The 72089-nt window shown below is 42.3% G+C and overlaps 1 protein-coding gene across 2 annotated transcripts; it reads right to left on the minus strand.

The window, feature by feature from the left end:
- Positions 1-12614: 12614 nt before the first annotated feature.
- Positions 12615-60240, minus strand: Stmn2 (stathmin 2). 2 transcript variants are annotated; one of them, NM_053440.2, is made up of 5 exons: positions 59889-59933; positions 31516-31611; positions 27574-27746; positions 18437-18628; positions 12615-13956 (listed from the first exon to the last, which is right to left on the minus strand). In NM_053440.2, exons 1-5 carry the CDS (start codon positions 59905-59907, stop codon positions 13897-13899), a joined length of 540 nt encoding a protein of 179 aa, NP_445892.1. In that variant the 5' UTR covers positions 59908-59933; the 3' UTR covers positions 12615-13896. The 2 variants fall into 2 exon arrangements, with proteins under 2 accessions (NP_445892.1, XP_063138715.1); XM_063282645.1 differs by having other exon boundaries at positions 12615-18628; positions 59889-60240.
- Positions 60241-72089: the final 11849 nt, after the last annotated feature.

Below are 72089 nucleotides of genomic sequence, written 5' to 3' on the forward strand. Positions count from 1 at the left end.
CCTCTCTCTCTCTCCCTCTCCTCCCTATTGATCTCCCTCTCTCCACCTCTCTCTCCGCCTCCCTCCTTTCTCTCCCTCTTCCTTTCTCTCCTTCCCTTCCTCCCTCTCTCCTTCCTTCCTTCCCTCCCTGTCTCCCTCCTCCCATACCCTCCCTTCCTTCCTCCCTTCCTCCCTTTCTTCCTTCTTTCTTTTCTACCTTCCTTCCCTTTCTTTTTTTTAGAAAAGATCTTACTTATTTCAGGCTGTCCTCGAACTTGCTATGTAGCTAGTTTAGCCTTCAATTTCTCCTCCTCCTGCCTCCCCCTCTTAAGTACTAGGACCACAGGCATGAGCTGCTAGCCTGACTCATGCAGTTCTGGGAATTAAATCTCAGACTTGGCTTGTGTTAGGTAAGCATGTTGCCGATGAAGTAGCATAGCTAGCCCCTCATTTAATTTTTATTACAACTTAATAAGATAGTATTATTGTGACCCCGCAGTTTATGACTGAGGAGATAGACAAGAGAGGCCGAGTATTCTGTTTATTGCTACATGATTGATAACTGGCACCACAGAGTTTGAACTGAGCACTTTGGCTCAGACACCTTTATGCCTACCCAGTGCACCTGCTTTTGTGGAGGTCAGAAGCTGTTGAATGTGGAAGACTGGGCAAAGGTTACAGAGAACATGGGCAAGTCATTAGACAGGGTCTGAGAATCACCTAGTTGCCTGGTATTTACCTAAAGAGTATAAGACAAAGCCATGATGAAGACAAGACTGGTGTCTGAGCAGTTAAAAGGATGAGAGCATACGAGGATGTGGAGTGAGGCAGGTCTGGGAAGGAGCGCTGTGATTCTTGTGTGTGATGCCTTACTTTGAGATGGCAGTTATCTACACAGGGATGGTGAGCCAACAGTCGGCTCCGGGAGACCACAGCTCAGGTGAGAGATGGAGGGATGGATTTAGAACTGCTAGCACGTGGACGCTGTTGGAAATGTAGGCTTGGTATAGAGCTCCATGAAGTGACGGTAGAGAGGGGAAGAAGAAGCTTCGGGACTGAAGATGTTGGCGTGAAGAAGAGGGTCCAACAAAGGAGATGGTGAAGCTGTGACACCATGAGAGAAGTCCAGGAGAACCTACAGTTCCAACAGGGTTAGAGAGAAGACTGAGAAGACGGAGAGTCATTGGTGGTGTCAACGCACAGGTTAGGTAGAATGAGTGCTGAGACTCTCCACTGGGTGTAGCTCCAGGGGGTCCCTGGTGACTTGACCTGAACAGCACATCTTTAGTAGAACAGGGGTAAAACCGTATTGTGGGGGTATGATGAAAGAAGAAAACGGAAGAAATGTCAGAGTGTGAGTGGACAGGGCTTTAGAAGTATTGCTGCTAAGGGGAGCTTGTGTGGGAAATTAATTCTTTTTAAAGAAGAAAGAATAGCGTGGGGAGTTTCTGGGAAGGAGGGAGTCCCTGGACCAGACCGTCTGAGATGCTGAGGGGAGCTGGCTGCTGGAGAACAGAAGTGAAAGCTCGCTGTGGGTAGCTCGCCTGCTGTGGTAGGTCAAAGGCAGGGCATGTGAGTGGTCCATGGTATCATGGTTTATATGTGGTTTAACGTTTCGAAGATATCCCCTGAAGGTTCAGAATCTGAAACCTCTGGCCCTAGAAAATCGTATTCAAGTGTTGAAAGTGAGTTAGGTAGCAGGCTAATGGAAGACAGTTGGGGTTAATTCCAAGCTCAAGGGAACAGGTTAGGGTTCATGTGACTGGATTAGATCTCCATTGAGTGTGTTATATGTGCTTGACTCTTCTGCAGAAGGACAGTTCCCTTTCTTTGTGCTTCTCTGCCATCCATATTGAAATGTAGGCAGCAGGTCAGCATCAAGGTGCCTAGATCCCCCAGCCCAGGATCCTGGGCCAAGTAAACCTCATTGTAAGTTACCCGGCCATACGTATTTTGTTACAGCAACACAAAATGGAGTAAGGTAGGAGTCTTAGGAAACTGTGGCTTCATTTCTTCAGCGAATCAGAAAGAAGAGACATTGTATACCTATTGTTTTAGTTAGAGTTTTACTGCTGTGAACAGACACGATAACCAAGGCAACTCTTTCAAGGATAACACTTAATTGGGACTGTCTTACAGGTTCAGAAGTTTAGTCTAGTATTATCAAGGCAGGAGCATGGCAGCATCCAGGCAGGCATGGTATAGGAGGAGTTAAGAGTTCTGCATCTTCATCTGAAAGCTGCTAGTGGAAGACTGGCTTCCAGGCAGCTAGGACTAGGGTGTAAAAGCCCATGCCCACAGTGATACACCTACTCCAATAAGGCCACTCCTCCAAATAGTGCCACTCCATGGACCAAGCATACTCAAACCATGACACCTATCCTCCAGTGACAGTGGTAGCAGATGGGAGTGGCTTGGGCGCCCTATCCTCTAGTGTAATTGGATGCAGCCCTCATGGTCTCTCACTGCCTACTGCTGTAAGTATCAGTCATTCTGTTCCTGGTCCTGGCATCTTTTAGTTTTTTAGGTCTCCACTGCATCTTTCAGGGCTTTGTGCATCACTGCCTTAGGGGATGCTCATGGAATCTTACTCTGCTCTACACTCTTTGGCCTCTTAGGCTTTCCTTAAGAAGCTGAGTGGAAGCTTCCATGATCTTGCAGCCCCTGCACTGTGTATGTGCAGTCAAATGCTCTACCACTGAACTATACCCTCAGCACTGTGTATGTGGATGATGTCACAGGGTATACGGGCTCAGCTGGTAACTGCCCCCTCTAAGCCCTCATCCACAGCAGCCACCGAGTGCCTAGGTGGCTGAACCTGGGAAAATCCTTTCCTAGATGACTCCATGTGAGCAGAGCTCCCTCATTCTCTAGGTTCTGGTTCTCAAAGGAAAAAAAAGGACTTTACACTTTTACTGCCTTCAGACCTTCCCCATAAGTGCCATCAGATGGCACCAAGGCTTCAACATAGCCTGTAGGGGACTTTTCACATACACAATAGCAAGGGCTGTACACAGCTCATCTCCCTGAGATGCCTATACACTGTGTTTAGAGGGATCAGAGTCCCCGGGAGAGAAAATGGATTAGATGTTTAAAGGAAGACAGCACACTGAGTTAGCACAAAACACTAGGGATATAGCATGGATGTATGCTCACCCATCTGACGACAGTTTAGTTCAGCTAGATGCCACTTTGTCAGGAGTAATCAGAAACTTGAGGTTTCAAAGAGCTGTCTAGATTCTGCTTTGTGTGATGTGACTTGCAGATGGTCAGCAGTCCAGGAGGTGCACTTAGTGGGGCTGGCATTACCTTGGTGGTGTAACTGGAGGTTCAGGAGGTGTGCTTAGTGGGGTGGCATTATATTGGTGGTGTAGCTAGAGGTTCAGGAGGTGCACTTAGTGGGACTGCTATTATCTTGGTGGTGTAGCTGGAGGGTCAGGAGGTGCACTTAGTGGGGCTGCTATTATCTTGGTGGTGTAGCTGGAGGGTCAGCTTTAACTCTCCAGCTAAGGAGTCATGTACAGCTGGGTGGTGATTTCTACTTTTCACAGAAGCTTATTTTCCGTAATTTAAAGTAGTCCTTTGTGGAATAGAGAGAAGGCTCTGTGGGTAAGAGCACTTGTTCTTGAAGAGGACCCAGGTTCAATTCCCAGCAGCCACATGGTGGCTTACAACTCTCTATATCTCCAGTTCCAGCAAATCCCCAGAAGGTACCAAGCATGGACATGGTACATAGACATATCTACAGACAGAACATTCATATGTGTATGAAACTGAATAAATTAAAAATAGCTTAAGTCAAGGTCAATCTGTAAAATCAAACATACGCTTAGACAGGATTGATGAGAGAAGATGGGAACTCATGAGTAACTATCTGGAGTCAGGCATCACACTGAGTAGTTCTCTCATTTGAATGCATTAATTCATTTTCTCCATTCGTTACTCCATGTGCAATGTCTGTATGTACTGACCATGTTAAATGGTAGGAAGTGAGCAAAAGCTAGAGACTGTGTCTCACAGGAGATTACAGCTCAATGAATAAAAGCAGTTCAGCAAACAGAAATTATAATAGTGTTAAGCATGTTCCTAAGTAATAGCTTCGAAATGTTTCTTATGCACTGGATGCTTCTGGGTCCTGTTACACCACCCTGTTTAATCTCCGCAGTCCTTATCGACATTGTGTGCCTCAATTAAACAGATATTTACTTTCTGAAATGTTTTCTTTGCAGGCTGTTGGTCAGCCAGGCTTAGCTCCAGGTTTTTGTTGGGTTCAAATCTGCTCCACATGTCTCTAATTTCTCTTTGTTCCAGAAGCTTCCTCAGGATATGTTGTCACAGTAGATCATGGCAGGTAGAGGAGTTGTTGTATTAGCTGTCAAACTTCTGAACCTTTAAAACTGACTCAAATATCAGATCCACTGCTACCCTACGGGTCAGAGTATGTTACCATTAAGACGGAGAAACGCACCCTTCCCGCTACAGTGGGAACCATGGGACAATTCAAAAACTGACTGCAATGACTCAAAGGGACAGAGAAGTTTGCTCTCCTGTTATTATTTATAAGTGGCTGTTTTGCCCAGGATGCTTTGGGGGCAGACAGCAGGCATGAGCTGAGAAGGGCTGAATAGTAAGGTTTGGGGTAAGCCTGATTACCTTGGGTGGGATTCAGAACCTCTGCCATGTTGGAAACAACCGTGGGTCATTACCATGTTTGAGAACAGTCTCATGGGGGAGGTGAGAACAGAGGCAGATGGTGGCAGATTAAGGGGGTGAGTGAGAGGAGGAAGAGAGAGAGCTTCTGAGCCCAGCTAAGATGAGCAGGGACATCCAATCCAGCACTGGGACTGATATAAAACAGAGTGTCGCCTTTTCATTGTTCTTACAGAACATGAGTATATATTTTTCCCATCCACTAGCTTTGGGTTTAACTTGCTGTTTCCTGAGCCTCTGAGGTAGGTCTTGAGGGTCTCCGTTTCACTCTCTTTGTTTTGTGGGTGAACTCTCAGAGTTACGCTTCTCTCCGAGAGTGGCCTCTGCTGTGCCTAACAGCTTGTGTTTTTGTTTAATTTCCTTCCCCTAGTTGTACAGCTTCTCAATCTCCTCCCATTGATTTCTATTTTTCCCATTATTATCTGATAGGGAACAAGAAACATTTTTGGCTTCTTTGTGCTCAAGACTTCCTTTATGGCCTACAGTGGGATCAGTTTTGGGGACAGTTGCATGGGCTGCTAGGAATGCTTGTTCTGTAGCTGTTTGTGCCGTCTACTTTGTGGATGTCCGTTTTTTTGTGGTTGTTTTGAGGTAGGGTCTCCTCCTTCTTCTTGAGCTTCATGTGGTCTGTGGATTGTATCTTGGGTAATCCGAGCTTTTGGGCTAATATCCACTTATCAGTGAGTGCATACCATGTGTGGTTTTTTGTGATTGGATTACCTCACTCAGGATGATATTTTCTAGTTCCATCCATTTGCCTGCGAATTTCATAAAGTCATTGTTTTAAATATCTGAGTAGTACTCCATTGTGTAAATGTACATTTTCTGTATCTTTTCCTCTGTTGAAGAGCATCTGGGTTCTTTCCAGCTTCTGGCTATTATAAATAAGGCTGCAATGAACATAGTGGAGCACGTGTCTTTTTTATATGTTGGAACACCTTTTGAGTATATACCCAGGAGTAGTATAGCTGCATCCTCAGGTAGTACTATGTCCAATTTTCTGAGGAACCTCCAGACTGATTTCCAGAATGGTTGTACCAGTCTGCAATCCCACCAACAATAGAGGAGTGTTCATCTTTCTCCACATCCTCGCCAACATCTGCTGTCACCTGAGTTTTTGATCTTAGCCATTCTCACTGGTGTGAGGTCAAATCTCAGGGTTGTTTTAATTTGCATTTCCCTGATGACTAAGAATGTTGAACATTTCTTTAGGTGTTTCTCAGCCATGTTATATTCCTTAGCTCTGCACCCCATTTTTATATAGGGTTATTTGATTCTCTGGAGTCTAACTTCTTGAGTTCAGGACTGACTTTTCAATGGGAAAGATGAGAACCCATTCTTCCATCCGAGAGCTGAGAATTGGTAGTTATTTATAGCCTGGCGATCTGTATTATCTGTTGGGCCAGGGCATAATAAAGTTTTACAGCCAGGACAGGAGGTGGCTAGGAATCTAAATGACCCTTAGAGCTCCTTCAAGCTTCCGTGACCAGGAGCAGAGGTGGCTAATCACCCAAATGACATCTATTCTATCTGTCTGACTGAGACCAGGCTAGACCCTCAGGCCCTTAAGCTAGCACAGGTAACATATCTCCAGAACCCATCTTCTGGAAGAAATGCCTGGTAAGTTAAGTCTTAATGTAATTACATTTCCTTGTGCAATGGGGATTGTATCAAGACAGGAAACATTTTTCCAAATTATGTGGGGGTTAAAAACACTGGGAATAGAAGGCCTGTCCTTAGACTCCCTGAAGTCTGATCCAAGTTGACAAAGTCAGTCTTCATGGGTTACTGTTCTTATCTCTTCACTGGATTCACTCTCTGGAATGACACCTGCAGGGAGCCCCGTGGGACTTGCCGTGTTAGGAAAATGCACACAGCAGAGGTGGCAGACCCAGTTCTGCATAAGAAGCTTTTGTGTATAAGAGTTCACATGAAGTTTCCCTTTCCCTTTACTTCCCTGTTCCCCTTTTAAGGAAGACTGGTGATTGTAGCCACCATCCAACCAGGCAAGGGAAGAGGGCCAGCTTGCCCTGAGTCTCTGGATTCAATAGTTCACTTGGTTAGCTCAGGTCTCCCCATTTTTATATCATGTCTGACTAGCTTCTTTGACACTTAGGCTTTGAGAAAATGGAAGGTACGTAAACCATTTCAAAGCTGTTGAAAGAGTCAGAGAAACAATTCTTTTTTTTTTTGATTCTTTTTTTCGGAGCTGGGGACTGAACCCAGGGCCTTGTGCTTCCTAGGCAAGCACTCTACCACTGAGCTAAATCCCCAACCCCCAGAGAAACAATTCTTACCCGCTTCCGTGTAAGCTTTTGGATTGGGGACTATGTAGCTGACCAAGAGACCTCTAAGATGGTGAGAAGATGCCATAATATTTCTTAGCCCATACTAAACCACATAACTCATTTCTCAGTCACGCCAATGTCCTGCACTCGGGGCTGTGCTTTGTCGATGCCACCTCTATTCCAAATGGCAGTGCAGAGGGAGAAAGCATGGCACACTGAGCCTTAATTTCCTCTTGAACTCTACCTAAAAGTGCTCAGTGTCTTTTCTGCTCATGTTCTATTGGAGAAATCTAGTCACAGATCACATCTTCCTTCAGGTGCAGGGAGAGCACAGTCTGAAAACAATGCAAACCAGAGACAGTCAGGCCACAGCACTGGTGGCACCAGTGGAAAAGGATCAGTTGTTATTCATGCTGGCCGCTGAGAAAGTCTGTGGTCTGTGCTGTGGACAGCATGCTGTCTCCTGTCTTCTCTGCCCCACTTCATCCCGCACAGCTTCAGAAGCTGAGCTCACCACACACTTCCTTGTTCTCTGTGTTTTGGCTGGGTTTGGCCAACATGATGTCGTGGTTAGACTAAGTAGGGAGGAAGTCTATCTGTTTCTTCTTTGCCCATCCTGCCCATTTGTAAGCCCCTAGGTCTTCAGCTCAGTTGGGGAGGGTTTATTGCTGCTTGTTTTTCCCAGGCCCTTCAACAGCCTGCACTGGTTTTTCTTCGTTTGCTCACCTACCTGTAATAGAACTGTCGTTAACTTTCCTTTACTTAGTCTGTGTAAGGTGCTATCTGCTTTCTGTTCCTGCTGGAGTCTGTGCTAATATGACAATCAGTATAAACATAGTGACCCTTGCATACTTGAGCCTGGTGGGTAGCAAATAGGCAGAAATGGTTATATAGATGCCAAGTAGGCATCATTTCCTGATGCCCACGGAGAGTGGAGGGCCAGGGAGAGTAGTTAAGAGGGTGGAGCAGGGAGCTGGGGAGACAGCTCAATGGATAAGGTGCTTGCTATGCAAGCATGAAGCCTGGAGTTCAGATCCTTAGAATGTACCTACCACCTGTAATCCCAACATCTTGATGGCAACATAAGGGGAGGAGGCAGGGGAATCTCTGTAAGTTCAGGGGTCAGTTAGCCTAGTTAACAAGAGACCCTACTTCCAACAAATGAAAGGAACACAGACTTGTGAGATTTTCCTGTGACCTACATATATACACTATTCATACATGACAATTCAGGTGTCGGTATGCACACATAGGAACATGTACCCACATGTAGATCTCTCTGCCCTGGGAATAAGGTAGGAACAGAATCAAAATTGTTTCCTATTCCAACCCTCCCAAGTCTGGCCAGTGGTGATGGCAGGATCTCTGCAATGATCAGATGCTCTGCGTGTCTTCCCTTTAGAGCGAGCATGGCTGTGGGAGTGTCTGGTTCAGTTTCACCCACTCAGCCATCGAGTCTAATGTGTGGTTAAGAGTCACTTTTCTCATTGGTGTGGCAAAACTAAGCCAAACTAAGCCAAAGAAGGAAGGGTGCAGTCTTCACGGGGAAAGGCCAGGGACAGGGGCTTTTGGTCATCTTGCACCTGCAATCAGGAAGCAGGCAGAACACTCAGTCTCTTTTCTCCTTTCCCCACATTTGTTTTGTCTGGGAGGCCAGGCCCATGTGATGGCATTGCCTATATTTAGACTGGGTCAAGCATCTCTGGAGACAACCTCACAGACACACCCAAAAGTGTGTTTCTTAGGTCATTCCAAATGCAGTCGAACTGAAAATGAAGGCAGGCTGCCACTAGGACTCATGTATCAATAGAGGTAGGAAGGGGTGGGGCTGTGAGGTCTCCACACTGAGTTTGATGCATGACTAAATGGGACTTGGTGGTTATCTAGTTGACATCTGTGTCAATGATGAGCTGAACATTTGGTGACCAGCAGGGTGGTGGTCACTGATGCAGCTCACTGAACATTCTGCGTTTTCTTCCTGAGATTGTGATGGGGTGAGCCTTCTTGGCTACTTGATGTTGAGAGGCTCAGACCACTTGCTTTGGTGTGGTCTGTCCTACTTCAGACTGGAAGCTTTAGAATAGGCAGCGCTGGACAAGTCATGCTTGCAATTTCCCTTCTCTACAGTGACCAGTGAAGTCAGCTCTGTTTGCTTTTGACTCCAGAGTAAGAAATGGCACAGATGTAAGTCAGTCCACAGCAACCCATGCTAGGTATGTCACAGGAGTAGCAAATAAAATATTCTGGTTTTAATTCACTGTGGTAAAAAAAAAACATTGTAAGATCATAGCCTGTCCTAGACTTTCATCATGGCTTGAGTTGTAGTGAACATGTTCTATGCAGACCATGGCATGGGCTTGTGGGCCTGAAAGGCTCCATCCCATGTGTTAAGGGCATAGTAGTGTGCAAGGGGGTGGCGTTCTGAAGGAAAGAGGGGCTCATGGAATACTTCAGTGTCATCCTGTACATGAAGGAAAGGGAGTGAAGATCAGAATTGGTGTGCGGAGGTGGCAGGAAGAGTCTAAGAGGACAGGGGTTGTAGTTACACAAGTAAGAGGAGACAGGAGGAGGGATGATGTGACCGCTAACTGATGTTACTTGCTTGATCACTTGGAAATGTTAATGGGCACAGAAAGGAGTCCAAGGTAGCTCTGAGGTTTGCCCAAGTTTGTTCCGCATCTGTCTTGCATTTTCCAGCAAATGGTCTGGGACGTGCTGGTTATTCAAGCCAAGGACTCCACGTTGTCTTCCTCAGCAGAGCAGCAAGCAGATGGCGCAGTCGTTCCTGTTGGTGCATTTTACACTGTTTTCTCTGCTGAGGTGAAGACTGTTGTGAAGAGCCCATAGGCAGATATTTAAGTTTGAGTCTGTACTGTTCCCAAGGTTCCTTGTGGTAAAAACTTGGTCCTAACACAAATTGGGCCTGGTGAGATCTCCTCTTCCTCTCCCCTCCTTCTCTCTCTCTCCCTCTCTCCCTCCCTCATCCCTCCCTCCCTAGGTGAGCAATCCTGTTCTGCCTTACACCGCTGCTAGTATATGCTATTTTTCCATGGGCCCTAGCATAAAGGAATCGAACAATCATGGGCTGAAATCTTCAAGACCATGAGGTAAAACCTCTTTCTGAACTGTCCTAGGTGTTTGTGCAGTTTTCTGGTAGCTTTTCTGTCACATCAGGCTCTGGAGGGGAGAGCAGTATTTGCTGATGTGTGCTTGTTCTGTACATTTTTGGATGTAGAAGACCAAGGAGAGAGGAGTGACTCATCAGATCAATGGGATTTTGTGACTTTTCACAGAACATTTCCTTTTTTTTTTTTTTTTTTGGTTCTTTTTTTCGGAGCTGGGGACCGAACCCAGGGCCTTGTGCTTCCTAGGCAAGCACTCTACCACTGAGCTAAATCCCCTGCCCCTTCACAGAACATTTCAGCGGCATTTACACAATTTAAACATGACACTCACCAGACCAAGAGCACGTTAGAGAAAATCTATAAGTGGATTCAGACTATGCACAGGGTGCTTCATGAACTGACGTCACTCCCACAAAGATCTCCTAGTTTATTTGTGAGGGGGCTGGGGGGAACTCCAGGGGTTTAAGCCTTTCTGAAACAATGCACAGCATGAGATGCCAAGGCTTTGTCCATGGCGTCCCCTGCCTCTCACCATGCTCTGTCTAGGCAGCCCTTTCCCCTACACTTTCATTGCCCAGCAAGCAGGACTTTGTTTCCTCCTCCTTGGCTTCCTTTCCACCCTACACCCACCATTTGAAGAGGATTCCTTCATCCCCTGATCTTCATGGGACGTACCACAACTGAATCAGATTCCCTCTGTGGAGCAACCGCTGGGACTGTTCCGCACAGCTGGAGCAGCGTGCTCATAGTGAGGCTTGGGGGAGAAGGCAGCGATGAACATCTTGGCTTCAAGCTCAGGGATAAATTCAGGGTCAGCGATCTTGCTTCTGTTTCCCTTTATTTCCCAGGGCCGAAGATCAAACACAGGGCCTAATGTATGCCAGGCAAGTGGGCAATCAGCTGCTAACAAGCCCTCAAGACACTTGGAGAACTGCTGGTCAGGGTAACTTCATAGACATCATCTGTCTTCATCAGAGAGCGGGACTTGGCAGGCGTTAACTGAAGAATAACTAGCACTGAGGTAAGCTGTAGGAGGCAGGCACCGGACTGGGCTGAGTCACTCACCTCTCTAGGCCAGAGTTTTCTCTTTCTTTTTTCTTTTGTTTTTAACATTAGGCAGTGGGACTGGGCTGTAGTTCCTGCTTAGGGAGGGGCACACTATAGTGTGAGGCAGTGTCAGCCATTTTAATACTCAGGAAGCCTCACAGGAATGATGTTTCCTTTTAGCATGCTTAATGAACTAACATCATTTACGGTATTAGGGTCAAATAAGTTTTGGGCTTGTGGTCACTCATGGTCACCTTTTCCTACTGACCTATGTAGACTAGTGTGAGAATAGAGCTCGCCCTATACTGGTTAGGACTGCCAGTGTGGGGTGGGGAGATCCCCACCACTTACTAACACTAGCTGCTCTTCCTGAGCATTGAGTTCATGGTGCACAATCATCTCTTAACTCCCAGGAGATCTGATGCCCTCTGCTGACCTCCTCAGGCACTGCATACATATGGGTAGGCAAAACATCCATATACACAATAGTACTCAACAGACCAAATCTAGATGATGATGATGATGATGATGATGATGATGATGATGATGATGATGATGATGATGATAAGAGAATCTACATTTTTTTTCTTTTTTCTTTTTTCAGAGCTGGGGACTGAACCCAGGACCTTGCGCTTGCTAGGCAAGTGCTCTACCACTGAGCTAAATCCCCAACCCCGAGAATCTAAAATTTTTAAAAAACATTTGTATATATCTTTTTAATTAAAAATGTAAAGACAGGTTCTCACTATGTAGCCTTGTAATCCCAGTATTTGGGAGGCAGAGACAGATAACGAGTTTAAGGCCAACCTGGTCTACACAGAGAGTTCTAGTCTCATCCAAGCTACATAGGAGACACTGTCTCACTGGCTTAAACTTAGCCAGTGACCTCGTGAGTGACAGCCCAATTTACTTATTCATAAATCTGCATTGTTCCAATTATTTCTGACTTTCTGCTCAAAGTGGACGCTGTTTGTCTGGCCGTGTAATACCCATCTGGGTCCCTGGCAGGACCCTGCTGGGTCCATGTGTACAGTGTGCTTGTTGGCAAGACATGGTTTGGCAGCGTGGTAGGGAAGTCACATTTTAACAGAAGGCGCAGGCTGGGGGTGTCCTGTGGGCAGCATGAGAGAACTTGAGGTGGTGCCAGGAATCCCACAATGCCCAGAATGAGGCTTGATTGCTCAGGACTGGTAGCTGGGACCTTCAGTTTCTCCTTCACTGTGCCTGTTGCTAAGGGGAACAGGTGGAAGGCCTTCCCCACTGGGTCAGCCTGTCCAAGGAAGCGGGGGTGGGTTTGGGGAGGTCCTGCTGCTTCACAAGGGAAGTCAACCAGCAGGCCATTGGTTTCCTCCAAACTCATTACTGCCTCTTTGCTCCCACGACTGCCCAATCCAACAGCTCTCCTACTACAATCTCAACACCAGGGTCTGAGCACACAGGGCTGAGAGACCAGACCAAAGCGTTATTAGTTCACAGAACTCCAATTCTTTATTCATCACAGTTTGCTCACAATGACATACAAGAAGATAGCACTGACGAGAAGTAAGTATGCAGGCAGCAACCTTCAGGAGTTGGGAGTTGGGGAAAGACAACTTCAAAACTGCAAAAGGTACGTATGCTGGGTCTCTGCTGATTCTTACAGTGGCACAAATGCCCTGCCTAGCCCCCTTAACTGCGGCAGCGTCACAGATGGAGTGATTTGGTCTTGTTTATAGGCAGGATTGCCCTACACTGGGAATGAAAGACCAGCTTGAGTAAAAGTCCACAGTGTTTGTGATTTCGTTTGTGTGTTTAATGCAACAACCAGCTCACAGTCTCCAAGTGGAAAAATATTTAGTAGCATCATGTGCTTGTACTACAGGCAAAAGCTTAAAACGAACATCGTCACCCATGGCACCCACAGATAAGCCATCGACATGTTGATTAAGTCATTCCATCAAAATAACCGAAACAAGAGAAGAAAGCCCACTTCATGAAGAACAACGTCATGGCCGCTCGAACCCTCTAGCTTTGTGTTTGTGTTCGGCCCATTAGAAGGTTCAGCCTCGCCCTTCTACCCTCATTGAGCACAGCTCTGTCTTCCCATTCATCTCTTTCTAAAACCCAAACACGAGTGAAGCACACACTCCACGAGAAGCAGAGGTCAGTGCTAGGACTGGTGGATTTCCTTAGCCTGGCTTTGTGGTTTCTAGGCAGGAAGCAGATTATGAGCAGAGAAATGTGGAGGTTCACATGGGCACACGGTCCCCACGATCTAGGTGTGGTCTTGGCCAAGCTCGGAGAGTATGGAGTCATCTAGGTCACTAGGCAATGGTGGGTTTCTAGCACCATAGACTGTCTACTGACCTCATTTTTGGGTGGAATGAAAAGGGCAGGGACTGAGTTCAACATGGGGGAGCTTCCAAAAGAATAGAGCTAGCAAATTCATTTGAGTGGGAAGACACAACATCGAATGCCTGTTACAGGACATGTAAGATTATGAAATAACTTGCATAATGCAATACTTGTATTTTTTAACAAAAATGTAAATATTTACAAAATAAGATCCAAGGTACTTTTTTAAACATCAAGCAAAACATTCTGCAAAGAGACCGCATTGATTTATTTTATTTTTGATTCTGTTTTTTTTTCATAATGAGTTCTTTTTAAACCATGTCATACATTTTCCCATACTGATATCGCATGATCCATTATAATATAGGCAGGGGGATTTACTATGGGAGGGGCGTGCCATACCCGCCATTGCTTCAGCCAGACAGTTCAACCTGCAGTTCCTTGTTCCTGCGCACCTCGGCAGCATGCCTCTCCTGGAAACAGCGAGGGCAGAGGGGTTAGTCCACATGGTCCCAAGAGTTCAGAGAGCTACCCTAGCCATTGCTGGACATGTTGGCCCGAAATAACCCAGGGTGGTGTCTACCAAAGGTAAGAGAAGGTGGAGAAAAAGTGGATCTGGTGTTTGTTTATTCTTCTACATTGGATGATCATAGGCACATAGCTTTGCATAAAGGTGCTAAATGGCTGTTGAACTGGATTTTGAAATGCTAATTATTAGTAATATTATTTATTTTCTATTTAGAACATTTTAAAATTGCTTTTCTCCTCAGGTAGTTTTTTTTTTATTCATTCTTAATGATTTTGGCCAGCTATAAAGTAAATCTTATCATTAAGATCTATGAAGGCTAAGGTGCCTGTGCTTCCAAGGGTCTTTATACTATATTACTGAGCATGTATTTGTCACCTAATGTTTAACACACCTATACCCACATAGATTTTTATTAGATGAATTTCTTTCATACTTACAGTATTGTAGTAGAGATTCTGTTATACCCATTTTACAGAGGAAGAAACCAAGGCATAGGAAGGCTGAGGAACTTTTCCAAGTTTATACAGCTAGCAGGTGGTCAGATTCCACATTGGTTACATATGAATGTGAAAAGGCTTCCCGCCTCTCAGGTTTAGGGGGTAGGAGTGGGAAAAATTGTTACATACTCTGTACTTCCTCCAAGCTAAAAAATTTGAGGAAGCAGGAAGTTGACTCTAGGGAAAGATTTTTTTTTTTTTTTTTTTTTTTTTTTGGTTCTCTTTTTCGGAGCTGGGGACAGAACCCAGGGCCTTGCGCTTCCTAGGCAAGGGCTCTACCACTGAGCTAAATCCCCAACCCCTAGGGAAAGATTTTTGAGGTAATGTAATTTAATTGGTTTAAATGAGCCTTCCACACACACTGAAACAGCACGAGGACAAGGAAGCAAGGCGTATGTAGAGAAATCAAGCTGTGTTTGGAAATGTGAGGAAATCAGAACAGATGCTGCTGAGTTTTCTTTTGTTCAGTCATTGCAAGGCAAAGCTGTAGTGGCGTCCCTTTCTGCAGATAGAGAGTCATTAGTGAGAGCTGGACTTGTATGAAAACTGGGAGGATGCCAACACCTTCCCTGCACTGGAAGACAACGGAGCTTCAAGTAGGAACAGCAACTCCGCCAGACTGAGCACGAAAATTGGCACTGTCAGTCTACTTCGGACTTTACTTCTAACTCAAATTGGTAAAGCTACGGTCTTGCAAAAGGCAATCAAAGACTTCATCTGAGATGGAGGTAACTTTAAAAGGAAATTCGGGTAAGCCTTCTGAGTTTCTAAGAAAGCCTTTCCAGGAAATTTGGTTGATCTGCTATTTGGACACTTTACATCCACAGTGTGAAATGTATACTCTTGATGTGTTGATGTGACTTTAAATGAAAGTGTTGGAGAAGCTAGAGTCGGCCTGCACAGTAATGTTACCAGGTTGTGGTCCTGGTCAGAGAATTGCTAAATGACCAGAAAAGTTCAGCTGAGAGCTTCAAAGGTAGTTGCAAGTCTTTGACTATGAAGTCCATTAAGTTCACTATGGAGTTCACTAAGGACATTGTCTATGAAGTTCACTAAGGATGTTGTCTATGGAGTTCATGAAGGACATCATCTGTGAAGTTCACTAAGGACATTGTCTATGGAGTTCACTAAGGATGTTATCTACGGAGTTCACTAAGGACGTTGTCTATGGAGTTCACTAAGAATGATGTCAATGAAATCCACTAGAGACAATATCCATGAAGTGCTCTAGTTACTAAAGTTGCTTCTTTAGTAATGTCTTTTTCATTATAGATCTCACACTTAATTTTTCAGGTATACTTAGAGGCCCTGAATCTGTAGTAGGCCCATGCATATTTAAATTTACACAAGACTCTCTTCAACTTTTTACTGCCATTCTTTCTCAAGGGAAATGTAGTAGCATTCTGACACTGTAAACAGCACTTTTAAAAGAAGATATCTTTGAAAGATGGCTTTAGGAAATCTGGTCCTCTGAAATATGGGACTTAGATATTTCTTATTGGAAGCCAAGAAGTGTGAGGTAATTTCTTTTCCTTCCTTTATCTCTTAATGCATCTTTTAATGGCTGTATATATCAAATATAATAAGGATAGGAATTAAATGACCTGTGGTAATAATTTTATGAAATCACATTTTCTAAGTTAATTAAAATGCAAGGTGACGTCAGCATTGTCAGCTTCTTTTCTTCTTATTAATGGTTATGAGTCAATGGTACAAAAGAAAGGTCAGAAATGAGTTGGGGAGCTCATAAAAGTCCTGCTGCTATACATCAAGATGCTGGTGGTCATGGGATCAAGGGAAGCATGGAGTATTGCTTCTAGTGCTTATGATGCCATATTCAGTGACTGAAAAAGAATATCAAATTCAGCTCAGAACACACTTTGGTCTGGGAAAGACTTGCATCAACATCTACAACCTTCATTCCACTTGCTCTATAATCTTGGCCAAGGCAGTAGGCTTTCTAAGGAACAGGTTCTTTAGATGTGGAATGGAATAACAATATGTTTTTGGTAGCCTCGCTGATTGGATTAAATGTGATAATGCATGCAAAAGTGCCTGGCCTTCGTTGAGTAATCAATAATGGCTGGGTTTAATCCCTTCCCCTTTCATTATTTATTCACCAGACACATTCAGTAGTAACTGGTCACACCAATGGCACTTGTGAATCAGAACAAGAAAATGAATATAAGTCAGAAGAGAAGAATGTAAGGTAACAACACATGTGACTTCATAACGATTAAATCTATGCTTATAGATTATCGAGACTGCCTCATAGGAAAAGAATCTTGTTCTCTTAAGGAAAATATTTTCACTTGAAATTAAATCATATTAAATAATGTAGTATGCCGCTGTTGTCACTAAAGTAATGGCTACGGTGCACCTACTTGATGTCTGTTGGGTTATTAGACACAAAATTGCTCACTATGCAGATGTCAGTTCTCTTCCTTCCTAAGTTCTATACTTCTAGTTGGTGAGGTAAACCCAGTTGTGTGAGCTTTGCTGGACACTCCTTTGATTTTTGTTTTGCTATTATGAGGTGTGCAAATTTTATGAACTAGTTTACAAATAACATCAAGAGGGACAAGCTGCAGGTTTGCCCGTGTACTTCAAAACCCGTGGCTCTCCTGGATGGCCAGTGATGGTGTGGATACTCAAGGTGAGGGTGGCTTAGCTTGGGATCAGCACAGTGCATGCCTGGCAACTGCACTGGATATTTTCAGGGTCTGTGATGCAAGCTGAAGGCTAGGAGCTCCCAGAAAGGACTTGTAAACCAAGGAAGATGAGAGGAGATAATGTCAAAGGGAACTTGGGTGTCCTGGATCTCAGGGAAGCACCTGCTTTTGTGCCACCACATGTGAGCTGTGGAGAAACAGGGTGTTGTTCGGAGGAGCAAGGGCACACCTGCTTATAAAGTTTAAAAAGTTAATCTAAAGCCCAAATCCCTAGGATGTGTTCCCACATCTTTGAGGGCCTCAGTGTTTTACTTTCTGTATTGGAGCCTACAGCATTTTCTGGGTAGAGATCTCAAAAAACTCAGGAAGAACACATTCCGTCTAAAGGACCTCTGGGAAATACTATTTTTAAAAGACTGTAGCTGGGAACTGTGGTTTACGCCTGCGATCTGAGCTCTGAGTCTGAGGCAGGAGGATTATGAGTTTGAGTGTAAACTCTCAGTACTTAGGAGACGATGGCAGTGTCTTTCGAGCCTGCAGTGCCTGAGGTAAAAGAGCCATGAGAGCAGGCAGGGATGGTGAGATGTATATGAGATGTACAGATGCATCTTTTCAGAGTTCCTAGTTTTCAAGCTTAATCCAATTTCTGGAGATGGACAAAGCAAAACTACTCATAGCTGCGATGTGATTTTTTTCAAAGGCAGGCGCGTGCATTCACACACACACACACACACAAACACACACACACACAAACACACACACACAAACACACACACAAACACACACACACAAACACACACACAAACACACACACAAACACACACACACACACACACACACACACACACACACACACACACACGTACAGAGTTAATGAGAAAGACCTGAGGACTTCAGAACATGGCGAAACAATAGTTTCTCAGCTATGCTTCCCATGCTCCAGATTTCCTTGTAGATTTTGTTCCATAGAGAATGGGCTTCTGATAAATATATATTTTAAATTTAGTTTCTGTATTAAATACATACTTCTTTAAAGAAATAATATTTGTTAATTTTATATTAAGTATTGTGTTATAGTATTAATATAATCAGGCAAATATTAAATATGTACGGGTTTCTACTTTTCCAACACAACGATTTGTACAGGTGACATACACATTTGAAACTAGCCTTCCTAAGTCCACCGTGTGGTGGAGTGTTTGACAAGGGTTCCAGCGCTGATAACATCCCCTGCTCTGCCCTCTGCTGCTCTTACCTTTTCCTGCAGACGTTCAATGATAGCAGCTAGATTAGCCTCACGGTTTTCCTTAATTTGTTCCATTTTCAGGATCAGCTTCTCCTCCGCCATCTTGCTGAAGTTGTTATTCTCCTCCAAAGCCTTCTGGAGGACTTCTCGCTCGTGCTCCCTCTTCTCTGCCAACTGCTTCAGCACCTGGGCCTCCTGAGACTGGGGAGGAAACACAACACTTACACTTATCTGGACACCTACTTCGCTGAGTGCTAGACCTGGGGCTGCAACTGTGAGCTGTGCTCTCCGCCTCATGCAGTCCGTAGACCTCAGCACCTCCAACAGAACATGTCGGCGGAGACATGGCTCCCTGAAATTTTGGCTGTGAAGGTTTTGGACAGAGTATCTTAGAAATAATATTAGTTCTCATCTAGGATCCATTTTGTAGACTATCTGGCCAGTCTTTCCTTTCAGTTTTTTTTTTTAAATAAGATCTTGCTAAGAAGTTATGCAACATGCAGTCTTAGAATGATACAGTGGACCACAGCTTTCTGTGGGAGCCTGAAAAAAATGGGGAAGGCCTGAGGCCTGCGTTTTCTTTCCCCTCTGCCCTTTTATCTGCCCCACTGTTTCTAAGTGCAGGGTGGGCCGTATAGGAACCACTCAACTTTGCTCATCAAATTCACTTTTTTTTTTCTAACACACCTGTCCTTCCCCTTTCTCAGGAGCTATAATAAATAAATTCTCTCGAGCTGGAGATATGGCTCTGGTAAAGGCACTTGCTGCTTCTGAAGGAACAAAGGTTTGATACCCAGCACCCACACGGCAGCATACAACTGTGTTCCACTCCAGTTCTAGGAAATCCTTGGATGCCAGGCAGGCACACAGTGCACAGTCGGACATCCAGGCAAAGCACCCCACACATAAAATAAATTCTCTGTAGCGAGTTGAAAACATTTACACAAATGCAATGACCACTTGGACAAAAAGGAAGAAAGCCCTGGTTGTGGCTGTCCTCCTCACTGTGGTTCTTCAGGAGTGAGAACAGAGACATTGTAGTTTCCTGTGCATGCTCTCTCTTAGCCTCAGCAAGATGTATGGTTGTCCTCAACTGTCATCACTAGGGGCTTGATAATGGCAGAAATTCCAGTACCTACCTGCTGAGATCGATTTCCAAAGTTCTTTAGTGAGGCCAAGGAATCTATACTTTTGATTAGCAACCCAGAGATACTATTGCTGGTAGGCCACAGTCTACTCTGTGCAAGACACACTGGCTGTCTTCCTGCCAGGAGCAAAAGAATGAGCCACCATACCTGCAGTATTAAACTCTCTGTCTCTCTCTGTCTGTGTCTGTCTGTCTGTCTCTCTCTCTCTCGTGTGTGTGTGTGTGTGTGTGTGTGTGTGTGTGTGTGTGTGTGTGTGTGTGTGTAAGTGCACTTCCCTTTGCAGGCGTATGTTGAGGTCAGAGGTTGGAGTTAGAATGTAACACAACACTGTTTCCGTTTTATTTACTCATTTATTGTTGAGATGTGGCCTCTTGTTGAACTCAGAGCTTGCCATTTTGTAGACTAGCTGGCCAGTCAGCCCCAGGATCCACCCACCTGTCTCTGACCCCAGAGTGATTGGGAGATCTATAAGTGCCTAAATATTTACATGGATGCTGGTTATTTGAAGTCAAGTAATCAGACTTGCACAATAAGCATCTTACTCACTGGCAATCTTCCCAGCCTTGGGACTCAGTGTTTAGACAAATTCTTCACTAGAACTTAGCTTGGGGCTCTGGAGCTCTCCCTAATTTGGCTAGTTCTGAAAGTCAGCCTTATTGCCTTATTGCATATTGCATATGAACTGTTCAAGGAGAGTGTTTGGCCCCGAGGAGCATGGCGGAGAGTGTGTTTCTGACACAGAAGGTCTCCGAGAATTGAAATGGAGACTCGGGCAAGACAGTGGTCAGTTGATAGGATGCAGAAGTAAGTTAAGGAAGAAAGAGTCACTCGAATGTGGCATCCCGTGGGGAGATGTCACTCTCGCTGACTGTGAGAAATTGAGGCAGATTGCTGGCGGACCGTCCTGTGAACATCCTCATAAAGAACTAAGGATCACTGGAATGACTCTGTGAGGGGCCCACGAGGGCACAGTGACGAGACAGGGAGAAGAGTTATTGTCCATGTAGGAATGCTTGAACATTTTGCAAAGAGGTTAATTAGCATCTCTTATGCCACTGAGTCTAAGAGTTTAATTACTGCACAAATGAATTGGACGATAAATCTGAGTTAACTGGTCTATAAAACTCACTTCCTTTATACACACGTAAGAGATTTAAGACTACACTTTGGAGGCACCGGTTTTCCATGACGTTTGAAGTACACATTCTCTTGCTGCTTTATCTTGTCCCCACTCATCATTTGGGGGGTATATTACTTCATACCCAGAACTATTCATCAACCACCAAATCCCTTAGTTCCAGAATGTCTTTCTACGACTAGGCTGGATGCTGCCTCTGTGAGCATCGGGCTGTTTGTTAATGCTGAAAGCATTGTTGTTCCGGTGAAGGCACAGAATCATGGTGGAACAGGACAGTAAAGTGTAGCTGTGTGAGACAACATGAAGCACTTATTTCATGTCGAAAAGCCAGGAGCACAGAAAGAGACAGGGAAGAAACCCATGGAGTTTTCATAAGGAGCCCTTCTCGCACTAAGTCTCGGATGGGTTTGCTGAGGTCCCCTTGTAAGAGAGTCAGGTGATCTTCCTTGCTTAGAAGACCACCAATAGGGAGATTTTATGACCATGCAGCACGTCGGCTTTCTGAATACTAAACTGTGACTATTTAAAAAGGACCCCCATTCTCCTATATTCCATCTCAAGTGCCATTTCTAAGTTATGATGCCAGCTGCCAATGACAAAAGAATACAAACTTGCCTGACCGTTTGAATAGGCCGATGATTGGAGGAACGTCAGTGTGAAACATTGGAGTATTACAGAGCCTGAACCTGATTACAAGTTGTCTCAGGCTAGTTTGGGCCTTTGAACAGTCATTATCCTTCTCTGTGTGCGACCTGCTGTCCTAGAGAGCATCACTTAACGCTTTGAGGTAGAGCAGTCACCTCACGCAGCAGCGAAGCCTGTAACAGAGGTTTCTCTGCTTTGCTGTGACCTGCCTATTGTATGTTTCCACCAGTGTATTTAAAGAGTGTCTTGGTTTACGATTCCTTTTGTTCTGTCAATATAAATTGTAATAAAACTGTTACTGTATTTTGACCTGGTATCATAGTTGCTCACAGTTGACTCAAGATTAAATGATCATTACTTCTGCTTTGAGGAGAGACTTGTACTTTCGTGTGGCTACAACATGTCACTGGGAGAGAAGGTCAGGTATCCTAGAGCTCTTGTAGGAAGTAGAGGGTCCTCCCCATAAAGACTGAGAGCCAGCACCATGAAAAGGTTGGTGACTGAGTAAGCTGCACCCAGTTCTGACCCCACAGGAGCCATGGCTTGACAAATGCACAACTTCTTCAGGGGAAGGAGGGTGGCCGTGTTAGAGTTTTAGAGGTCAAATGGAGACGTCGAGGCAACCAGTGGCTGGTAAAGAGTCCCTTTCACAGCATTTCATTTAGAGCAAGGAGCTCACTTCTCTTTCAGAGAGGGTCATAGGTCATCAGAACCCACTGTGCAGCGATGTTAATACATCAATTAAGTCCTGGTGGACGGGTTGAGTGGGGAGCCTTTTAATTTAATCAATTGTAGTGTGTAGTTTTATCAAGCTTAAATTTACATCGTTTTTCATAATATTAATGTATTAAATCCAGTTTTAGTTGACCCAACCTACTTGTACATCTATTATTCATCAGTCTGCTTATTCTATGTATTATGATAGACTAATTTACATTTCCAATATGGATGAAATGTACTATGTGGCAGCACTGTTAACAGAACTGCTTTCCTTTGTAAAATCATTTGTTGGACCCCAGTCCTTGCAGGCCAGAGCTGGGTGCATTTTAGGCCAGGGATAGCCAACCTTTTATGCTGCTCTTTATCAGTCTGCAGGGAGTAATGTCCCCTTCTCACAGTGCTTGTGTGACAGAGGATGTGTTTTACAAGTCCTTTCTATAGGTGAGTGTGCTGGTTTGTTTTTTTGTCAGCTTGGGAAGAGGAGATCTCAGTAGAGGAATTGCTCCCATCCGATTGGCAGTGAGCATATTTGTGGGCCTTTTCTGGACTAATGATTGATGTAGAAGGGCCCGCCCACTGTGGGTGGCGCCACCCTGGGGCAGATGGGCCTGGGCTGCGAAGGAAGAAGACTAAACAAGTCTGTAGGTGATAGTCCTTAGTCTGTGCTGCAGGTTCCACCGTGAGTTCCTGACCTGTCTTCTCTCAGAGATGCATTGTTACCTGGAAGTAGAAGTCAAATGGGCTCTTTCCTTCCCAAGTTGCTTTTGGTCATGGCATTTGTCACAGCCATGGGAGATGTGGGGGCCTAGGATAATGGGTACGAGAAGATGGAGTTTCGATGACTTGCCCAAAGGCATTAGTTAGTAAGTGGAGAGATAGGTTCAACTGCAGACACACTAATAATCACGTGTTCTTGGGATGATTTGAAAGATTCCTTTAAACTCGGTAGTCTGCTGCAGATAATGAGACCACAGGTTGTCTGCACTGGACATGAGGGAAAGAGAAACCATTAGTAATGAGGTTGGCGCAGCGGAGCATTGGAGGTACGCACTGGGGATGTGCGCAAGCGCACTGGGGATGTGCGCAAGCCTCCTGCTGTGCGGATGATGAATGAATGGGCACGGTGCCTGGCTGGCCAACGTGTTAATGTCATTTCCCAAATGCGGTCAGTTGCAATATGAAGAGCTTAATTTCAAATAATAGACACTGATGACCAGAGGTACTTTAATTAAGGAGAAAAGGCCAGGAAATGTTACATTCCTTTTAGAATGTGCGTTTTTATCAGCTAAACTATGGGGCGTTAGTTCTGGCTGGAAGGAGCCTGCGGAGTGCCATCCAAGCTCATCACCAGATGGTCAGTGCTATGGCGGTGTGCACAAGTGGCCTGGGGACATTGGGGAACTGCCAGGATATTTAAGACACAGCATATTTGATCCCCTGTGGAAATACTTGTTCAGCAGCCTTCCAGCCCTGACTTCAGAGAGCCTGCACAACATGGACCCCAGGCCCACAGAGAGCTTTTGAATTCCCAGAGACAGGCCTTAAACACCCTAATAAGTGGGTTTGTGTTTACAAAGTCCTAACAAAAATTACGTGTTACACCCCTGCCCAAGTCTACCTCTGTACTTACTTGGAGTTAGGATTGTGGCAATTTAGTGAGAGAATGCTTACTACTTTAAGATAACCAGGGATATTGGTTGGCAGTAACAGCTGACTTTGTTTATAACAATGGCAAAGTATTATTAACACACATGTAAATGTTGTATGGCTTCTGGGCAGAGTCTTTAAAATTTTGTAATGTATGGGAAAGGAAATAGGCCCAAGGCAATGACTGTGACTACGGCTGAATCCTGTTTCTCAGTTTTCAGCAGCTTTTAAGAACCATCATTTATTTATTTTTAAGGTCTAGAAGCATTTATTCTATGCAAAAAAATTTAATATCTTTTTGTGCCTTACATAGTAGAGTCTGGCCTGGCATTCCCTCCCATTGCCTGTCCACTAGTTTGAAACCACAGCCTTCAAAACACACGTTCCGTATGTTTGCTTCTGAGTATCCTTAGTTCTGAAACCATTGATTTTTTTTCAGTCTATCCCTATTTATCTAACACCACTTTTTCTAGTTTACCTTTTATGTTTGTTTGCTTGTTTTTTTCCAGACAGGGAAAAACCATGTAGTCCTATGTAGTCCTGACTGTCCTGGAACTTTCTTTGTACACCAGGCTGGCCTCAAACTCAGAGACCCTCCTGCCTCTGCCTACCGAGTGCTGTGACTAAAGGCGTGCGCCATCACTGCCTGGCTCTAATTTACCTCTTTAAAATTAGAGTTCTCGGGCTGGAGAGATGGCTCAGCCGTTAAAGGCTAGGCTCACAACCAAAAATATAAAATTAGAGTTCTCTTCAAAACTGTGCTCTGGGTCATGTCAAGAATTGCCGCAGTTTTATTTTTTCCTCTGTTGTCCTTTGACTTGAACTCAAAGCCGAGGTCCTTTACTGCTCTGCCGCAGACATCCTTAGCTTCCCTGGCTTCCTGAGCTCACCGCTTCCGCCTCCCTGGCCTTCGTGGTGTTTTTCAACACACCAGAACCTCCCAGCCCAGCGCTTCCGCACCAGCTGCTCTTCCTACTCCGAGCATTCTACCCTCATGTGGTGTTCCCTCGCTCATGCTCGCTTCGGTGTTATATGCCACAGTACGCTTATGACAGGCGGTTGGTCCCTTAGCGAGAGGAAGCCTTAGGGTGAGTAGCAGGTCCTCGATAATATCTGTCAATTGTGTGATTTCAATTCAGCAGATGTCATTTGCCAACTTACTGCCTATAATGTTTCTTTGGGATGGTAGAATGGATTACAATGTCAATATAGCTTACATATTGGGAATTTTAATTGCTTAAATTTAATTTTTTTATTCACCCCAAAAAGTAAAATTTGTAGTGATATAGCCAGGTACTGTTAACACAGTTAACATGAAGTTTAATGGAGGCGATGGTTAAATAAGGAGTAGTGCAAATAAATATATTCTTACTAAGTTGCCAAGTTCTGGGAAGGGAGAACTAGGCACTGCAAATAGAGCAGAGAGTAAGAGAGGGCACACCTGGTAAGTCACAGGGACAGTATGTGAGCAGAGACTACAGGAAGAGAGTGTGGGGGCCATAGGTCCTAAATGTGTCCTGTGCTGGCCCTGATAACACAGTGATGATCACTGCAAGGGTCAGTCTCTACTTCCTAAACTCCTATGCAGAGGTAACTTCTAGAGGGGATAGATTTCAGAATGTTGAGTCTGAGAAATCATTCGGTATCGATTCTGAAGCAGATGTCAAGGTTTTCCATTCCCTATAGAAGTTGTTCAATCTAGCAGCCCGTGGGGCTCTTCGCTTGAGTGGCTACTGGCCGCAGAAGCTGCATGAGGGTTATCTGCATGTCCTTGCCTGATATTCTCTGGGATATATACACCTGCTGAAGACGCTTTAAGGACAATGGACAGTTTTCACATGAGTGCTAATTAAGTCAGTACAATTCAATAGAAAACCAAAATCAATGGCCGAGTGTTTAAGTTGGTACTCTATCTTAATTAGCTGTCCTTTCTCCTAATTAAAACTCTACTGCCAGAGCATAGTCCACATGGTGATTTCTTCACCAAAAAATTTCCCAATTGCACAATTAATTTAATGAGATACGCCATTTTAAAAAAAGGTCCCAAAAATATTTTTTTCTGAGTATCAAAATGTCAGCTGCTTCCTTTGGTCAGTGTCCATTAGCTACAGTCGATTTCTAGTTTGCTTTAATTGTTTAAATAACTGTTAATAGTTTAGTGCTGTCAGGATGTAGGAGTTTTACAAGAACCATTAATTAGTTGCCTCAGGGAGTTTTATAAGATTTATAAATTAACACCCAGTTAATTTTTATTATCTCCGTGTTCCTTTTTCTTTGGCCATTTTCTGTTAATTAAGTACCGTAGTTGGAAATACCATCAGTGTACAATCCTTGAAGCTAAACTCTGCTTTTTGAATTTTAATTTTGGACCAGTCACTGGTTTGTATTCTAAGCTCCGTGTCAAGTTTGCACATGTTTGTACATGTATGTGTATCTGTGTGTGTGTGCGTGTGTGTGTGTGTTTGTGTGTGTGCATGTGTGCGTGTGCATGTGTGCGTGTGCATGTGTGCGTGTGCATGTGTGTTTGGTCCATGTGTAGATCTTCCTGGGCTGCGCCATGCCCTTTTTATACAAGGTACCTCTGCCTAGTCGGTGAGAACTTAAATTGCCCAGGATGCAATAGGTACTGAGGGGCTTTAGACAAGACAGTTGATTATGTGTATAAGTAACACCACAAGAGGCAGCAAAAAAGTTACATCTTGTGCATTTACCTGGGTTGATAGCTCAGTTTCTCCATCTTAAATCTAAATTTATAACAATGTTAATAGATTATAGTGTTTAATATATTGGCAGATTTTTTTGTAGGCAACATGAAAAGTATTAAAACAGGAGTTTCACTCATGTAATAAACATAATTCATATTTATATAATTCATATCATAAAATTATAAAATTTATATAATTCACATAATAGAACTGTGTGTACAGGATACTTGTAGTGACCACATGACTCTAAAATACTCATGATAAAGCAAATAGGAACTGCAGTGCAAAGATGGGTTATGTAAAAGGTGCTTGACAGGGAAACGCAGCGTGTTGGGGCAGGTACTTCTAGACAGAACATCTTTAATTCATAGATTTGCCACCATATCTTCTCTTACTGCTCTCAAAGTCTTCAAATATTTAAATGCTCTTAACTACTGAGCTCTTCAGCCCCTGCTCTCCAGTCTTAATGTCCACAGTTTTCTTAGTATACTACCGTAGAAAATTTCTTTTTTTAAAAAAAGATTTATTTATTTCATGTATGTGGGTACATTGTCACTGTCTTCAGACACCAGAAGAGGGCATCAGATCCCCATGACAGTTGGTTGTGAGCCACCATGTGGTTGCTGGGATTTGAACTCAGACCTCTGGAAGAGCACTCGGTGCTCTTAACCACTGAGCCATCTCTCCAGCCCCCTACTGTGGAAAATTAAAGGTGCTCAGATAGTGCAGTTCATTCAGGTATCATTGTCTCTGATTGACTCTCTCTCTCTCTCCCTCTCTCTCTCTCTCTCATGTGTGTGTGTGTGTGTGTGTGTGTGTGTGTGTGTGTGTAAAAAAGTGGAAGGGAGCAGAGGGAAAGAAGGAAGAAAGGAAGGAGAAGCCTTAAAAACCTCTGTGAATTTTGAGGCCAGCCTGGTCTACAGAGCAAGTTCCGCGACAGCCAATGCTACACAGAGGAACCCTGTCTCAAGGGAACAAAAGAAGTCAAACCAAACCAAACCAAACCAAACCAAACCAAACCAAACCAAACCAAACCAAACCAAGCCAAACCAAACCAAACCAAACCAAACCAAACCAAACCAAACCAAACCAAACCAGAACAACAAGAAGAACCAGGACAAAAAAGTCTGTGGAGAAAGTTACCTTCCTTCGCCCCTCTGCAGCCTCCAGCTTTTTCTGGATCTCCTCCAGAGACAGGTCTTTCTTCTTTGGAGAAGCTAGAGTTCGTGGAGCTTCCGAGATGGGAGACGGGGGCTTTAAGATCAGCTCGAAAGCCTGGCCGGAAGCACGCTTGTTGATCTGCTTCACCTCCATGTCTGTGGAAGGAACAGCAGAAAGCATTAGGTAGGTAGCTGGACCATTCAACTGCTTCAATGCCTTGGAGACCAGCAATTGCATAAATGCTCATAAAATTAGGAAATTGTCATTTGTGGCTGGCTATGTAGATAAACCTGGAGTGTATTGTAGTAAGAGAAAGTCAGGGGCAGAAAGACAGATTTCCCGTCCTCGTAAGTGCAGAGTGTAGTGTGGCTCCCAAGGCTGATGGATTCTGGGCAGATGCTGACTTAGGTAGTACAAAATTTCTTCTGGACAATTAAAATACGTTAGCAAGTCTCCTAGTTTGCTTTCTGTCACTGTGACAAAAAACAACTTGGGAGGAAAGGGTGTATTTGGCTTCCACTTCCACATCACAGTCAGTCACTGAGGGAAGCCAGGGCACAGACGTCAGCAGAAGCCAGGAGGCTGAAACTGAAGCAGAGACCCCGGAGGCACACTGCTTCCTTTCTGTGCCTTGTCCAGTTTGCTCATACAATCCAAGGCCAGGGGTAGCACCACACACAGTTGGATGGAGCCTCCCACATCAGTCAAGAGAATGCCTATAGACAAGTGCACATGCCAATGCGGAGGAGTCAACCTCCAACTGAGGCTCCTTCTTCCCAGATTTGTGTCAAACTGACCAAAAACATCCAGCTAGTTCAATGTGATCTATAGTGATGCTATGTTTGTTTAAAAATTTTTAGCAAATGATGATATGTTTGTTTGGTTTGATGATATGTTTGATGATTTTGTTTGATGTTTTGTTTTGTTTGATGATATGTTTTTATGATATGTTTTTATGATATGTTTGATGATTTTTTGTTTGATGATATGTTTGTTAAAAAGTTTTAACACATGATGATATGTTTGTTTAAAAGTTATTGGGGTTGGGGATTTAGCTCAGTGGTAGAGCGCTTGCCTAGGAAGCGCAAGGCCCTGGGTTCGGTCCCCAGCTCCGAAAAAAAAAAAAGAACCAAAAAAAAAAGTTATTAACATACACTCATTGTACAAAGTGTTGGGTGTGGTTATGACATTTTCCAACTTTCCTAGCTACTGCTTTGCTTTTATACTCCACTTCCCTCCCTTGTCTTTCTCTGCGCCATCCTCCAAGTCTCCTCCTTCCCAAATGTTCCTCCTCTTGCTTTCCCATCACATATATGCATATAATATTTATGCACTTAAGTATATATGAAAACATGTGAGAGAAGATGAGATATATGTGTCTCTGAATTGGATTTACCTTGCTAGTAAAATGATCTTCAGTTCCATCCTTTCTTCCAAATGACAGTTTTTTTTAAAATGTAAACTAAAACTCCATTTTTATTAGTAGTCGAAGCATTTTTAATCTACTTTCTCTGATTGGACTCTTGCCACCAATACAGGACAACAAATGGGGTAAGCGTGTGTTAGCTAACTTGACTTAGCCATTATCAATGCATATTGTATTTCAACATGCATTTTGTAGACACATTCCACTCTAATTGTCAATTAAACAAAACCCAGAAAATCGTTAGCTATGGTTATCATTGGCTTATGTCCTAACAAGTAGATCACCAGACCTTCACATTTTAATCATATATAATAGTATCATTAATAAGCTGATTGTCAGACTTTCATATTTTAATCCTGTGCTATCATTTGTAATCTAAAATAATTTATAAAATAAAAAGTAATAGGTAGGTAGTAACTTCAAGGTCATTTATAACTTCATGGCTCATATGTAGGAAAAGGCACTGAATTCTTTAAAACTCCATTGGTCAGTCTTCAGTTATAGCTGAGTGCTTTGGTTTGAGCCTCATGCTATAGCCCTCTGATCTTTGTTGCAACCAGAAACTTCTTGGGATTAAGTCACTGCTCATGTCCCTTATATAGTATAGGTGTCTCCTGGTACCCTCCAGGGTGGTTCCAAGATCCCCAGGGGATTCCCAAATGTGCAGTGGCCAAATCTCTTACCGGAATACATGGCGATGTTCTTTTATTTGAGCTCCAGAAAGAGCCCATTTCATTGTTCCTACATTGCTTAGATAATTACTGTTCAGACAGAAATACAATGCCAAATGAACACTTTGAAATCTGTAGACACATTCTACTGAGTTTTTAGACGTGGTGGATGAGTGATATGGAGTTGTCTCTTCAAACATCTCACACGGATTTGCTTTTCTGCCCCTTAGTCCCAAAGCATCAGAAGCCATTCCATCCTTCCTGTCCTAGGCATTTGGTGTTCTCCCTGGGGATCATTTGCGGTTTAAGACTCATCTACAGAGCTCTGAGTCCCAGGAAGGCAAGGACCATGGTGAATTCATCAGTGGGTCTTGTGACAGCAGATTTTAGAGTCTCTTAAGAAACAGCCGGACTCCTGCTAACAGCAACATCTGACAGACAGTGAGGAGCTATGTGGTTGATTCGCTGGCTTCCAGGAAGTGGGCGTGCATTGCAGTGGAAGTTTGGTTGCAGAAAGATTGGTTACCTGTACACATAGCTAGGGTGTCCATGAGGACAGAGCTGGAGGAAGAGTGGATGTGAGTTCTCAAGCAGACTTTAAGGCACTTAAGGTTAGGAGCTTGCTCTTTACTGCCTTTTACAGGTTCTTTACCTATATGGGAAGGCAGAATAACTGAGCCTATCATGCATTAAAATGCCTCAGGTAGGGTTGGTACAGATAGTGGCTCTATTTTGATTATATTGACTGAATTAGGTGAAGTTGATATGAATAAGGACAGAGGAATAACTGGGCACCTCTTAGGCATCAGGCTAAGACATGTACTACTCTCTCTACAACATCACTAGGAGAAAAGGGTACATGATGTTCTAGGAGCCTATGTATCCTCTTGCTTGAGGCCCCAGACACAAGGGAAGATCCAGAAACCAAACCAAATTCACCTAGTTACCACAATTGGGATAAAGCAAACCTAAAACCCAGCATTTCAGTAAAGTCAGCTGGCAGCCTGGCACAGTGGTGCCTTAATCCTAGCACTTGGGAGGCAAAGGCCTGAGGTTCTCTTGAATTTGAGGCCAGCCTGTTATATACAGTGAGCTTCAGGACTTTATAGAGAGACCCTGTCTTAAAAACAAAACAAAACAGCAACAACAAAAAGAACAGCAAACAAAACAAAAACAGCAAATAAAATCTACTGTGCCAACTGCAGAGTGTTAGCTCTCTTCAACAAGGTCTTAAGTTCTCTCGGTTAACCTTGAACTTGCAGTCTTCCGAGTGCTGGAATTTTAAGTCTGAACCATCATGGGCAGTATTGTTATTGTCTTCTTAATCCCTCTTTGCTCGTGACCTCAGTCATAAGCCAATTTTATTTATGAATTTGATTATTATTAGCTTGCTTATATATACCCACAAAATGTGGGACAAATGTGGTACACAAAATGTACCAAGACAAATAGCGATAGGCGATTTTCCCTTCCTTGAGTGCTCTAGGTAGAAAAATAATTTCATGCAAATTAGAATCTAGTGTAATAGTTCAGTGTGTCTCATCATTTGAAAAGAAAAACCTTAGACATCCTATGGATTGTGGCCTTCGGATGAGGATGCTGATAACAAGCCAGCATGGTTCTCACAAGACATTAATGTGCTGCTGTTAGCACCGACCTCAAACTGTTAGGAACAATAGGCGATCAGTAAGACCTAATGGCTGGACACAGCCTACCAGCACTGAGATCTAGAGAACACTGATCTAGTTACATTAGGGGCTCTGAGAGGAAAGCACATAAATCCAATTTCTGCAGATTATGCAGCCGACGGTCTCTGTGCTGACTCACCATCGTAGGTGTAGATGTTGATGTTGCGAGGCTCCGGGTAGAAGCAGGAGCAGATCAGTGACAGCATAGACAGCTCCTTCATTTTTTCCTTGTAGGCTGAAAGGGAAGATTCAAAATTAGGGTGCTTCGTTTTCAGAATTTCCTCTTTAATGCCTATGCTAATTCGAACAATAATTATAGCCTTCAGGAGAAGGCTGGCTTCTTGGCTTGCTTTCCCAATGAATGAGAGAAGTAAACAACTCTGGTGCATATATTCATGCCTACAGGGGGAAGAGAACGGCATAGGATAGGTAAAGTGAACGTGAGTTAAATTAAAGAGAAAAGGCCCTGAGATCCAGCAGGAAGGAAGGGGAAAACAGTGAAAAAGGATACAGACAATAGTTGCAGAAGCAGGCGCATGCGCATTGTAATTACTGTTCCTGTGAGTCGTCTGCGCATAAGTTAAGATTCTCAGGGGTACGCCATGCATCACCACCATTCATTTGGGGATAGTTGCAGAGCTCATCAGGAGGGTTGTTAAGCAGCTGTCCCCTCTAGGGAACTTTGTTGCTGTTTTCCCTTAATCCCCAGTGCATTTTCCTATCTTGTCGTCTTCCCACACACACTGCTCTAAGACTGGAGAGCTAATCGGGATCTCCCTCTCTCTGACACATAGCGTGAGTAACCAGCCTCACAGAGAAGCTGCAGATCGGACTGTGCTGGTTCCAACCCTTTCCTCCTCCTCTTTTCTGCATGTTCCCTTTCCTCTTCTAATATGCCTGCCCAGGCAGACCTGGTGAGCATCTCACGGCTGTCACCAGGACAAGTGTCTCCAGACCATAGGATTGGGAAGAGAGGGTGGGACACTTTCACGTTTGTTGGCCATTTAATTAGTGGGATTAATTAAAGAAAATTGAAGAAAGTGATGAGTATGTTATATAGTAATTTGTGATAAGGAAACACATCTATGGCCTAGAAATGTAACACCTGTGTGTTGGCAGGATCTGAATCATCACTGTAACCCAGGGGACAGTGTTTAGACCTTGGGAAAAGAGGAAATTCCTAGAAGACGAATTTGGACATTATTGACAGATTTTTTTTGTTGTTGTTGTTGGTTAGCAGGGTAACTATGAATGTGGCCCAGCACAAAATTGTAAATGTATTTAAAACTGCATGAGATTTATATCTTTTCTTATAACTCAACTGTGTGTTCCCCAAGGCTGACTTTTGCAGGTGACTTGCCATAATGTCAAGAGGTTGACAAGGAATGCTGAACCAAGACGTTTCTAAGAGATTTTAAAACCCAGGGAAAACCTACTCAATTACTAATTTTAGAAGCAAGGAAACCGAGTCTCACAGAGGCAAAAGTCACATAGACTGATGACGAAGATGAGGGCTCTGGGTAAAAAAGACAATCTATATCAAAGGTGCCAAGGGTCGTTCCATCCAGTCCAGTGGCAAAGATCAGTATTGCCAATTTCACACAGATCAGCTTAGCACGTCTAGATGATCTGCTGAAGAAATGTTTGCTTATTTCCCCAAAAATGAAAAGCACAGTGTCTTTTCTGGGCCACAGACATTTTTGACAAATGCTCGTTCTGAGAAATTTTATTAATTTTCCAATTTTAGAAGGCCAAACCTTTTTCCTTTGCCTTGTTTCTTTACTGGACTAGTAACTTACATGTAGCTAAGAAAGTTTTCACATATATTTTCAGTGTGGATCATAATTTCTGTCAGAAAATAGTGTATTTGATGGCTTAATACATCGAATTCCACAAACTGACAACAATACAAGAAGGCTTTGAGTGTTAGGACTGTTAACTTTTTTGGTAAGCAAGTACAGTATGATACCCCACACATTTTGTTAAATGATATACACAGCTACCTCTCCACATCTTCAGGTTCTAAGTCCATGAATCCAACAAACCCCAGATCAAACATATTTGAAATAAAAATGACTTCTGCAACGGCACATATCCTCCATGGAATCAATATTAGACCAGTATTATTCAAAATTGCTTTTTTTGCAAAATTTTTCTTATTTCTTAAAGATATAGTATAATGGGCATTTACATGGTTTGCATTGTCTTGGGTAATCAATAGGTGACTTCCGGTATAGGACAGGGCATACATAGGTTATAAGCAAATACTACATATCCTTTAAAATATGGGACTTGAACATATGCAAATTTCATATTCCCAGGAGACCATGGAAGCAATTTCCCTGCACACTGAAGGATGACTACACACCATACAAACATTGTAGATTAAAAGTTTACTAAGAAGTAGTCTAAACACACAAGGATAAGATCTCATAACTCATAAAGAAACAAAGTTCCAGCTATAGGAAGGAGAACATAGATTTCTGCTGACCTCTCTTCATATCTGTCACTCGTGACTTGGTAGTGGACTTTAATAATTTTCAGTAAGGTTTCCCAGCTAGCGAAGGGAAGGGCATGCAGATTGCCTGAGGCTGAGCAGTGACTTATGCTAATAACAGAACATTTTTTATCCTCTGTCCCAAAACTCAGAGGGGAACTTTTACTCTTAATTTGGTGATATTTAGGCATGAAGCCTTCGGGTATCAGGGAATAAAATCCAAGTCTTCATGAGTGGGTCTAGTGTCCTTGTAAGGAGTGAGAGAACTGGGTTCATCTCTTTCCACTGTGAAAATACAAAACAAAACAAACAAACAAATGAACAAACAGAAAACAACCCAACATTGTCTGATCCTTGGAAGACAACCCCTATCAGAGTCCCAACATGTGCCACCCAGCTCACAGACTCTAGTCCTCAGAATTTTATGACATAATCTGTTAAATCAGTCAAAGATAAAACACCACCTGGAAGAAATATCAGTTCTATGCTGAAGTAGTTGATCTGGGGGGGAAAGTAGTTGAGCTCTGTGTGTGATTTCTTTAATGGTATCCCTACTTTCCAGTACACTAATATTTTTTAAGGCTAGGTCTCACCATGTAGCTTTGGATAGCTTGTAACTCACTGTGTAGAGTATGCTGGCCTGGATCGTGTAGATCCACATGCCCTGGCCTCCATATGCTGGGATTAAAGACATGTTCCAACATAGCCGGTTTCAGTACTCATTTTATCAAGGACTCTGGCTGGTGGGCAGCCATTGTGTTGATTGCTGATGCAGGTTCTTTGAATCCCAGGGAACTCCAAAGAACAAGCTGCAAACACCAGGTGAATTCTGACTGTCTCCTTGTAGTAAATATACACTTGTATTGAAGGCCCCCATTCTACAGTGATTGTGCCTCATTTTCTACCAGGTACCTGCAAATTCTATTTGCTCACTTACATTCTCTCTAAAGTTAGTCTTAATTCATATCCCCTCTCCTAAGTACCCCCTCTCTTACACTGTTTCTTATTGATCTCAGTGGGTTTACGCTAGCTCACCTACATACTGCTTGGAGTCTTTGAAACTCTCTCTCTCTCTCTCTCTCTCTCTCTCTCATTATTAAACTATGCATTCTTTGAGGGCACTATATCTTGCTCATCGAATGAAATAATTTGCAGAATAGTTTGCTCATCAAATGAAATAATTTGCAGAATAGTTCTGGAGAGAACATAAAGTGGTTGCTCAATAAACCGTAGTTGTCTCAACTCCATTACAAGTACATGGTGTTTCTGTGAGGTATTATAGAAGTACACAAATACAAGAGAACATTGTTGTTTCTCAGTCAGGGAGGCAGGGTGTGGATAGCAAGCAGACTAAGACAGGCGGAAACAGGAAGCATCACATGGTTTAGAGACATGATTTAGAGAAGCTCTGAAAGACCAATGGCCTGTGACAGCGGGGGGAATCATGGGATTGCCACACTTTGGACATTAAAAACTCAGGCCACTCAGTTCAGGTTCAAACAAGGCATCACCCAGTGTGTGCACCGTATGTTTTCCTGAAATTCCACTTTCAGTGTGTGTCTTGGATTCCATAGGTGACCAGAAACAATGACCATGGTCTGCAAAGGTTGAATGTGCTAATCAGCTGTGCTTGCTCATGCCCATATCTTAGCTCTCAGGTGCCTGATGCAGGAGGATTGCCATGTGTTTGGGGCCAACCTGCGACACCTGATCTCAACCATCTCCCCTTCCTGCTGAAAAATGACTGTAGTGTTTAAGAGAACAAAGCAGAGAGGATGTGTTTCTTTTTGTCAATGTGGGAATTGCTTCTAAAGAGACAACATGGAAACATTTATGTGTAGGACTATGTGAGAACTGACATACTCTCTCCTCTTGCACTTTGAATGGCATTCTCTGAACTCTAGGGTCGGTCTTTTTGTAGGTAGACTCAATCAGGCCTTAAGACTTCTGAGAGTAGGTCTTCCAGGTGTTAATTTTGCTTATAGACTTTGGTTCAGATATTTGGACTTTTGCTCCCTTCATGAATTTTGCTTATGTGAAGAACATTATAGTACTGTGTCAGAGCACCAAAATATCATGAATAAGCAGGTACATTTAAGCCTGGGAATTGAGTCTTCAGGTTATCTTTAGGAATCTTCTGTGGCAGATTTTAAAATAATTATTTTAAATTATGTATAGAATGTGCATCCTCTCGTAGGCATGTACATGTGAGTGCTGGTGGCTGAGGAGGCCAGAGGTATCAGATCCCCTGGAGTTCTAGATAGCTGTGAGCCCCCTGATGTGGGTCCTGAAAAGATCAGTGAGCATTCTTAATCACTAAGCCAACTTCAGCCCCTGGGAAAGAGTTAGAGAAGTGTGTAGGGTGACAATGTATCTGTTGGCCATATGTCCTGGTTTGCCTCCACAACTCCAGTTTATGCCCATTGGTAAGGGCCCTTTACAGTGTTACAAACCTCCCAGGTTAGTCTTCATTATCAACTTAGGAGTAGGGAGCCACTAAATACACTGAATGAAGTTATTTTGTAACTCCCCCTCTCTCCCTCCCTTCTTTCCCCACTCTTACTTTTCTCCCTCCCTCACTTTCCTCCCTCCCTTCTTTCCTTCCTTCCTTCCTTCCTCCCTCCCTCCCTCCCTCCCTCCCTCCCTCCCTCCCTCCCTCCCTCCCTCCCTCCCTTCCTTCCTTCCTTCCTTCCTTCCTTCCTTCCTTCCTTCCTTCCTTCCTTCCTCTCTTGTGTTCTTGTTTTGTGTGAATGCCAGTTTGCATATCAAGATGCAGACATGGAGGTCAGAAGACAGTCTCTTGTGTTGGTCCTCATCTTCCAGCTTGTTTGAGACAGGATTTCTTAGTTATTTTCCCACTGATGATGCCAGGAGAGCCGGACTGAGTTTCTGTGAGACTCCTGTCAATCTCCTATTGCTCCACAGGAGAACTGGGATTATAGATGTATGCTACTAGGGACTATGGGGATTTGAACTCAGGTCCTTGAACTTGCACAACAAACACTTTTACGTAGTAAGTCATTTCTCTAGGACTGTCCCTGCCAATACTTCCTTATTGTTCTTTTGTGAAGAAGACATCAAGAAGCAGATACTGGAAGTTCAGGAGGTGATGGGGTGTGGCATGGCTTAGGAAGTGTGTAGTACAAAGGCAACAAAGAAAGTACACAAAAATTTATGAAAGAATTGCTAGAAAATAACTGGGTTTGGGTCAAATGTTTCCAATAACCCAGAAGGAAAGGTAAAAGGCCTTTCTAAATAGGGCTTTAAAAAGGAGACTTTCTATGTAAAATGTAACCAAGCTGAGGCTCCTAGGGTGGGATTAATTGGAGAATTAGGTGTGGGTTGATGTACTAGAATACAAATAATTTGAATGGTTTTTAAAGTAGCAACAAAGGACTTCCCAGAGAATATGAAGTATCATGAGAAATGTGCTTATTTTCTGTGGTATTATATCCACTGACAATCATGTCTTTTCTTGCATTTTGCCATCAATGTATGTTAATATTTTTACTATATCCCAAGACCAGGTAGAATTGAATACATCTTTGTAAGAATGTGGGAGTTAATAGGTAATTTCTTATGTTCCTTTACAGCGGTGGGTTGGTTGACTTTGCTATTAAATACTAATGTTTACAAGTATGTGCATTTGTCTAGTGAGTTCATTTAAAATTCAGCCCACACAGAGTATAATAATTATATAGTAATAGTCTCTTAACCTAATGATGTATAAACACTAATTGAACTTTTTTTTTCATTTTTTCCAAATGGCCACAATAAACTGTGAATAATGGTGCTAGCTGCTCTCTGTTGAGCACAAACAATGAGGTAAGGCATTAGTAGACATCTTCCTGTTTAACATCTCAACAGTGCTGAGAAAGGTCCAAGTTTATAGGGAAAGAAGAGGCTCAGAGATGTGGGATATGCTCTACACTTTTTTGATGGTTTCTAGAGTGTGATACTTAGTTTTCATATAGGTCTGTCTGACTCTCATCCTACAATGCTGGTTGATGCTTTAATGCTGTTTCACCTCCTTGTTTCCCCAGTGTGCTCGCTCTCTCTCTCTCTCTCTCTCTCTCTCTCTCTCTCTCTCTCTCTCTCCACCCCTCACCCCGTGCTGCTGGAGATGAACCAATTTTGTGCATGCAAGGCAAGAACTTCACCACCCACTTTCACTCCCAGTCACCTTTCCAGCAAATTGTTATGTGATTTGCTCTAATTTTGCTGTCCACAGGTTTCCAACAAGAAACTAATAAAGTAAAACTCATAAACTGTTGGTCTTTGGCATTTCCTCCCTTACTTCTCCCACACGAGCCATTGATTACACAGCTACAAATATAGTCATCCCTTAGTATGCATGGGGGACAAGCTTTCAAACCTTCTGCAGACATCAGAATCTATGGATTCTCAAATTCCTTGAAGAAAGGGTGTAGTGTTTGCCAATTACCTGTGTTAAGCTTCATTTATTTGCACGTCTTCCTCCTGGGTAAGTTCTAAAGGTTACCTTGTTTTTGAGTTCATAATAGGATGACATTTCTCTATTCCTTCTCTTCCCTGCAATCCCTCCCACATAACTGGCCTTGATATCTTTCAAATGCATCTTTTTCACTAATCATTATTGCATGCATATATGTACATATATGCTGTTACTTATGTGTATGTGTGTTTTTATATACTTGAAACCATGTCTCAATTATTACATGTTTAACAATTACAATATATTAGTTAATATTTGTTATGTGCCACTGTCCAGGGAATATCCATATGAAGTAAGTGTGCACATGTTTAATATAAAGACTTTTTGGATATTTTAAATTTGTGATCGAATCTACGGATGCCAAATCAGAGGGACGATGGATGTTTTTGCAGAAAGAAAATATACTTTTTGATTTGTGAATTGTCTCTGGATAATAAATTCTGATACAGAAACAGTTGAAACTTCAGGAACCATTTCTCAAAAGAATATATGGATTTAATAATCAATTAAGATTTTATTTTAGATTAAATCATCATGGAGATTAGTTTACTTTAGAAAACAGAACATGAGCACGTGAAGGTGTCTCCCATTCATCTACATATACGCCACAGACTCTGAGCTTTCCTCAAGCTTTCAAATATAAAGTCTTGACTGTGTATGTGTCTTGCTTTAAGTAGAAAATAATATACATTATTCATGATGTTATACTCCATTATTTTTAAAGACCCAAACAATTAGATGTAAATGGCTTAAAAATTTTCAATTTTCCACTTCATTTGGCTTATGTGGGAGTAACCATTAATATGACATTTCATATATCTCATTTTGTTGTTATTTAATTTGAAATTGGCAGCCTTGTAGAAATTCCTTCTGGTTAGTCATCCTGGGCAAAAATGTATCTTAGTTCTTACTTTTAGCTAATATTCAACATGAAAAGGAGTAATATGTGTTTCACTTCCCGCTAATGTGTGAAGGACAGTACAGAATGTTCTGGAAATGTCACATGTGAACATACTACTTTAGTAGAGACTATCTCCTTTAAAATATTATTCTTAGCAAACAAAATATTTCCTCTTAAATGCTCTTACACCTGTAACTTTAACACTCAGGGGTGTTTTCAGAGGATATATATATATATATATATATATATATATATACACATATATATATCTTATATATATATCTCCCACACATATGTCTATACATATCCACTGTTGAGATTAAATATTTTCAACAACAAATGAGGATAATGTTCATTTGCTTTTGCTGTTTGGGATCCTTGTTTGTATTCTGGTACACTGGTATTCATTCCCTACCCTGTAACTACCATTTTATTGATAAATTATTTTGCAATGACTATGGAACATACAGATGCCACCAGCTTCAGTACATGGGTGGCCAGCATTTTATGTTTAATGGCGACTTGCCATGTAAGAATTCAGTTCACAAAACCATAATAACTATCGGGTCATCTAATAACAGCTCAAAGAGCTTGATAACAACCTTTTCCTCTATCACAAGTATAGACAGAGAGGAAAGTGTGATTTGCTCTTATCTTTAAGGGTTTGAAGTGAGATCCAGAAAGGAAACTGAACTTTGAGTTAGGGAGAGTCAGAGACCAGAACCTGAAGTTCCTGATCTTTACTTTGTCCTTGCTGACAGTCCCACAGAGGGCTGGCTGGCCTTGGCTCTAGACTGGCTGGAGAGTATCCTGAGTCAGCCTGGGGCCAACCTGGGATCAGCCTGCCTATTTCCTGGCTGTTCCTCCTGCAGGAGAGTTTCCTGACCAGTCCTAAACAGCCCCTGTGGAGTCAACCTGCACTTCTTTAGGAAGGTCTCTGGGGATGGAGGACAAAACAAGGGACTACAGAATACAAAATCAAGGTCTCTTGCACATGGTTTTATAGCAAATGGATGTCCTGGTTTCTTCTAATGAAAGAAAAAAATTCTTTGACCAAGATTTACAGTTAGTGTAAACAGTGATAAACACTGTTTTTCAAAAAGAAGGACTCTGTCATTTCCTGGCAAAAGAAGTTTTAGTGTTTAACTAGGAACCCTGTTTTCCCATAGTATTTGTAGCTTGTTCCAAAGATATTTTATTTTACTATTTTTCTCACCTCTTTGAGGGGAGGTCTCACTATGTAAAGCTGGCTGGCCTGAAATCGTTATGAAGATCAAGCTTGTCTCAGAGCTCCACCTGCCTCTGCCTCCAGAGTTCCAGGATTAAAGGTGTGTGCACTCAGGACAGCAGACAACGTGACAAGCACTGCCTTTGCTAGCTGGTTCTGGAAAGATCAGAGCCTAACAGCCCCAAGGACGAAGAAAGGCCATGCACCTGCCTTACCAGCCTGTTCCCGTCCTCACACTCAGGTCTTCTCATAGGTAGGAATCAGCTACGTGGCAGTCATTTTCTGACTCTTTAAAATGTTTACATTTTGCATATTTTGACTCCCACTGCTTATTTTAACTACACTCTGACATGCTGTGTATGCATGAGCACTTTGCACAGTGGTCCACTCTTCATATTATTTAAGGTCAATTTATTTACTCTTCACTTGTATGTGCCACTTCATCTAAGAACTCATTATTTATTATTTGTTTATTATTTATTTTTTAAGGCACGGCCTCATGCATCTGAAGCATCCCTTGAACTGGCTTTGTAGCCAATGGCAATGTGGAGCCTTTTATCCCCCTGCTTCTGTCTTTCAAATGCCAGGATGGGCATGTGCCACCATATACGGTGTTTGTGGCATTGGGGATCCAATCCACAGCTTTGTTTGGGGCAGGTAAGGTCTGTTACTGTTGAGATACAGGCGCGGTCACTTATTTAAGAGGATTTAGAAACTCCCCGTTGTATTTTAAAATAAAGGAGACAGGGCTTGAGGCTGCTCCACCAACTCCAGCACCTGCTATGCAAGCGAGAGGACCCTAGTTAGACCCTCAGCTCTTACTTGTGGAGGGGTGTTGGGAGGTGAGGGACAGAGCCTTGTGGATGCAGGACGGATGCCGACTCAGCCAGGAGGCTGAGCCTAGATGCTCAGCTTCACGGAGGGGCTGCAGCTTCACGGAGAGGCTGTCTCAGAAACAAGTGTGGAAATCGATCAAGGAAAGATACTTGACATCGACTGCTGGCCTCCACATGCATGTGCACACATGTGCATGCACACCTACATGCACAGGTGCAGTAACCACTCTAACAGGTATATGTACCATACAAAGCCACACACACAAAGAAAAAGGCTGGTATAAATTTGCTTAAATACTTTCTACATGAAACATTAATTTAAATTGAGAGAATTAAAATATTTTGTTGATGAATATGTAACTGAACATTTATCACCAAAAAAGGAAACCAAATAACCCCAAATTTAAGGGCCTATTTTAGTATCTTTGAAAACCGCTGATATGAGGTAATGTTTCTAGATATTTCTGCTAGAATGACGTAATGTTAATTAGCTTAGTGTAAAATTAGCCTACTTTCATCCTATCTATCTCTACTCACAGAGATTATGGTCCCCAAAGCCAGAGAGGCTTTGAAAGAGTCACATTTTGACCAGTGAACACATTCCAGTATTCTCTGTAGGTTAAAACTCTCACATCAAGCAAAGGGACTTTTAAGAGAGTCAAAGCAGTATATCCCATTACTGGGTGTTGCAAAATTATCTGAAGCCTTCAATGTCAATTTAGTGGATTCTTGGCTCTAGTAATAGCCACTAGGGAAATGAACGGGCTGCTGTGGGTGGGTTCCGATCCACATTGCAGTAGCGGTAAATTATATCACTTGGGAAACTCAGATTTGTCTTGACTTTTTGCAGCTCTGGCAATGTTTAATGAAAAACTTGTATGAGGCTGGGGGCAAGGGGAGTTGTCCTTTAAAACTCCCCCAGTGAAAGACGTTAAAGTCCACGGCGGCCAAGATGCACTATGATTTAAAGAAATCTTAGAAGCACTCTATTTTTCTTGTGTGTCAAGATTTTATCACCAAGCCTTATTGTGAGCACTGAAGGGTTTTTCCTCCTTAACCCCTAGATAAATGGAGATAGAACATTGGAAAGAAACACAGTCAGGTTAAGGAAGGCTCTACAGCAGCCTCCACTGTGAGCATCTGCAGTCCCATGCCACTGTCTCCTCTATCATTCTGAGAACTTCCTCAAAGGTCAATGCCTCGTTCTTAGTGCTCGAGTCACTAAGAGAAAGATAGAGAGAAGCAGATCTGATGAAGGGAGACCAGCACTCATCCGGTTATTTACCTAATAGAAAGAAATCACTTAGTGACTATTTTCTTCAGGTTTCAGTATTTAATACACAGATTTTTATGTGTTTTAGTTTGAAAACCTTATTTAGAAAAAAAATCCATGCTGTATCTAGGAATGGCGGTGCAGCTCTTTAATCCTAGTGCTTGGAGGCAGAGGCAGGTAGACTTTAGTGAGTTCGAGGCCAGTCTGGTCTTTGTTGAGAGTTCCAAGTCAGCATGGGCAGCATAGTGATATCTGTCTCAACAGCAAAAAAAGATCCATGCTGTGGGTATTACTTGATATTAATATCAACTGTGAATAAAAAGTATTTTAATTTGGTATTACTGCCAAAGAATATGTGATAACTTTGCACCAAATAGAATTCTCGTCTGTATTTAAGTTGTAAGCACAGCAGGTTACTTCCTAGTCATTAGCAGAAGGTAAAACCATCTCTCGCGTGAGTCACAGCAGCTTCATGAGGGAGCCATATTTCCCTTGTTTCTCCAAAACATAAGAGAAAAATTAAAGTCTCCATTGACACTGCGTAAAGTGCCCTGCACACAGACCTCCTCAGTATTGTCCCGGCAGCTGGATTTCCGAGTCACACTCATTAGAGTCAGTGCGAGTCAGCCATTGAGGAAGTGTGCATTAAGTGTGTATGCATGTATGCTACGCTTATGCAGACAGGGAGGGTTAAAGCAGCAGCCAGGGAAGAGTTCTCTGAAGGGAAGAGTCCTGTGAGCTACAGTTACATTTGCACTTCATTGTTCTTTTGTGTCTCAAGAGAACTCAGTGGATGCACACAAGAGCAAAGGCAAGCAGAGAACATGGATTCGGTCAAAGATTAGGACTGTCTTGTTTTAAAAGCGATTTTAGGAATTTTTATTATGAGGTATTATATATTTGGCAATCTGGGGTAGATTGTAAATGTTCTAAGTGTATCCTTAGAAGGGAAGCATGGGCTGGGAGAAATGTTGATTAGTCTTTTGTTGTTGTTGTTGTTTTTTACCATTTCACAGTTTCCAAATACATTAAATCACCACAGTAAATCACACATTTACACATACATTCTGTATCTGTATTCTAATCATATCTTAGTGAAGCTGAGAAAATACAATTTAAAACTAAAGAAAGGGCCAAATTTGCCCACAGATAGGCTTCCAATGCTTATACTGTGATAAATATAAGATTGCTATGACTTCAACAGCTAACCCTCCCGATCATGCCTTTGTTTGTAAATGATGCGTGTGCCTTAGAGGAGACAGTGCTGTGGGGAACTGGATTATCAGCTGTGCAATGCAGGAGAACTGAAACGATTTAGGAGCAGCTCTGCCCTTTGGCAGGTGGTTTTCTCAGCGCAGTTAACCTTAAGGATAACCATAAGGATTCCGGAAAGATCAGGTTCTTTCCATGCCTCTGGGAAACATGTTGTATGGAGTTTTATGGTGATTGCATTTTAATTTCTCTCTCTCTCTCTCTCTCTCTCTCTCTCTCTCTCTCTCTCTCTCTCTCTAGAGAACTGGTTGGATCCGGTTGGTAAGTATTCCCGGCAAAGAGTTACTCTCAATGCACTATGTAGAGAAGAACAGATTATTTGACAACTCGACACTTGGTTTCATGCAGTTAGAATCTTCAGTCATGCAGTGAACATTTGCAAGTAAAGCTGTTGGGACAAAATGGTCTATTATGTGACATACAACGACACACTAAAGCTTCCATGGCTAGATGTCTTTTAACTTTCATTTTCTGTTTTCTCTTGTGGGAGGTTACAGGGTGTATGGTGGATATGGAAGGACTGGGAAAGGAGTGGGATTGGGTGCATGATGTGAAATTCACCAAGAATCAATAAAAACATCATGAGGAAATAAGAAGAACCTCCAGTCATAGCACCTCAGACTTCAAAGCAACAGAGGAGACTCCCTGATGATGCTCTCATAGATAAGGAAGTCAGACCTGGTGCCATCTGCTGCTTTCTCCCTTTGGGGGTGGCAGGCAGTGAGGATGGCAGGAGGAACAGGGTGGGAACAAATGGGCGGGACTTAATGCACAGAGCCATGGTGAGCTTTAAAAGTATCCTGTGTTCTTATTTGAGATTTGACTCTCCTGTTTTTAAACTTGATTATATGTTTTTGGTGTTGAATAATAAAAATGACTTCCCTTCTTAGGGGCAGATGCCTGTAATCAATAACCCCTCAGGGACCTTGGGGCAGACTTTCAATGGAGTCGCCTGTGGCAGTTTGTCCCTCTGTGAAAGGCATCGCTGAGGGGAAGGAGAGAACCTTCCTTGACATGAGCTCTGGAGGAGGGGGTCCAGAAGCGATGGATCCAGCAGCTCATGCTGCGTCTGCCCGTGGTCATGCTCATGCACACTTACTATTTCCACACAGCTCCAGTCACACAACTTTCCTTAAAATGACATTTTTCTTTGATTTCGTATGTGTAGAATGCGTTCCTACTCTGTCATGTGAAATTATGCTGTTACTATTGGTATGGATGGGATCAAGCTCTCTACCACTAGACAACATCTAAAGGTCGGCAGACCTGGAACATATCACACCACCTCTCTAGATACTACTGGCTGTCCTAATAGCTGGTTTTTAAACACTCAATAGATTTTAAAATGGAGTAATTTCCCCATTACATACACTTTATGTTTTCTGAAGTAAAAACATCCTTTATCTACCTTATGTTAGACAAACTATCTTATGGCACCTCATACAGAAGAAAACCTAAGTTTTATTTCATATTTCTGGCTTGTAATGTTTTCTTCTTTCTGGATCTTTGTGTTGTGAAATAGCTGTGTGTGTGAGATAGTGTGAATGTTATCTAATGGAACAAATGTTTCAAGGAAGCAGCCCATGTCTCTGATTTCAACTTGTTAAATTCTCAGAGCAAATTTCACTCTTCCTAATGCTTCGCGGAAAGTCTATTTTTGGCTTTAAATATTCTTCCTCACAGGCAGCAAGTGATACATAAAACATAAGCCTTTTGCATGCCATCTGGAACTCTCTTTGGTAGCCATTCTTACACGGTGAAGATTCCATGCTAGTGTGTAACTAGATTGAGAGATTGGGGTGGCCTGTGGATTTTATTTTATTTGTGGCAGCAAATACTCTGTTCATTGGTTAAAAAAATAAAAATAGAATTAAGCATTCACTTTGCATATATACATGTGAATTGAAATTTGGCATGGTAATGTGCTATTATAAAAATACCACCAGTTGGTGATGCATAAATCTGAGGAAACAATGTTTGTTCTTCTTTAAATTCTATTTATTCTGGATTTATTTGTGCTACATATTTTTCACAAAAGTAGGGCTTTTCATTGGAATATTGCTCACAGTTTTGAAATTCAGCCCTATTATAGTAGTTGAGTGGACAGAAGGTCTATCAAGTAAGTGTAATGTAGTTTCCAAAGCTAAGCCTGTGTCTCACTCAAACTTCAAGGTTCACATTGCAAAGCCTTTTTGGCATCTTTGGCTTTTTGAGGAAAGAGCCCCTTTCCTGGCTTGCTCCCCAACAAGTGGCCCTGTTTTCCTCTCTAATTTTTTTCTCAACCCTGCATTTTTGAGGGTGGAGAGGGTGTCTCTCTTAGTGTGTTCTGTATTCCCTTGCATGGATTCCTAACATGCACTCAGCAGTTAACAGATGTCTACACATGCTTTATCCTTTGCCTGCTGAGAAGGGAGGGGCTGCCGTTCACAAGTGAGCAACAGATGCAGTTTGTCAGTTGTCTTAGAAACTGAGTTTAGTTGGAGGTTCACAGCCCAGAGGTAATGAATAGCATGGCGGAGCTGGCTTCTCCCCTTGAAATTCACTAGCTTCAAGTCACTCTGGAAGACAGGCTTTCTGAAATCTTTGCTGTGACCTCCTCTTAAGGCAGACAACTGATGGTGCCAAAGAAAAAGGAGAGACAGAAATATTTCTTCTCTTATTTATATGTTCTCTTGCTTCTGCTCTCGGTAATAACTAGAGGTAAGCAAATAGTCCTCCAGAGTAATGAAGAGAATATGAACTGGAACTCAAGACAGTTCTGGATCTAACCAATCTTAGGAGACATATTATACCTTCTAAAAATGAGTTTGTCAATCTTAGGTGACACAAAATACCTTCTGCACATGAGTTTGTCTACAAATGGGGATCAAATATTATTGTAGTGGATGAGATGGTGTGTTGAGATAGTGAACTGTTGACATATTACTAATAAAGACTAATCATCACCAAATTGATCTTTATTTTTGACACTTTAAAGAGTTAGGGCTAAATGTGCTGGCTGTTTTTATGTCCACTTGCCACAAGCTAGTCATTTGGGGGGGGGACCTCAATTGAGGAAATGTCTCAATCAGATTGGTTTGTGGACAAGCCTGTGGCAGCATGTTCCTGATTAATAATCCACGTGGGGTGGTGAACCCCTAGGCGGGTGCTTCCCAATGGTCTAAGAAGGCCGGCTGAACAAGCCATGAGGAACAAGCCAGGGAGCAGCTCTCTTTCATGGTCTTTCATCAGCTCCTGCTTCCAAGTTCCTTTCCTGACATCTCTCAATTGTCAGCTGTGATTTGGAGCTGAAAAGAAACTAATCAAGCCCTTTCCTCCTCGAGATTGTTTGTATCGAGGTGTTTGATTACAGCAATAGAAAAAAGGATACTATGCGGAAATTTAATCCTTACAATTCCCATTCTTTTTAAAAAAACATTCTTTCACTACTTTATTAAATAGTTGTGTGTGTGTGTGTGTGTGTGTGTGTGTGTACTTTGATTATCTCCTTGCCCATTATCCTTTTACTGAACTACTCAGTGAACTACTTTTTCTTCCCAACAACCCCTCCCCATTTTCATAACTAACTTTTGTTTGTAGCGCACTGTATGCTTCTATTACTCATTTCACTTTTACCACAAAACTAGCAAATACAACCAGAATTCCTGCTTTGACAAAGGAGACTGTAGGTTGGGGTTCATTAAATGGGCTCTGGATCAATGTGATTTATTCCAAATTCGGAAGTTACCCTCTTTCGTTTCTCCTCTTCTCACCTGTTAGAATGCAGATGATGCTCCTTGTAAGGTCTTGGTACAGCCACAGTAATAAACATAGCAAGCCTCCGTGCATGTTAGCCCTAAGTAGTTCTGCAAGGAACATACCTGCTGTAGTGAGATACGGTAGAGAAACATGCCTGGCTCCTACTGAGACCCAGGCAGACTGGGGAGCAAGAGAAAGAAGTATGTTATGCTGACATACAGAAGAAAAGCGTTTCACAATGCAGAGCCCAGAAGGCAGGGGAGAGGCTGTTCCTGGTGAAGAAGAAATGTTAGGGAAGACGAAAAAAACCTATAAGGAGACTTCATGTTGAATTTGTTACAGGATGAGCTTGAGTTTACAGGAAGGAAAGATCAGGGAAAGCTGGCTAGAGAGGGGCTGCCACAGTCTGTTCAAGGATGCTAGAGGGACTGTGAGAAATCTTTCACACGTTAGCTGATGATGCTCAGTCTGTGTCTTCATGGTCATAAAACTGATCAAAAGTGATGTAAGGATCTGGACAGAAGAGCATCAGAGCTGTGTGGTTCCTCAGGAGCAACAGACTCCACTTGTGATCTAATTAAATGGGGGGGGGGTTTGAAATGTTTGCCACCATCAGAGCCAGATACAAAAGCTCAGTGTTCTTTCTCAAGTGACAGGCAGACATGCATGTGAGTGTGTGCCTGTGCGTGTGCATGCTCGTGTGTGTGTGTGTGTGTGTGCGCGCATGCTCCTGTCTATGGGTGTGCGTGTGTGCATACTTGTGTATGTGTGTGTGTGCATGCTCATGTGTGTGTGTGCATGTTGTGCATGCTTGTGTATGTGTGTGTGTGCATGCTCATGTATGTGTGTGTGTATGCTTGTGTGTGTGTGTGCATGCTCATGTATGTGTGTATGTGTGTGTGCATGCTTGTGTGTGTGTGTGCGCGTGTGTGAATTGGCCTTGGGTAAGCTATAATGCAGCTGATAGCACAGATTGCACTTGTCTACGCTGCTTAGTTTTTTTTAACAAATGTAATCCATGTCTTTTCCAAGGTGCTTAATGACTCCATGGCAGCCCTCAACCTAGAAAAATAAATTCATCTTAAATACAGATTTTACCTTACATGTTTTGCTATTCAATGAAGCACCCGTGAAGCACCTCAGACTCTCTTTGAGGATTTCAAGCTGAGGAAAATGGCTACTTCTTTTCAAATCGACGGGGAGCTCTTTTGCAGTAGTTATGACCTAGTGAGGATTTGAACCATGATGTGCTTCCATATAGCACTCCTCCTTTTAATGACTCATTGCTTAGGAGAAAGTAGGAGTATATCTTGTCATCTGGCCTTTAGAGATGGTGTAAGACTATCTAACCGGAAACAGACTCGTAAGTATGGTTGCAGATATTCTCAGTGTACCTAGAGTTACATCGTAAGTACAATCCCTCGTTTGTATACCATGTGTTTTTAAACATCAAGTTTTTGGAGAAATAGCAAGGATGCTGGAAATTGAAGTGGAGAAGCATGGTAAACAGCAAGAAGATTGGGGGTGGGATGACTGAGCAGCAGGAAAGAGAGCTAGGGTGTGGGAAAACCGATGGATCAATAGCGATTTTGTCGGTGTGTGTGTGTGTGTGTGTGTGTATCTGTGTGTGTGTCTATGTGTCTGAGTGTGTATCTATGTGTGTGTCTAAGTTGAGTTTGTGCAACCCCTGTATCTGCGCACCGGCCCCACAGCAGCTCTTTCCCACAAGGAGCCGGCCGTCAGGGCGCAGCGTTTTTGCGGAACTGAAGTGCTGCGTTTCCGTTTCCACAGGGCTTGGTGACTGGTGTGCCTGTCCGTTCTCTCTGACTACATGGAGTTTTGCCTTTCTAATAGCCCTATTGAAAGGAGTTTTTAAGGAGGCTTTTGGTCTATGTGGGTATGGGCCTGGGTATTTTTCCTGGTTAGGATTTGATCTGCCTGACTCAGAGGTAAAGCAAGATGTCGCCTGCAGGAGAACCATGAGACAGAATGCTGAGCAGTCGAGGTCTGAGATCAGTTTCTTTTCGTCCCTTTCATGTTTTCTGCCTGTTTCTTGGGGGTACCTGTTCTGGGCCCAGAGATTGTCTGAGATGAGTGAGCGCTCTCTTGTCCACCTCCTTCCTTCCACTGAAGAAGCTTAGATTTGGGAAGGTTACGTGGAACAGGACACAGAAGGACCTTTGGGTGAGTTCAGTGCTAATTGTCAGAAGCAGGCTCAAGGCTGCTCAGCAGGGTTCTGATATCCCACCCTCAAAGAAGTACCTACGGTTGCCTGAGGGATGCAATTACCATTTTAGCTCAATTTTCATTATTTTGAATGTATCTTTCGAAAGTAAGTGACTTCAGATTCAGACTGTGTTTCTTGTTTTTCTTATTTACTTATTTTAAATATGTGCTCATTGGCATTTACCTATGACATGCACCCCCAAACCCCCTAACACCCTTAACCAGGTGTGGTCGTCTACAAATGTAATCGCAACAGTTGGAAAATGGATGCTTGAAGGACAGTCCCATTTGAGCCAGTGTGGGCTACAGAGTGAGGACTTTGTCACACACACACACACACACACACACACGAGAGAGAGAGAGAGAGAGAGAGAGAGAGAGAGAGAGAGACAGAGAGAGACTTAATGAGAGAGACTGAGACAGACACACACAGAACAAGCTATTATATCTAATGATAAGAAGACACAAGCTCTTGCATTTATGCAGTTACTTGATAGACACCAACGGTTCCCATTAGCTTACAATCACTTTCTGATACAAACAAGGCAGATAATTAGGGAGCTTGTTAGGTATGAAAGTTTGTGGGACCAGCTTCAGACCCTCAGGACAGAAACTCCAGTGGTCAAGAAGACCTGAGAAACATTTTAACCAAAGGGTTCTAACCTGCTTGCAGCACTTGGTGATCTCAGTCCTTCCTAAGGGATGTTATTATTAGACACGGGCTGGTCAGATAGTTTGGATGGTATAACAGAACTGTGAAAGGTGAGAAGCCTTCTATGCAGCTTTAACCCTTGCTATTGTTTTTCTCTTTTGTTAGTATGTGAAGATCTTGTTATCTTCAAAATAGCAAATTACCCAAGAGTGAGGAGCAGACTCATTTATAGTCTTAGAATACAGACCTCAGGCTTCTGAACAGAGTTGGCATTCACATACTTAAAATAAGTCCTTTTTAACGTAAGGGCTGCTAAATGTCATTCTTGGTGACATTAGCTATCGGTGCTTTTGAGCTGCAGACAAATACACCTAGCATGTAGTTTTTCTCTTCATGCATGTTTGATTTCAGTACAGAGGACTAAGTGCTAACTGTAATTAGTTTTGTATCCACATCTAATATATAAGAAATGGATCTATATCTGCCTTGGGTACCTGGTCTTTCTTGCTCTACACTTGACTGAGTAAGTTCTTCTAAGTCCTTAATGGAATGACTTATATACAATGTCCAAAGCACAGGTATTACATGAAGATTTAAAAAGAAAGGGAGTTTGGAACAAGTGAATGTTTTTTTGAAATGTTTTCTCATGTAGACAGATTATACTGTCTAATTAAAAAAAAAGATATTTGGTTTCTGGGTATGGGTGTTTGTATGCATGTCTGTGTCCTACCTGTGTGTCTATTGCCTGCCGAGGCCAGAAGAGGACATTGGATCCCCTGAGACTGAAGTTGTTAGCCTTCATGTAGGTTCTGGGAAGTGCAACCAGTGCTCTTAATAGCTGAGACATCTGCTAAAAACAAACACAACAAACAAAACCCAAACAATTTCCAATCTTCTGAGCTTATCTGTTTTTTTTTTCTAAAAATGATAAAAGAATTTGCTCTGACTGAAGGAGAACCGAGAGACGATTTTTTAAGAGGCAGAAGTGTGGGTCTTGTGATCTGCCACAGAGACTTGAAGTGACTTCGGTAATTTTCACGTTTGCGCTGTGGTTATCAGGAGGGCATGTCAGTTGGAACCTTGCTGTCAGAGCTACAGAATGGCAAGAATATTAGTGTTGGGAATAGAAGAGATCGCTGAATGTTGAACTGTGTCCTGAGGCGGTCCCTGGGGGCCATCAGTCACCTACACAGGAGGTCTGGTACTCCCTGATATCAGAGGTGGCGGTTCCTGCTTTCAGTTTTCTAAGTCAATATATATTCAGTTGGTTTTTTCCATCTGTAGAAGTTAGGTTTCTCTTTACTAAGGAATGCAACTGGAAAACAATTAGCTTTACTGCGAGCATTTTTTTCCATAGAAATTAAATTTTATGGCTGATGTTAATATAGAGAAACCCCCCCCTTTTTTTTTAGAGCAAGCAATTGTGATTACTAATCACAATTTAGTGTAGAGTTTAGAATATTTATTGTAAAATGTATTTTGGGGATAAGATTTAATTAAATTCAATTATCTTCATCTTGATATAAAAACATTCAGGGGACTGACAGGCTCACAGTGTTGACAATCTGTTGTTTTCTAAGTTCTTGGACAGCAGAGAAAACAGCACAGATTCCAAGACCCCGAGAAAACTGTTGCAGAAGGACAGTTGCTAAGTGGGAGCTCCTGACCCAGCAAAGCGGGGACTCAGTCCTAGATAACGCAACATTGAGACAAACCAGCCTCAGGGTGCTACACCGGAGCCTTCATTATCTACTTCTTATCAAAAGAAGGGTTTTGGAACTTATAACTTCTCTAAGGGGAACAAAATTGTAAATAAAAAATTACTCAAGGTTTTGTCCTGTTTTACATAACACGGGCCTTCTCTCAGGCACAAATCCTACACATGGTATCTCCAGGTGACTGGTGTGATGGGTGCTAAGACGCATTAATTAACCTTTACATTGACATTGACATAAATGTGTTTTTCCAGAACAAATGTACACAAAATGTTTTTAATCATAACTGATGAAAAGGGTTATTATAAACACAGGCTTTGCTGCTCAAATGTCTCCTTGACAAATGACAGGGCATTTTTTTTTTTTTTGTTAAAGATAATTAAAAAGTTCTCACAAGGGAGTCAGAGATTTCCCACAGATCTCTCCAGCTCATTTGCTTTTGAACTAGTAAGAAAGTCTTGAAATAGTACATAGTTTCATTAAATGTAGATGCCTAGGTTGTATTTCTTTTAAGTTTAAATTTATTTCATAAGCTAAGGATTAAAATTAAATATCTGGGGTCAGTGCAAGGATTGAAAGATGCAGTTTGTCTGTACCAGAAAAGTGATTCTTAAAGCAACACGGCAGTAAAATTGTTATTACAGAACTAACATTTTCTTGTTCATGTGTTCAGTTTAAATGTCTATCATATCCAAATGTTATCTCTAAAACTGCCAGGATTAGCCATCTCACACACAACGTCTGCTCTGCTGTCTTAGCATTCCTTCCTTAAAAATGGAAAGACAGCAACATCAGCAACAACAACCAAATCCAACAGCTTATTAGCAACTACAGCAATGTAAAATAGTGGTTCTCAGCCTGTGTGTGGGTCACGACCCTTTTGGGGGGGGTTGGCATATCGGATATCCTGCATATCAGATATTTGCATTATGATTCACAACAGTAGTAGAATTACATTTATGGAGTAGCAACAAAATAATTTTATGGTTGGGGATCATAACAGTGTGAGGAAGTGTATTAGAGGGTGGCAACATTAGGTAGGTTGAGAAGTTTTTCAGCTTCCAGAGTCCTGGAAAGACCTGGGATGACCCACTGAAAACAGTAACAAACGAAAGATAACTTTACTCCAGTTCTGGCTGTCCCTGTGTTCTGCTGCCTGGGACAATTGCTATTTGGGATCTTGGTTTAAATGCTGTCTTTGAGACGTTGTGTATTTAGTACCATTTTTGCAGTACAGAATTTTCGGAAATGTAGTATGTCTCTGCTCTGCCGCTCACTGCATGGAGAAACTGATACATGATCTTTTAAATGATATTTCTTGAAGACTTATTTATTTCTCGTCTAGACCATCTTTCTTAGGGGAGTAAAAGTAAATGGGGGAGGCTCTTTATTGACTTAAGAAAGCAGAAAAAATTATTTACTTACTTGGTTTAAATGAGGGTCTCCCAGCACAGCCCGGTTTGGCCTTGAACCTCAAACCCTCTCACCTTAAGGTCCTGAGTGACGGGATTCACAGGCATGAGCCACCACCAAACCAAACCAAGCTGTTTCCAAAACGGGGCCATACCTAATGGACTCCTTATAACCCAGTGAACTCTCAATACTTCCAAAACGGGGCCATACCTAATGGATTCCTTATAACCCAGTGATCTCTTAATCCTTTCAAAATGGGGTTATACCTAATGGATTCCTTATAACCCAGTGAATCCTTTTTTTTTTTTTTTCATGCAACATCCAGGATGAGATGCTCTGTTGGAATAACTTGGTAAGTAATATCTATGCACATATACTGACTTCAGTATGGTTTTAACCTGTTTTACTTTCTTTCCCATATGGAGATAACTGTCTAGTAAATTGTGCATTATCCTACTGGTTTTAACTTCTGTTCTGGGTATCGTTTGTAAATAACAGTAATATCATATGACTTATTATCCCTTCTTAACTGAGCCACAGCTGTATTCCTTTCATGGACCCACCTACCCACACACATGGACAGAGCCAGTCTTATTTCTCCCACATTTTTCCCCAAAGGTCTTCTGTTGAGTCCTGTAATATAAATATATTTTAAACAATCTAATTAAGAGAGCGATGGTACAGAATACGCATCCTCAGAGGAATTAAATCCCTATGCATATGAGTTTGGGAGTGAAATATTCTGTAATCCGTTGCTACAGATTTAAAAATCTTAAGTCACAACCTGGAACTTCTATGAGAGGCACATGCACATCATAACTGTATTCTAACAGTGATGAGTTGACGGTTGGAATTGGTATCAGCCAGCAGGTTGCCAGAGTTGAGACTCACCTTCACTCAGTCCTACCCCAGCAGAATCTAAACTGCAATGAATACCAAAGTTTGAGAAACATTGACGGGGTTGGGGATTTAGCTCAGTGGTAGAGCGCTTGCTTAGGAAGCGCAAGGCCCTGGGTTCGGTCCCCAGCTCCGGGGGGGGGGGGGAAGAGAAACACATTGATATGATAGCATTAAATACCTTTAGGGTAAATGATATATATATGTATAAATTAAATATATGTATATAAATACTATATATAAGTTAAAAATATAAAGAAGACTTCCCTTCTATTGAACATTGAAACTATTTTCTTTGATAATCATCAAAATTAATTTATACTTATATGTTTCTTCTTCTTTAAAATGGGTATCAGTTATTTACTAGACCAATAAAACTGTTCCAAGGTTTTAAGACTAACTTTTGTCATTTCAACAATTATCAAATATAATTGTATATATTTATAAATATATAGTGTGTAAATCATAATTGTTGAACATGCACAAAACTTGGATGGAAATCCCATTAGACTTGGTGAAAAGCTGTCCTTTAGGAATATGTGGGAGCAGTTACTGTTTGTCTGGCCACACCTCCTTAGGACCATGTTTTTCTGCCTGCTTCTTTCACATTTTTTTCTTTTGCAGTTTCCTTTAAGGGTGGAGCCCCTCACATCAGAGCTGTCCCTAGCATGGGGCTTATTTAAATAAATGAACCAGTAAACAATAATTTTAATTTATGCCTTTACTTACAAATTAAAACATCTGTTCCTAAATAATTTTGCTATTACTACTGACATTTTCTACCATTTATGCACCATACAACCCCAGAAGTAACATAAATGATATAATAATTATACTGTAATGAAACTGGAAAGAAAGATCATGAGGGACTAATTATCGGGGCTCTGCCAACTTGTAGACTACAATCGCTCATCCCACTGTACAGATGTGCATGCCCTTCTCATTCACTAGAGCAAAGCATGGCATTATTCTATTAAATCAACAATTGAATGATTCCAATAAAAGAAAAGTTTTTTTTTTCTCTAGCAGTTAGTGTTTGAAGCCACGTTTAAATCAATCATAGAGAAACTGATTGCCCTCTAGTGGGGTGAAAAGTTAGTGCAGACTCCATGGTCTCCCAGTTGCAAGAACCGGGAAGCAAAAAGCTTCGGCTTCGGTTCTGGAAACATTTGGGTCACTAACTATTGAGTGTTTTCTTGTGGACCAGCTCATTCATAATGTTGCAGATTGCATGGCAACAACAGTGTGTGTTTTTCCATAGACAAAAGAAAACTGGTGAGAGCTGGGAATTAACTCTCCATGTGGGACTGACCACACCCAGGTCTGGGTTTGTGCAGTTAGGTCTCACATGCTTTGAGACCGGTTTATCCAGCCTTTTGCAAGCAACTAGCAACTAGAGTGACAGAAACATACACCTCATCTTAGTTAAGGGAATAAAAACACTAGTGGACAGAATAACAGCAATTTCCCTAAAAATGTGCTTTATTTATGAATGAAAAGACATTCAATATGGTTTCATCTTCCACTTTATACTTAGTCATTTGAGTTTTATGGAAAAAAACCTTGCTTGATAGATATCAAATAATTACAGATATAAGTAAATATTTTGATCCTAGATTACAAAAGGAAACTATTTTATTGTGTGAACTGGCTTTCTGACATCCTGGAGGGCATCTACACACAATGGAATTTCTTGTAGCATTTTTCTTGTTTTTTGTTACTGACAATCAGAGATTTGATGGAAGGTATATCTGTCGTTCCATATGACCTAATGCTTATTTTTCCAAATCACTATTAATCCATGTCAATCGAAATTTATATAGAAAGTAATGGTAACTCTTTTAAGTGTAAGAAGTGAAATCCTGCAAAACAAAAAAAAACAAAAAAAAAAACAAAAAAACCCCAAACAAACAAACAAACAAACAAAAACCCCAAAACCAAAAAACTCTAATGAAGAAGCAACAGCTCTCATAAAAAACCAAACAACAAACAAACAAACAACCCCCCCCCAAAAAAACAAAAAAACACTTATCTTCTTCCTCTTGGCATAGAAACATTTACCACAGATTTGTTTGTAAGTCAGTGAAAAGCCATTAGGAATTTTGATGAAACATTGGTCTAGAATTTATTTAGTTTCTTAAGCTACAAAGCATTCAACATTAACAATCATTGTAAAACATGCCTTTTCTCATAGATTTTTATGCAGGCAAACACCAAAGATCCACTGATACACAGCACTGTGCCAGCGACTTCACTGGGCATAGCCCTGCTTACTGCCCCCACCCAACTAGTATGACTTAGATATTTGTCATTGATGGACCAAGCTCCATTCATTTCTTTAATTTCCTCCCTGAAATCCTAATAAAATCGTCAGCTTTTTATTCCTAGTTGTTCATGCTTCAGTTTATACTGTGCCCCCATTTGAGAAGATAATAGACGATACAATACGTACTTAGCTCAAACATGCTGGACACATGGATTGTTTAATGAATCCGGAAAAAGCACCTCCCTTGCAGATTAATTGATTACTCTTTGCAGTGGGATGCTTTAAAAAACCAACACCCGAAAGGGCACCCTTTTCACTGTGAAGGTAATGTCTCTTCTCAGGTTCACAAGTACAGTCTAATTATGGCAGAAGGGACTTTTACACCTGTCATCGGTGGGGTGGGAGTTTCATTGGTTGGCGGTTACCATTTCACGATACTTGTTTCTGGGTAGAATTGAGACTGTATCAAAAAGCACTTGGAAGAGGAGTTTTGGGGGAAAACAAAAATTGCGTGCATAAATCTATATTTAAATATATATCTCCTTTTGTGGAGGGGCATAACATCTCAGGTATATATAATTTTTGCCCATTGAAACAAAAAAACAATTCTCTGTGGAGAATTTTCCAGCAATCATCTGGTACACAGGCTCTCCTTAGCAAGCAGCAGCACATACACTTCAGTCACACGAACATACATAACAGCGACGGGAAGTCAAAATGTATTTGCTTTATAGAAACTTAAATGAATAGCCACAGACAAAATTATCTTTGGGTTGGGAATGGGGAGAGGGTGGAGGTTGGTGAAGATGATCAGGGAGATTAGTGGCAAGGGGTTAATCCGTACCAAAAGGGACCAGTATCCTTTTTGGGGAAAAAAAAAAAAAAGGAGACTTAAGAGGAGATAAGTGAGTTTTAAACTAATAATCATGATGATTTCCAAGGAATCACAATTCTGGTGATGAGAAGTAACTAGCCAGTCCTCTGCAGCTGAAACCACTCCGTGGGAGTACAGACAGCAGAAAAATCTCCCCAACCCCCATCAGAACCCTTGCGGACAAGCGGATTGATAGCCAATTGTGGCAACTGAGAGTACCTCAGGACACTGCGCAGAACCCTCCTCTGGGATACTCCTGCGGGGGCGAGCACCCAGTTCCGAGAGGAAGGCGAGAACTGCAGGGCTGGCCCGGGTCCACGCGCGCGATCGCCACGTGCGTGCTCGCCAAGCTCACAGCCTTGGTTCTAGCAGCGAGGGGTGCGGCCGAGCCACGCCCCATTGGAGGACCCTCGGTGGGGTCCATATCCCGCAACACAGTAGGCCGTGGGCTTGGAAAAAGGTCCTTGGGTTCTGCATGGGCAAGGACACTTTCCCGAACCACAAGGAAGGGGTCACCTCTGTGGTCCAGGGGCCCGGCAGGGCGCGGCTGCGTCTTTGTGTGGCCAGGCAGGGATGGGCTTGGCCCTGAGACCCTGAGCCAGGCCAGGTGTCTGCACACCCTGAGGGGTTCGAGGCTATTCTGAAAGGCGGGGCTAGAAAGAGGGGTGCCAGGACTGCACTGTTCTGCAGCCCCACCCAAGTTCGTGGGAGCCAGCTTGGAACCTAAGTCTCCAGGGCTCCGCAGACAGGGTGGGGCAGGGCAGGGTGGAGCCAGTCCATATCTTTTTTCCTGCTGTGCATCCACAGCCCGGCCTAGGGGAGGGGGCCTTCCGGCCGCCTCCCCAGTGCAGGTCCCTTCCAGCCTGTGCACCCCAGGGCAACGAGAGAAGCACAGGACCTTTTCCGAATGAAGGCCCTGGATCTGGACTGGACTCTAGTGGTTTTACATAGCCCAAAAGATTTGGCTCCGTCTGACCCATAAAATTGAAATTTCACGTGGTTCATCTTAAAGACCTTGACCTCTTTTGCTTTATATCATCCTTACACTTCTTTATCTGTATTATTTTCTGTCTACCCTTCTAAGTTCCCTAAACGTCCTCCCTCCCTCCCCCCCGAAATGATCTAAGGAGTTCAGAATAGCTCCCCACCTCGCTTCTTTCTCTTTTCTGATTTTTTTCTTTTGCTACTACGTCTAAACATCCTATTTAACGTGGTTCTGAGAAAATACGTTAACCCACTCTCCTCTCGTCCTATGAAGAACAATGAGGCCAGGGTGGAGCGTCTGAGGTTAGTGGTCAGGTCTCTGGCAAGCAGACTGCTAGTGAGTGAGTGGGGCGTGGCGGGACTCCGCTGTTTCCCCAGGGTTGGGTTCTTCAGTGTCTTTCTGGGCTACCCATTCGCCCCCTTTACTGAGGGTGCAGAGCTGGGTAGGGATGGGGACCGCTTGACTCCTCACAGGGTGGGGCGGTCCGCATAGTGTGCCCAGCGCTGCAGGTGCCCCCCCCACCCCGACCATAGCTTCACACACAAAGAAACCCCACCCCGGCGCCTTGGGAAGCCAGGTCCCTTTACCCCTCCCCACCGCGCAGGCTTCCCCGCCCCTGCAGCTGCCCACCCGCGCCCTCCACGCCCTCCTTCTGTTTGCCCTCCCTTTTCCTAAAACAAAGAAGCTAAGGTCCTACCCCACCCCTCCGGCCGCCTTACCTCCCTGCACCGCGCCCCAAGACTAGCGATTTTTCCGAGAGACAATACCATTAAATGTGCCCACTCCCCTCCCCCGTTCCCACCCATCTCTCAAACCTCCCGGATGGGACCGCTTTGACTTTGCATTTTCTCTTTTATTCCAGTATCACCCCTCCCGTTCCTATTTTCTCTTTAAACTACAGAATAAATATAGGGCGTTCCAAACCACTTTCCGAAATGTCCCTTCACCTCACTGAAGGCAGATCGTTAAGGTAGCCCCCTCCCTTCTTATGGCACTTAAATTTTAAATATGGAAGCAGAATAAAATTTCTGCCCATCGTAGGAAAACTTACCTGCTTCTATCTTTTAAAAAGAAACCATTTGCTTTAGTTTTTCAAAGACCCCCCTTCCCCTTTAGTCTCTTATCTACTCTCAGAGCTCCCGCCGACCTTCCCAGCTCCTGTATCATGAATGTCTTTCCCTTTATAAAATATCTTTTAATGTCTTCAGAGAAAGGGGAGAGATTGCTCCAGATAGAGCCTGTGGGGAGCGAAGCGCGATTCTTACCCATTGCTGTTTTAGCCATTGTAGGGATGTGCACGCTCGGAGCGGTGGCAAAGGCGAAGGAGAAGGGTCCAGCTGTAGCCGCGGAGAGAGCGAGAGAGGAGTCTGAGTAAGGCACTGAGTCTGCAGAGTGGGACCGTGCTAGAGAAAGAGCGAGAGGCAGGAGCCCATGAATAATTATCACGCAGAAGCTCAAGCAGATTGGCTCTCAGGGTCCCCTGACATGACTCCTGCAGAGTCAGAATCTCCAAGCATTAAATATTGATCGGCCAATGGTGCTGGAGTACAAAGTACCAGAATGCAGTTTGAAATGGAAATCAGCTCTTGCCTGGAAGCTCCCCCCCAGTTTGGAGCCCGATAGTACAGTCCAAGTGCAGTGGTGCCTTAGCCAGGAAGCCTCCTAGGAGCTAAGGACTGGGCTGTGCTTATCTGTACCCAGGAGGCTATACTTTGCTTCAAACATGTGTCACTGCATAGATTGGCAAAGAGAAGGCCCAGGGGCCTGAAAACTCACCCCAGTGTGCCGAGTGTCGGAAAAGTGGTTTAAAGCTTATGTTATTACTGTTTCTTGTTTTCTCTTTCACCTTTGGCCTTGCCCTTGGTAGATCCTGACCTTCCTAATAGGTGATGGAATTCCCAAACTAGCCCACGTCTGATTGTGGTAGTAGCTCAGATATGGCCAGGGCTACTCGTTTTCCCTTCTTGCATAGTTGGGCTCCATAGTCCATAATCTCAGGAAAGTTTCCTAGTAGAGGGGGGTGGCCTGGCCTTTCCTCTCTAACATAGAGGAGAGAACTGTTGGCTACTTGGGCACAGGGATATAAATTCCACCTAAGGACATGATGCAAGAGAGCAGGAGAACCTGGACTAGGAATGGTTTCCCTGCATTCACAGTCAGATTAAGCAGTATGAAGTGCAACGAACTTTGAAACAAATTATAAACAAGGCATTTACTTATTCATTTATTCATTCACTTAAAAAACATTTAGCAAATGTCCAATTTTTCTCAATTCATACATATATATGTATTAATATATATATTAATAAAAGGCATCAGTCAAGATAGATATGAATCTTTTAATCCATCTCACTCTCTTATCCAATCAATAATAACTCACTATCTGTTTTACAGTAATTTATACTAACCTATCCCCTCTTTGGAAAATCATACAGAGCTGTGGTGAAGTGGATGGAACTCCAAAAAAGCCACAACTGTGTGTATGTATATATATATATATATATATATATATATATATATATATATATATATATATACTGAGCATCTGCACTGCACTGGAGAAAAAGCCTTAGGGATATAAGTCCTAGGACTTTTAATGTACAAGACTGAACTTTACTGTACTAACATTGTATCAGTCTAAACTCATGTAGGAATTGTGGTTGAGGTATTTAAAAATAGCTAGAAATAGATAATTCCATCTCAGAGATGAAAAAAAAAATCGTTGCAATCATGAACATGTATGAAACACTGTCTAATTTTAAAACTAAGATTTTGCCCATTGGTAAGTTTTTTGGTAGCTACTAATTTACACCTTAAAATTTCTTTTTTGTTTCCTGCACAGTCCGAAGTGCAAATGCCAGTGGTGGAAGAAAAAGCAGAGGCACTCTCCGTGGTGCTGAAATGGCTTTGCACTTCCTTTTTACTTTGTAAAGGCATTTTCACACTCTGGATGATTTGCTGAACGGCAGGAAGCTACTGAAAAGGGAGCATTCCTGACCTGCTGAATCATGGGAAAAATAAAAAAAATGAAGATCAATAAAATTATTTCTTGAGCAGGAAGATGAGAAATTATTGTTCCTGTCATTGAACAGGCCCACGACTATGATATAGATAGCGTACTGTATGGAAATGGCAGGGTTTGGAAATAAATGATCATTTTCTCCTTCCCAAAAGCCATTTCTCAGTATAAATGTGAGAGCTTCTTCCTTCTCAGTAGGCTAGTTAGTAGCCACAAGATGAGGACTCTTCAGCTCGCCTGTGTGACTAATACTTCCCTCACCACACCCTTCTTCCCAGGCTTGTGTCATCTACATACATTCTTCAACTTCCTCAGAGGACCGATCCTTCAAACACAATGACAGAATGTCTTTAACAACAATTGGCGATTCAATGAGATCTGTTGCACTTGCGAGCACAAAATGCAACACAACTTCCACTGTCCTCATTTTTTACTCTCTAGTGAGTATTCCTCCCTGACAGACAGGAACGTGAGAAGGAGGTCAGTGTGTGCAGGGGCAGCTATCATATGAGTGGCTTTTAAAAACAATTGTGGCTTTTTTGGAGTTCCATCCACTTCACCACAGCTCTGTATGATTTTCCAAAGAGGGGATAGGTTAGTATAAATTACTGTAAAACAGATAGTGAGTTATTGTTGATTGGATAAGAGAGTGAGATGGATTAAAAGATTCATATCTATCTTGACTGATGCCTTTTATTTTTTTTGACACTGCAATGTGTTATCATGCTTCTTGTTCTGGGAAATTATGGCAAAACAGGAATCGGAAGATTATTCATATTCAGTACATCGCCTTCTTCTTCAGCTAGTTCATCTATTCAACAGCTACTTATTTAATGATGTTTATATTACAAACTTAGCTAAGCTGCTCTTCATTGCCTAAAAACTATAAAATAAAGAAAACATAGACTTCTTCCTGAAATAAAATGCTATTAACTTTGGAAGATGATGATTATCTTTTGAATCAATTAGGCCACACTTGCTTGCAAATAATAGAGAAAAGAAAACACAGCAAAACAACCTCACATTGCCTCTGAAAATGAAGTGGAATTTCTTGGCTTATGTAACTATAAAACAGAATGCATTCATTCTAGTCATCTCTTTCTAAAGCAAGTGCCTTGCATGATTATTGGTAACCACTCAGAGGAAAGAGTGGGCACCCCAAAAGTCCACTGTACAGTAAGTGCAGTGACACAGGGATTTGGGTGAACTGGCAGGTTATCCTATATAAGTGTCCTGTATCACCATAGATATACAATTAACTATAGGTTTTGTGACTGTGTTTACAGCTTCTAATACATTTAAACACTTTTAAAATTTACCTTATTTCCTTTTTTAAAAAAAGATTCATTTATCTTATGTATGAGTACACTGTAGCTGTACTCATCAGAAGAGGGCATCAGATCCCATTACAGATGGTTGTGGGTCACCATGTGGTTGCTGGGAATTGAATTCAGGACCTCTGGAAGAGCAGTCAGTACTTTTAACCACTGAGCCATCTCTTCAGTCCAACTGTTGGGGAGTTAAAAGTTGTATTAATGGCACTTTTTAATTTCTAGATCAGTCTATTGCACATTGTCTCTGAGAGGAGGCCAATGGGATTGGTTTCCTTCCAAACTGGAGAAAAACAGTTGCTGTAGATGATGAAGTGATCTAATACGACCACCTGATCTTGCTATTAATAAATCAAATGTCTGGGAAAGAATCCTATAGTACTTACTAAGAGATATTAAGATATGAGAAGTCATTGCTACACTTGAATTGTTTTGATTTGACCTTATGTGACTACAAGGGGAAACTGAAAGAAAAGAGCCACAGATATTTTTCTGGGTGTTCAGAAATTTAGAATATTTTATAGTTACAAAACAACACATGAAAACTAGTTAATTGGCTACCAGTTTTGTTGTTTTGCTATATTTATATCCTTCTAGATTAGAAGAGAATAAAAAGCGTGTCTTTAAAAGGAAATGTACAATATGACTTATTTGACAAGAGTGTCAACTCAAGGAGAGAGGTCTGGTGTTCTTGGTTCAATATGGTAGCATTATTTTTCTCATAATACTTCTCATGGCTTTTTGAGAATTTAATACATTGTATTTTGATTCTATTCACCACTCTACCACTTCTCTCACTCTACTCCTTTCCTACCCACCCAACTTTTTGTCCCCCCCTTTATATCTTAACTCATTAAGTTCAATTGTAATGCTCATAACCCCTTGGGTGTTTGTCTACCATTGAACCTTGGTTGACCCGCCAGGAGCCATATCCCTAAGAAAAATGGTACTCCCTTTCCAAGGACTATCAATTGCCAATAGCTTCTCCTCCTCGGGCGGGACTCCATGTCAACCTCCTCTCTCTGCTCTGATACTTTTGTCTACTCTGAGCTTTTGTACTCTGCGTGTTGGCAGTTGCTCTGTGAGTTCATATATGCAACTTCTCTGTTGTGTCCAGGAAACATGTGTAGTCATTCTCCAGCTTTTGCTTACACCCTTTCCATGTTGTTATTAGCACTATTTTTGAAATGAGGAATAAACACTATTTTATTGTTTTCCTCAGAAATTAACTGTTATCATCTGAAGAACGTTTAGTTAATTTACATCTCCTTTTCTGTACCTAAGGTTTTTAAACTCTATGCCTCAGTGAGGGTTATGCATATTAGTAATTAATATAATTCACCCGGAGGCAAAGGGCCTTACTGAAATTATCAAATCCTATTGCTGGTTTTGTATTTAAACTTCTAGGGATGAACTTGCTCTAATCATAAGGGACTGGTATAGACCTACGAAGCTTAATCTTTACATTAAATTGGTGATGTTGAAAAATTATTTGTCATCTTGGCAGCCATTGCTGCAACATTTCCTTCCTCTTTTTGAGTCTCTTTACAGCTTAAAACCGAGGGAGAATATTAGTTGGCCATTATTTAAGCTAAGAAGTAGGTTTCCCTCGGGATTCCACCCAGCTTTGTAGTTTATGAGCCTTGCGTAAGGACACAAATGTGATGGTTATAAAAATGCTGAGCTACTCTATGATCATGGTGAGGTTTAACTGGCATTAGTCATTAGTTGCCTAAAAATTCCTCTGTGTCATAGAGGAGGGGAAGGAGAACTTGAGAGAGAAAAACGACCTTAACTCTAACCCTAAAGGGGTTCTACAGTACTGGCTTCCAAAGAGATTTTCCTGTGAGTCTGTTATTAACTCATCCTTTGACCTTCTGAACTCCCCTGCCCTGTCTTCCCTAGTCTATTGTAGAATAGAATCACATTAGCAGACAAAGGTAGCATTTTGAAAAGCTTCTTGATAAAAAAAAAAAAACAACTCAATAATAACAGAATCTTGAATGACCATAGAATCTTAATCTAAACTTCCTTGTCTTTTCACATCTTGCAGAACTTTCCCTATTTTCTATTTTTTTTAGTGTGTGTTGGTTGATTATAAATTATAGGTGGAGAAACCACTCCTAAAATTTTTAGGATTCTATTCAGCAAAACCAGAGCGATGTGCAATTTTCTCACTTATTGTAACATAAAATGAATTGCTGCTGTCTTATCAGATATGTTGTTGAGTTTTTTTTATTTAGAATGCACAAGGAAGTTTCTCTTCTGAAGGAACACTCCAAGAACTGTGAACTCTCAAATATTTATATCAAAATATATAAACATCAAAGTTACAATTTTATCATGGTCTATTTGATCAGATCTGAAGAAGGGCAGAACACAGTGTCAGCAAAGTTTAACGGTTGCCAAGGTGACCCAGATGACTCCTTTCCACAGCCACAAGGCATGGGTAGGGCAGGAGACACCTCGATTCCCAGCAGCCTCTTAAATGAGCAAGTAAGTGTGGAGGGTGGGAGAGAAAGAGGAGCGGAATGCTGTGTGCACAGTGGAGATGCAAGGGTTGTGAGGAACAGCCTGATGTGAACAGCCTGTGCTGCACCTGAGATCATTGTAAGGTCCCATTTTGCCACCAGGGACCATGTCAGGTTTGTGGTCTTGCAGCATCAGGGGTGGGTGGGGATGTGTCTCTTTTGATGTTACCATCAAATGCTGTGAAGAGGTTCCTGGTCTGGGCTGCTGCCTGGGGTCATGTTGATGTCCAAGGGCTGTGCAGAGCTGGCTGCAGCACTAGGATAGCTAGCCCCAGCCCTAACTTGGGCAGCGTGTGAGAGTTGGCCACACCCTTTGCCAGCTACAACACTCATGAGAGTGGAGTCTGTACCTCACCCAGGCAGCACAGTTGAGCTGGTCCTGGTGGCAGGGGCACAGCTGACCTGGCCCCACCCTTTGCCAGTGGTGGCACTCCAGTAAGTTAGAGCCATCCCTTACTGGCATATTGCTGGAGAGCTGGCCTGATAGCCTGAGAGAGGGAGAGCTGTCTGGTTGACCAACTCATCTACCAACTGAGCACAGATCCTGGGCTTTGAGTTGTCCCCACCCCAACATTTACCCTATCTGTAAACTTCTGGAGCACATGAAGGGACCAGTCCTTCAGGATCTCCATGACACATGACAACATATAGATTATATATAATAACTATAAATTATAATTTATCAATAAATTATAATTTATTGATACTATCTAATATCCAGTCTACAATCACCATTTTCTGATTATCTCAACAATGTTATTCTATAGAAGCCTTTTTGAATTAAGATCCAAATACCACCCATTTGGCATATCTCAAATAATTTTATTCTGTAACACAGCTCTTTTCCTTTTTCCAGATTTGTTTATTACAGAAAGTAGGCTAATTGTTTTAGTGAAACTTCTTACAATTTGGATGTGACTGTCTGCATCCAGTGTGATGCTCATTTAATTTGTCCCAAGGCTTTCTATAAATGGGAGCCAACCATTGAGGTTTTAGATGCAAGATCATTTTATGAAAGAATGACTCAGGTGGATTGTCTTAATTAAAAGCACAGCAAGATTTAGTCACATGCACCAAAGGTCAGTTACGGTACCAAGGAAAGAACTATACCACAGCACTCACTGCAGACATAGGAACGATAAAATGCAGTTTTGTTTACAGGCAAGATAGTTAAAACATGTGAGTGGAGGCATTTACCAGGGAGTTTACTGCAAAATATTATGACTGGAAGCAGCTCAAAGTAATGAATTACTTTAAGATGTGGCTGTTGTTGAATCAGAAGCTGTTAGGCTTCTCTGAAGGCAACTATTTCTGGATTATGATGATTTTTGGTCCCTTTTGGGTTAAAGTTTGCAAGTTGAGCCATGATGTCTTAATATGTTTGCAGTGTCTGTATAATGAAGCTAACACACATCTCAAATTCATGTGCTCAAGTCCCACGATGACAGAATTAGGAGATGACAGCACCAGAGAGTGACTGGGTCATGAGAAAGGGTTCTTGTAAATGGGATTGAAAAGAGACCCAGGAGATTTCCCTGGCTACTTCATGTGTGAGGCTACAGCTAGAAATCTGCACATAGCCTTTAAAATCCTACTTTTCAGAACTGTTGTAAACAAATTTTAAATGATCATGAACAGTCAGTTTATAGTATGCTTGTTATAGCAGCACAATGAGGCCATGTTGTGGGCAGCATGGCATAATGGCAGTGGACCAATTTTCAGAATCTTATTTTTAGTAGAAAAATAAGTATGAGGGCAATCATGAACATTAAGACATATCTGAGCTGACTCTGGCAGTGGCAGCCTCCAATCTCAGCTACTTGAGAGGCTTGCAGGAGGGTTTCCAAGTTCAAGAGCTGACTGAGCTAGAAAGCAAATTGAAGACCAAGCTCCAGCCTGGGTAACTTAGTGACAGCTTTTAATACAAAAAATGCACTGGTGGTGATGGCATGTATCTTTAAGCCCAGCACTCAGGAGGCAGAGGCAAGCAGGTCCCTGTGAGTTTGAGGCCAGCCTGATCTTCAGAGTGATTTTCAGGAGAGCCATGGCTACACAGAGAAACCCTGTCTTACAAAACACCAAAAAAAAAAAAAAAAAAAAAAAAAAAAAAAAAAAAAAAAAAAAGAAAAAAAGAAAAAGAAAAAGAAGAACAGAGACAAAACCAAACCAAAACGAACCAAAAAACTATAATAGACACTAAGGGGCATAGTTCAATGTTAGAGCCCTTAGCTAGTATGAAACTCTAAATTCAACCCTCAGTCCAAAACACACACACACACACACACACACACACACACACACACACACACACACACACACACACACACATACTTTGTAATACTAGTTTGTATCTAGTTTTCAATTGACCTAGAACTAACTAGGAGAGCAAAGAGTAGTCTGGCCAACCTTGAATAAGCGTGTGACTTTTCCCTTTCTAATTAACGTTTCTACTTGCCTTGAAGTTTTTAGACAGGTGTTAGTTATTGTATTGCTGGTCTATAAATAATCCGAGACAATTTTATTAAGTAAGACTGTCCTAACCAATACATTTATGTGGCTGGACTTCTAAACCTTGGGTTGTTTTATTTGTCTTTAGTCATAGTCTGTAATAAATTGTAGGCCACATATTTCAGTCCGAAGAAGGAATTCTAGAAGATATATGGTATTTTGAATCCTTTCTGATAAATCACCACAAGTCTTCCTCCAGATACAAGAAACAGAAGGTTTATTTTCAATTCTTGCAAAGGCAGAGTGATCTTGACAAAGCATAGGTCACATTTTGATGACAGTAGCCTAAGAAGAACATCTAATCATGCAGGAAAAGTGATCGCTCGGGTGTGTGTTGAGAGAATGTGACGATGGTCATCATTGGTGTCAGTTGCTAACTGAATGCATCTTGGTCTAATTCCAAAGAACAGGCAGCGAGGTCAGCTCCAGTGAATCAGGTGATGCTTCTGAACTGATTGATTGATGGGAATACAGTGACCACATCTTGCAGCATTAGTCATCCTTTTCCTTCTGTACCCTGACAGAATCCTGCTCCATTTGAGACTCCTAATCAATAAATTATATTAGTGACTCTGGGGTGAGGCTAGAATTCACCTGCGGTATATGAGTTAGATGTGCTGAGCTTAATGCTTTCAGAAGAACAAGGGCCATATAAGAAATCCATAGTCCACAGGTTGGCTGCTAAACACCTGGCTGTTTATCTCTGTCAACTTCTTGCTTCTGTAGGTATTTAATCGAGTTTATGTTTAGATCTCCCGTGCTGACATATATTCATCCAGTAAGATCCTTTAAAAAAACATTTATTTATTCACTTTACACCCTGATTGATGTACCACCTCCCAGTCCCCTGTGTCCCCAGTCCCTTCCCATATCCCCCCATCCTGGCACATCAAGTCTCTGTTGGGCTAGAAACTTCTCCTCCCACTGAGGCCAAACAAGACAGCCTTACAGGAACAGATTCCACAGACAGACAACAGCTTTATGGATTGACTTCATTTCCATTGTTTGGGATGAAGACCCAGATGAAGACCAAGCTGCACATCTGCTACATATGTGTGGTGTTCCTAGGTCCAGCCCATGTATGCTCTTTAGTTGAGGTTTCAATCTCTCAGAGGCCCAAGGGTCTAGGTCAGTTGATTCTGTTGGTCTTTGTGGAGTTCCTGTCCTCTTCAGGACTTTTAATCCTTCACCCAACTCTTTCTTCCATAAGAGTTTCCAACCTTCATCCAGTGTTTGACTGTGGTTCTCTGAATCAGTCTGAGTCAGCTGCTGGGAGGAGCCCCTCAGAGGGCAGTTATGCTACTCTCCTGTCTGCAAGCATAACAAGAGTATTATTAATATTGTCAGGGGCTGGGTGCCTGGTGGGGCAGTTTGTTGGTTGGCCGTTTCCTCAGTCTCTGCTTCATCCCTGTCCTTGCATTTTTATAGATAGGATAAATTTTGGGTTGAAAATTTGGTGTGTGGGTTGGTGTTCCTATTGCTCCACTGGGGTTCTTGCCTGGTTAAGAAGGTGGCTCTTTGGATTCTATATCCCCACTGCTGTGAGTATCAGCAAAGGTCACCCCCATTGATTCTTGGGAACCTCCCCTATTGTAGATCTCTGGCACAAACTCCAGATGCCCCAAACCCCACCCCCACCTGCACCAGCTGCAGATTCCATTCATTCTCATGGCCTTCTGGCCATCTCCCCTATCTCTCCCCACACCTGATTCTGACCCCTGTTCCCCTCCCCATCCTCTTTTCCATCCAATACCCTCCTTCCCTCCCTCTGCCTCCCATGACTACTTTATTCCCCTTCTAAGTGAGAATCAAGTGTCCTCACTTGGACCTTCCTCCTTGTTTAGCTTCTTTGGATCTGTGGTATATAGCATGGGTATCTTATATTTTATGGCTAATATCCACTTATAAGTGAGCACATACCATGCATGTCCTTTTGCGTCTGTGTTACTTCATGCAGGATGATATTCTCAAGTTCCATCCATTTGCTTGCGAATGTCACGATGTCTTTATTTTTGATAGCTGAATGGTATTCCATTGTGTAGATATTCTCTATCCATTCCATTCTTCAGTTGAGGAAGATCTAAGTGGTTTCTAGTTCCTGGCTGTTATGAAGAAAGCTCTTATGAACATAGCTGACCTTGCTTCTTGGGTCTGTTTGCTTGGAAAACTTTTTTAGTGTCTGCAAATGGGATGGCCTTTCCTTCAGTCTCTGTTCCTTTTTGTGTCCCTGTCATTCGTTTGGACAGGAACATATCCTGTGGCCAGAAGCAGACTTAGGGCTCTTATTCTCCCCCCATCCCACCCCCAACTAGAGGCAGCTTGACTCCCAGTCTAACTGGTGTTTTATAATCTTCTTGTATGTTTAGAGGCATCTCATTTCTCTCTGCCTCCCTGTCTCTCTGCCTCCCTGTCTCTCTGTCTCCCTGTCTCTCTGTCTCCCTGTCTCTCTGTCTCCCTGTCTCTCTGTCTCCCTGTCTCTCTGTCTCCCTGTCTCTCTGCCCTTCCCTACCTTTCTTTTAAGTTATGGATGTTTCCTCTGATTTTGTTAAAAATGTTTTCTGGGCCTTGGAGTTGGGACTCTTCACCATCTTTTATTCCTATTATTCTTAGGTTTGGTCTTTTCATGCTGTCCCAGATTTCCTGGATGTTTTGTATCAGGATTTTTTTTTAGATCTAACATTTTCTTTGACTCATGTATCAATTTCTTCTGTTATATCTTCTATGCCTGAGGTTTTCTCTTCCATATCCTGTATTCTATTGGTGAAGCTTGAATCTGTTGTTCCTGTTCTCTTCCCTAGGTTTTCCATCTCTAGGATTCCCTCGGTTTGTGCTTTCTTTGTTGCTTCTATTTCTGCTTTCATGTCTTGGAATGTTTTATTTATATCCTTCACCTGTTTAATTGGATTTTCTTATATTTCTTTAACAGGTTTGTTTCCTCTTTAAGGCCTTTACCTGCTGGATTGTATTTTCTGTATTTCTTTAAGGAATTTATTCATTTCTTATTTAAAGTCCTCTATCATGTTATAAGATCAAATTTACATTTTCTTCATAATTTATTACAGAGTTTTAAAAATGTAGACAACCTCTTTGCTTGTATGCTTTGTCTTTAGAACCATATGGATGCAGAATTTCCCTTCTGAATTAAGGATCCAGTGTCTGGTTATCTGTACTTCTAAAAGTCATCTCCAGTTCTTTTGCCCAAAGTTTGCCATCCTCTGCACCCCCACCTGGGAATCGTATACCCAGAACCTAACTGGGCCCCAATTCTCCAAGAACTGAGAATTTGAGAATTGAGAAATGGCCAGTCCAGCTTCCAGAGCTCCTCACAGTTTGGTTTGAGGTCCTGTTTTCTGACATGGCACAGTTCAGTATCATACTCCGACAATCTTGCTTTATTTTTCTCCTTTTACAGATGTACTCCATTGCACACCTCAATAAATATCCCTTACAAAGTACTCTGTCTTAGACACTGCCTCATGGTGACCCAACAACAAAACTGCTATGATAAATCCTCAAGTCATGCCAACTTTTGTAAGATGGTTTACAGAAAATAGGCACGTGGCACAACAATTATATGGCTTAAAGACATGAATTATTAACCAAGGATACATTGAGGGTTCTAAGAAAACATTAGGCAAGTTAGGATAAGTCAGCTATTAAATTGTCACTTTATCAGGAGGAAAAAAAAGAAACCAAGGGAGCTCCAGTAAAGTTGTGAAGTTGTTGACTATTAGCAACAGAATAGGTTAGAAGTGGAGAAAAGGTTGCTTAAGCAGTGGAGGGTGTTGTTTAGGAGTTGCGAGACTTCTTCTAGATTAAGAAGTCAAGTGTGCTAAGTGAGGCTGGGACACTATGGAGGCTCCGTCCAGCTCAGCCAGTGCCAATAGTACCTGTAAGCACAGTGGAGAGCTGAATACTGAAGAGTTATGCCAGGGAGAATAAACTTGAGGAAGGACATCCTGCGAAATAGCCTTCACTATAATAAGGAAGATTTTTATGTAGTTGGAGAATTTATTAGTCCTTGTATGAGAAAGCAAAGAGAGTCTCTGGTACTAGAGAGTTACTAAATTAGCTTGC

The sequence above is a fragment of the Rattus norvegicus genome, chromosome 2 (genome assembly GCF_036323735.1).
Source record: "Rattus norvegicus strain BN/NHsdMcwi chromosome 2, GRCr8, whole genome shotgun sequence".
In the NCBI taxonomy this organism is placed as follows: domain Eukaryota; kingdom Metazoa; phylum Chordata; class Mammalia; order Rodentia; family Muridae; genus Rattus; species Rattus norvegicus.

Excerpts from the sequence above, each read along its gene's own strand:
- Stmn2 (XM_063282645.1), bottom strand. Across the intron at positions 27,747-31,515 it reads CAACATCTACACCTACGATG|ACATGGAGGTGAAGCAGATC; the intron begins GTGAGTCAGCAC and ends TTCCTTCCACAG. Across the intron at positions 18,629-27,573 it reads CTGCAGAGGGGCGAAGGAAG|TCTCAGGAGGCCCAGGTGCT; the intron begins GTAACTTTCTCC and ends TTTCCTCCCCAG.